Source organism: Coregonus clupeaformis, chromosome 15, assembly GCF_020615455.1.
Source record: "Coregonus clupeaformis isolate EN_2021a chromosome 15, ASM2061545v1, whole genome shotgun sequence".
Lineage (NCBI taxonomy): Eukaryota > Metazoa > Chordata > Actinopteri > Salmoniformes > Salmonidae > Coregonus > Coregonus clupeaformis.
Genome location: NC_059206.1, coordinates 39,834,496 through 39,906,584, shown reverse-complemented (window position 1 = coordinate 39,906,584; position 72,089 = coordinate 39,834,496). Strand labels below are relative to the sequence as shown.

The following is a 72,089-nucleotide window of genomic DNA, read 5'->3' as shown; positions in this document are numbered from 1 at the left end:
GACGCTTATAAGAAATCCCGCTATGCCCTCCGACGAACCATCAAACAGGCAAAGAGTCAATACAGGACTAAGATTGAATCATACTACACCGGCTCTGACGCTCGTCGGATGTGGCAGGGCTTGAAAACTATTACAGACTACAAAGGGTAGCACAGCTGCGAGCTTCCCAGTGACACAAGCCTACCAGACGAGCTAAACCACTTCTATGCTCGCTTCGAGGCAAGCAACACTGAAGCATGCATGAGAGCACCAGCTGTTCCGGATGACTATGTGATCACGCTCTCCGTAGCCGATGTGAGTAAGACTTTTAAGCAGGTCAACATTCACAAGGCCGCAGGGCCAGACGGATTACCAGGACGTGTACTCCGAGCATGTGCTGACCAACTGGCAAGTGTCTTCACTGACATTTTCAACATGTCCCTGACTGAGTCTGTAATACCAACATGTTTCAAGCAGACCACCATAGTCCCCATGCCCAAAGACACTAAGATAACCTGCCTAAATGACTACCGACCCGTAGCACTGACGTCTGTAGCCATGAAGTGCTTTGAAAAGCTGGTCATGGCTCACATCAACACCATTATCCCAGAAACCCTAGACCCACTCCAATTTGCATACCGCCCCAACAGATCCACAGATGATGCAATCTCTATTGCACTCCACACTGCCCTTTCCCACCTGGACAAGAGGAACACCTACGTGAGAATGCTATTCATTGACTACAGCTCAGCATTCAACACCATAGTGCCCTCAAAGCGCATCACTAAGCTAAGGATCCTGGGACTAAACACCTCCCTCTGCAACTGGATCCTGGACTTCCTGACGGGCCGCCCCCAGGTGGTAAGGGTAGGTAACAACACATCTGCCACACTGATCCTCAACACGGGGGGCCCCTCAGGGGTGCGTGCTCAGTCCCCCTCCTGTACTCCCTGTTCACCCATGACTGCATGGCCAGGCACGACTCCAACACCATCATTAAGTTTGCCGACGACACAACAGTGGTAGGCCTGATCACCGACAACGATGAGACAGCCTATAGGGAGGAGGTCAGAGACCTGGCTGTGTGGTGCCAGGATAACAACCTCTCCCCTCAACGTGACCAAGACAAAGGAGATGATTGTGGACTACAGGAAAAAAAAGAGGACTGAGCACGCCCCCATTCTCATCGACGGGGCTGTAGTGGAACAGGTTGAGAGCTTCAAGTTCCTTGGTGTCCACATCATCAACGAACTATCATGGTCCAAACACACCAAGACAGTCGTGAAGAGGGCACGACAAAGCCTATTCCCCCTCAGGAGACTGAAAAGATTCGGCATGGGTCCTCAGATCCTCAAAAAATTATACAGCTGCACCATCAAGAGCATCCTGACTGGTTGCATCACCGCAGAGGAAGGCCCTCAAAATTGTCAAAGACTCCAGCCACCCTAGTCATAGACTGTTCTCTCTGCTACCGCACGGCAAGTGGTACCGGAGTGCCAAGTCTAGGTCCAAAAGACTTCTCAACAGCTTCTACCCCCAAGCCATAAGACTCCTGAACAGCTAATCATGGCTACCCGGACTATTTGCACTGCCCCCCCACCCCATCTTTTTACGCTGCTGCTACTCTGTTAATTATTTATGCATTGTCACTTTAACTCTACCCACATGTACATATTACTTCAACTACCTCAACTAGCCGGTGCCCCCGCACATTGACTCTGCACCGGTACCCCCCTGTATATATAGCCTCCCTACTGTTATTTTATTTTACTTCTGCTCTTTTTTTCTCAACACTTTTTTGTTGTTGTTTTATTTTACTTTTTTATTAAAAATAAATGCACTGTTGGTTAAGGGCTGTAAGTAAGCATTTCACTGTAATGTCTGCACCTGTTGTATTCGGCGCATGTGGCCAATAAAATTTGATTTGATTTGATTTGACATGTATTCTATTACAGACACATTAATGCATACTTTTAAACATAAATAAAAATGAACAAATATAAAAACATTTTCCTTAAAGTATAATTCTTAAAGTTACTACAACAACAATAATAATTAAATACATGTAATTTTTCATTCATTCCTCTGGAGTACTCTGGAGTACTGCTCCTATTGGGAAGTGCCAACCTCTACTGGATCAGAGTCCCAAAATCAGGACAGCTGTTGCTCAATATGCGATATTTGACTAGAATGGCGTTGTAAACAACAGCCAATTTTCCGGGACATAGACATGTTTTATATCGTCAGAAAGCTTAAATGATTGTTAATCTATCTGCAGTGTCCAATTTACCGAAGCTATTACAGCAAAATAATGCCATGCTATTATTTGAGGATAGTGCACAACAAGAAAACACTTTTATCTAGGCAACTGTTTTGATTCATTCACCTCTGACAGTAAATAATGTACTTACATTCAGTAATCTTGCTCTGATGTGTCATCCTGAGGGTCCCAGAGATAAAATGTAACATAGTTTTGTTTGATAAAATAAATTTTTATATCCTAACACGATGTTGTATACAGCGTTTTACATGAATTCTGACTCTTTCAACTTGCAACGAAACAATTTATGAAATCTAATCTGCAACACGTTGTTTAACCCGGTCAAATTCGGTTTCTGTGCAATCCTTAGACACTCTAGAAGGCAACCGAACTTGTTTAATCATTCTACATCAAGTATTGGCCACACAGCACGTCAATTAGCCAATGAAGGTCAGCCATCATTACGCACCAATGAGACGAGCGGTGTTCACTTGATTGACAGTGTCTTGGTCCAATGACCACCTATCGTTTTGAAACATAGCTAGCTAGATAGCCAATGAGCTGGGCTTTACAGTAGTATGATGGCTGTTTGTACGACAAACAGCCATCAAGCTAGACCTGTGCACAACCGTATTCATTCTAAAGGGGAAAGAAAACAGGACGAACGGTAGTTTACATTACGCAGTGGTTCGTTCTCTTCGACAAACTTTTCTCAAAACTGAAAAAGTAAAACTTGGCTACCAAGAGTAGAAAGGCTAAATCGAAGTCCAGTCAAAAGTTTGGACACACCTACTCATTCAAGGGTTTTTCTTTATTTTGTATTTGAGATTCTCAAATAGCCACCCTTTGCCTTGATGACAGCTTTGCACACTCTTGGCATTCTTTTTTTTTTTTTTTTTTTCTCAACCAGCTTCACCTGGAATGCTTTTCCAACAGTCTTGAAGGAGTTCCCACATATGCTGAGCACTTGTTGCCTGCTTTTCCTTCACTCTGCCATCCGACTCATCCCAAACCATCTCAATTGGGTTGAGGTCGGGGGATTGTGGAGGCCAGGTCATCTGATGCAGCACTCCATCACTCTCCTTCTTGGTAAAATAGCCCTTACACAGCCTGGAGGTGTGTTGGGTCATTGTCCTGTTGAAAAACAAATGATAGTCCCACTAAGCCCAAACCAGATGGGATGGTGTATCGCTGCAGAATGCTGTGGTAGCCATGCTGGTTAAATAAATCAGAGACAGTGTCACCAGCAAAGCACCCCCGCACCATAACACCTCCTCCTCCATGCTTTACGGTGGGAAATACACATGCGGAGATCAACCATTCACCCACACTGCGTCTCACAAAGCCACGGCGGTTGGAACCAAAAATCTCCAATTTGGACTCCAGACCAAAGGACAAATTTCCACCGGTCTAATGTCCATTTCCCGTGTTTCTTGGCCCAAACAGGTCTCTTCTTCTTATTGGTGTCCTTTAGTAGTGGTTTCTTTGCAGCAATTCAACCATGAAGGCCTGATTCACACAGTCTCTGAACAGTTGATGTTTCTTGCCCTATACACCAAGTCACTTGGCTCTGTCATATCCTCACATGGCCTCTCCTATCATTGCTACGCTGACGATACACAACTAATCTTCTCCTTTCCCCCTTCTGATAACCAGGTGGCGAATCGCATCTCTGCATGTCTGGCAGACATATCAGTATGGATGACGGATCACCACCTCAAGCTGAACCCTGGCAAGACGGAGCTGCTCTTCCTCCCGGGGAAGGACTGCCCGTTCCATGATCTCGCCATCACGGTTGACAACTCCATTGTGTCCTCCTCCCAGAGTGCGAAGAGCCTTGGCGTGACCCTGGACAACACCCTGTCGTTCTCCGCTAACATCAAGGCGGTGACCCGATCCTGCAGGTTCATGCTCTACAACAGGGGTATTCAACAAAATTTAAAAAAGGTCCAGTTAGAGAAAATGTTTTGAAGCAAAGGTCCAGAAGATCATAATGTCTAACAATTTAGTGGTATATATATTTAAGTAGCCTAGTAGTTCTGAATGTAATCAATAACTGACCGTCTAATCAAATTAATTCAGTACAATTCAAAAACTTGTTGACAATATTTATTATCACGAAACATAGAACTGAACATTAGGGTTGTCCTCGTCTAAAGAAATTCTTAGTCGACTAACACTTATATGAGTTTGTCGACTAATCGATTAGTTGATTTAATCGACAGAGCTGTGCAAGACTAGAAAAGCGCAATATAAATGTAGTTAATTAACCATCTGTAAAACTGAGTTTCTCCGAAATTAATCCTGCAAAAGCACCACTTTAAATCTCGTGTTCACCAGAAATGTTCTCATAAGTTACTTGGAAATGAGTAATTAAGCATGAATAAGCATAAAAAATGACTTATCGACTAAAGAAATCTTAGTCGACTAAGACCATAATCGACCGATTAGTCGACTAATCGACTAAGAGGGGCAGCCCTACTGAACATATATGTATGACTGTAGATATGTACAATGTGCTCTCATTAATTAACTAAATAAAACTAGGGCTGCATGTCAAAATAAGAGAAAATAAATAAAATGTGAAAATTGTGCATTTTCAAAAAAAGTGCTTAACTTCAGAAAAATAATATAAAGGGAGGAAAAGTTTGAATTTCCCCTTTTCTGTTTCACATCTTGACTCAACAGTCTCAACCAATTTTACAAATAATAAATCTCAACAGATCTTAACAATTGAACAGTTTTAGAGTATCACTTTCTTCCCCTCATATCCCACTCCACCATGTTTTTGCTCAGTGAGAGAATTGAGCTTCAGCCTGTCTTGCCAGAATTTTAAACCTGGGCTTGAATGGAGTCAGGGCCATTCTCATACACATGTGAAGGTGCTCATTGGTGAGCCTGGAACGATATTTAGTTTTAATTATGTTCATTGTGGAGAAAGCTGCCTCGCAGTTGTATGTGGAGCCAAACATGGTCAAGATGTATAGGGCTACTTTCCTCAGACCCGGGAAAGCAGTCTCAGGGACCATTTGGAACCAGTAAGTGGAAGGGTCAGTTCTTACAAACTGCTCTTTCAGGGCCACATCTGCTTGGAGATCAACCAATTGCATCTGGAGAGACCCAGCATTTACCCATTTAAAGTGCTGTGTGACTTCCTTTGAGAACCCCCTGACATCTGTGATCAGAAATGGGTTCTGAATGAACATGGTGAGCTGCTCTCCAAAGCTGAAGCTGTCAAAACGGTTGCTGAAGTTTACAATCAGCTTATCAATAAAATCAACAAAAGAAGACAAATCTCTCTGTCCCTGAACCTGTTCCTGCACTGCTGGGAAGTGTACACAGTCTCCCTGCAGGTCTTCCTTGAACACTTCAAGTTTCCTCTGAAAGGAGCGAACAGCTGTCATCAGTTCACAAATTGAATTGTCCTTGCCCTGTAGCCTCAAATTCAGTTCATTCAGATGTGACGTGATGTCAACCAAAAAGGCCACATTATCCATCCATTTCTCATTTTCTAAAAGAGAGAAAACTGTGTTGCCTTCTGACTGCTTAGCTCTGCCAAAAAAGATGCTAATTCCCTCCTGATGGACCAAAAGCGCTCTAGCACCCTGCCTTTGCTGAGCCATCTCACATTGTTGTGCAGCAAAAGATCATCAGCATTGGCATCAACTTCTCTGAGGAATTCCCTAAGCATGCGATGCTGGTAGGAAGAGGATGCCCTGAGAAAATTTATCATTTTCATCATTGTATTCATCACCTCAGCATGCTCATCTGACAGGGAGGCACAGAGGACAGATTGATGAATGATGCAATGGTAAGATAAAAGCTCAGGATTGTCCCCTTTCAGTCTTGCTACAGCTCCTTTTTCTTTCCCTATCATAGAAGGGGCTCCATCTGTGGTTATTGAAACCACTTGTTTTGGCTCTATTCCTCTTTTTGTTAACATCTCCTTAATGGCCAGGTAGATATCCTCTCCTCTTGTACTGGTCTGAAGGGGAGTGACACCTAACATGTCTTCACAGAATGTTTTCTGGGCTGTGTTGAAAAACCTGGCAAACACTAACAGCTGAGCATTGTCACATATGTCAGTGGACTCATCCACAGCTAAGCCTACACATGGTGCCTTATGCATGGCTTCATCTAGCTGGGTTAGCACATCCTGAGTTAATATTTCACTTTTCTTTGTGGCAGATGATGCTGACATGGGAATTTGCTTTATTTTATCACAAAGCTCATTTTTTTGTTTTCCCTCAAGTAGTGTTTCAGCTACTGCACTCATGCATTCTTTGACAACCCCTCCATCTGTAAATGGCTTTTTGTGTTTACCCAAAATCCAAGAAACTCTGAGGGAACACTCAAGAGCACGTTGTTGGGCAGTGAATGTGTTGCTCAGGATCCTGGTGGACTGGTCATATTGGGCTCTGAGACTACTTACTTTCTGTGATCTCAATTCAGATTTGAGTGGGTACGTTTGTTCAAAACCTTTATGTTTTGTCTCATAATGGCGTTTCACATTGCCACTTTTAATAAGTGCCACGGTTTCTGCACATATGAGACACACTGGTTTAGTGCTCCCATTGGGAAGTATGAACAGAAATGAGTCTGTCCATTCTGGATTAAATGCTCTGTTTTCATTGTCCACTTTTCTTTTTTTGGAGAGTGCCATTTGTTCCTTATTTTCTCTAACTGTTACCCTTTTTCTGCCTCACTCGTCTGTTTCGCTCCCTTTCTCCGTCTCACTCATATTTTCGTCAACTTTCTCCGTCTCACTCGTATTTTCCTCAGCTTTCTCCGGCACACTCGTCTGTATCTCTCCCTTTCTCCGTCTCATTCGTCTGTTTCTCACTCGTCTGTTTCGTTCCCTTTCTCCGTCTCATTCGTCTGTTTTCGCTCCCTTTGTTTTCTACATATATCGCTATCTTTTTAATCCGACTTTCTTTTCCTTGGTAACTTGCCTCTAAAACTCTCATCTGTCTGCACTGTAGAGTCCCAATGTTTACCGCCAGGAATGCAAAGACTTCATTGGCTGAGTGGTATCACGTGGGATCGCTTAACTCACATGCAATTGGTCGGTGAGTTTCCTCATTCACAAAACGAGTACCGTAAAGACTACAAAAGCTGTGCATATTAAAATAGAAGCGCCCCGTCAGGTTTTAATTCATAATCTTTTGTTTTGGTCCGGGTGGGACGGCTTCTGGGTCCGGATCCGGACCGCGGTCCGCCTGTTAGTGACCTATGCTCTACAACATTCGGAGAGTACGACCCAGCCTTACACAGGAAGCGGCACAGGTCCTAATTTTTTTTACATTTTTACATTTTAGTCATTTAGCAGACGCTCTTATCCAGAGCGACTTACAGTTAGTGAATACATTTTTTTTTTTATACTTGCCCCCCGTGGGAATCAAACCCACAACCCTGGCATTGCAAACGCCATGCTCTATCAACTGAGCTACATCCCTGCCGGCCATTCCCTCCCCTACCCTGGACGACGCTGGGCCAATTGTGCGCCGCCCATGAGTCTCCCGGTCGCGGCCGGCTGCGACAGAGCCTGGATTCGAACCAGGATCTCTAGTGGCACAGTTAGCACTGCGATGCAGTGCCTTAGACCACTGCGCTAATCCAGGCACTTGTCATCTCCCGTCTGGATTACTGCAACTCGCTGTTGGCTGGGCTCCCTGCCTGTGCCATTAAACCCCTACAACTCATCCAGAATGCCGCAGCCCGTCTGGTGTTCAACCTTCCCAAGTTCTCTCACGTCACCCCCCTCCTCCGCACACTCCACTGGCTTCCAGTTGAAGCTCGCATCCGTTACAAGACCATGGTGCTTGCCTATGGAGCAGTGAGGGGAACGGCACCTCCGTACCTTCAGGTTCTGATCAGTCCCTACACCCAAACGAGGGCATTGCGTTCATCCACCTCTGGCCTGCTGGCTCCCCTTCCTCTGCGGAAGCATAGTTCCCGCTCAGCCCAGTCAAAACTGTTTGCTGCTCTGGCACCCCAATGGTGGAACAAGCTCCCTCACGATGCCAGGACAGCGGAGTCACTCACCACCTTCCGGAGACATTTGAAACCCCACCTCTTTAAGGAATACCTGGGATAGGATAAAGCAATCTTTCTACCCCCCAAAAAAAAAAGTAAAGTGGTTATCCCACTGGCTATAGGGTGAATGCACCAATTTGTAAGTCGCTCTGGTTAAGAGCGTCTGCTAAATGACGTAAATGTAATGTAAATGTAATGTAGAGTTATTGACCTCACAGTAACCCAGATTCGACTAACTTACATTGTGGAGCTTAAACTTGAAGCAGCAGTGGCGGCACAATAAATCGGAAATTGACAGCTTATGGTGCTGAAAGTAGGCAAATTACAGTAGGCATAATTCATTTAAATTAGACTTTACTAACAAGAGGGCTGTGTGTTGGAGCCTATTACTTCTTATTTAAGAAATACTAGGTAGGCCTGTTTGACAGACGAAATTAGGCTATAGGCAGCGATATACACAGATTTGTTGACCAATTCCACCCACCATGCAATCTTTAAATAACAGCTCTTCACTGACCCTGAGGTAGGCTAAGTTAAAACCAGGACTCGAATTGACGGGGTATGAGAGGGTATGCCATAGGCCTGCCTTTTAAAGAAAATGGCAAAAAGCTTAAGATCTAAGAAAAAACAGATCTGATTATATAAAGTAATCTATAACGGTGCTTTGGTCCTCAAAGCTTTATGCTAGAATCAAGCTGTAAAATACCTGGGAAAGACGTTTCTCCGATGCATATGGGGATATCATCTTTTCACATTGAAGAGGAGCTACAATCTATTGCAGAGGAGACAAAAATCACTTTGCGTTGACATTTTTCTGCATTGGTAGGCCTACTGTCTGGGGTGGAAAGGTAGACCTAACTTTTGAAAGTACCATGCTCAGATTCCTAATGTCTCAGATTTAATTATTTTCAAACAAGACACACTGATTTGGCAATGGAGAAACACATAAGATGAACACAATCTTAGCTCTGTCCATTCTTTAGACTATAATTTCAGTAATTTGTGGTGAAATGTAAAACAAAACTGCATTAAATGTTTATAAAAGGCAATGATAGATTGATGCAATGCTTTTACTGTAAAGGAGATCTTTCCACCCCTACTCTTGTCCGTGGTGGTTAGTGAACCCACAACCTTCTGGCCCGCAGCCCTGTGTGCTATCAAAATTCCTACGTTGCCATGTAATGCGTACAGGGTGAACAGTTTCTAAAAACAGCATATCTAAGGCTCTGGTCTGTCCAAGTAGTGAGAATGAACGGTAAGGAGGTTGTCTGCTATCCACTTTGTTTGAATTATTTTGGGTATAGGGGATGGTCACTTTTTTTTCAAGTGTTCAGAGGGTAAAATATATTTTGCTCAAGGGAGGGCCATCCATTTTCCTTTCAGAGATCTGATTTTCTCCATGTAAGACTTATAAATAATGCGCACTCCCTTAGCTCAGGGATTCTTCAAAGTCACAGGGATACTTTTTTTTATAGTTAAATTGATTTTGTTGCATTATTTGAGCAAAATTTACATATGATTTTGAAATTAATCATTCTCACAAATGTTTGTATTGAACTATTTTTTAAGGCAAAAAAAAAAAAAAAAGAAGGTGAGTATCTGTTGTCAACTCAGTCAGTGGCTTTTCAACTCAGTCACTGATGGCTAACCCCCTTGTAAAATAGCTTAAAAGTCTGGGTAGGTAGGGTGCGAGGTAACATAATGGGTATATCTGCAAGAACACAAGGAGAGGGTAGCCTTTGGACTTTTTATTAAAGCAGCTTTTTCTGTAGGCTTATAATGATGAGAAATGTCACAGGTGATGAAAGATGTAGATGAGGACGTTGAGAAATGGTTATGTCTAGGTACAGACAGAAACAATGTTAATTAAAATAAGAGGCACATTGTAAACATACCCAGAATAAATCCAAACACAGTGTTACACAATTGGCAAATAAGGGAAGTGCACTTACATGTACAACAATCAAACAGCAAACAATATAAATGTACATAACAACAACATGAACTAAAAACTTTAGCCACACAATACTCACAGTCAATAACACATCTCTAGTGGTTTGGTTGAAAGAGTATGCTTAAACAATTTAAGTATTTACTGTGCTAGACCTAAAGAATATTGTTTGCTTCATAAATGTTGTTTGTGGCAAAGGTCTCCTCATTTCTCCTAAGTGGAGATTTTCTCTTTTCTCCCTCTCTCACCTGTCCATCTCCTCATTTGAATTCCATGTGTCACTGTCACTTGTCCACTCAAGCTTAACAGTATTGTCATCTATCGCCCACCAGGTGCCCTTGGAGAGTTCCTCAATGAGCTTGACACCTTGATAAGCTAATTTCCTGACGATGGCTCACCGCACTTCATAATTGGCGACTTCAACCTCCAGACGTCTGCCTTCGATTAATTTATTTCCAACTCTCTCTTTCCCCGCCTTGCCTCTTTTGACCTCACCCTTTCCCAATCCCCTCCAACTCACAAGGCAGGCAATATGCTTGACCTCATCTTTACTAGAGGCTGTTCGCCTACTAATCTCACTGAAACCCCCCTCCAGGTCTCTGATCACTACTTTGTTTCCTTTTCTGTCTCCCTTTCCTCCAACCCTAACCACTCAGCCCTTACCCAGATGGTCTTGCGCCATCGCAATCTTCACTCTCTCTCTCCCACTACTTTCTCCTCTTCTATCCTATCATCTCTCCCTTCTGCTAAATCCTTCTCCCTCCTGTCTCCTGATTCTGCCGCTTCGACCCTACTCTCCTCCCTTTCTGCATCCTATGACTCACACTGTCCCCTTTCATCCCGGCCGGCTCGGCCCACCCCTCCTGCTCCGTGGCTGAGTGACTCATTGCAAACTTGCAGAACAGGGCTGTGGGCAGCGAAAATTGAGGAAAATTAAACTTCTGGAGGACCTATCATCCTTTCACGTCCTCTCTACCGTCTCTTCCTTTGTATCCACTGCTAAAGCCACTTTCTATCACTACATTTCAAGCTTCTGCCTCTAACCCTAGAAAACTCTTTTCCACCTTCTCCTCCACCCCCTCCCTTCTCCCTCTCTGCGGACGACTTTGTCAACCACTTTAAAAAGAAGGTTGACGACATATGCTACTTATTCATTCAGCCTATTGAGTATACTGGTCTCACTCACATAGAACTACCCTATGCCTTGACCTCCCCTCTCTCTCCAGATGAAATCCTGCGACTAGTGAGGTCTGGCTGCCCAACAACCTGCCCGCTCTACCCCATCCCCTCCTCCCTTCTCCAGACCATCTCTGGAAACCTTCTCCCATTCCTCACTTCCCTCATTAACTCATCCCTGACCACTGGCTGCGTCCCCTCTGACTTCAAAATGGCCCGAGTTGCTCCCCTCCTCAAGACACCAACACTCGAATCATCTGACCTCAAAAACTATAGACCTGTATCCCTTCTTTCCTTTCCAAAACACTTGAGCATGCTGCCTCTGATCAAGTTTCTCGTTATCTCTTTCAGAACGATCTTCTTGACGCTAACCAGTTAGGCTTCAAGACGGGTTACTCAACCAAGACTGCTCTTCTCTGTATCACGGAGGCTCTCCGCACTGCCAAAGCTGACTCTCTCTTCTCTGTTCTCATCCTCTTAGATCAATCCGCTGCCTTCGACTGTGAACCATCAGATCCTACTCTCCACCCTCTCAGGGCTGGGCGTCTCAGGCTCTGCACACTCTTGGATTGCATCCTACCTGGCAGGCCGCTCCTACCAGGTGATGTGGAGAGGATCTGTGTCTGCACCACGTACTCTCACTACTGGTCTCCCCCAGGGCTCGGTTCTAGGCCCTCTCCTCTTTTCTCTATACACCAAATCACTCCAAATCGACAAGACGGAGATGCTCTTCCTCCCGGGGAAGGCCTGCCCACTCAAAGACCTCTCCATCACGGTTGACAACTCCACAGTGTCGCCCTCTCAGAGTGCAAAGAACCTTGGCGTGACCCTGGACAACACCCTGTTGTTCTCTGCAAACATTAAAGCAGTGACTCACTCCTGCAGGCTCATGCTCTACAACATCCGTAGAATATGACCCTACCTCACACGGGAAGCAGCGCAGGTCCTAATCCTGGCACTTGTCCTCTCCCGTCTGGACTACTGCAACTCGCTGTTGGCTGGGGTCCTTGCTTACATTTACATTTACGTCATTTAGCAGATGCTCTTATCCAGAGCGACTTACAAATTGGTGCATTCACCTTATGATAGCCAGTGGGACAACCACTTTACAATTTATATTTTTATATTTTTCTAATTTGTTAATTTTTATTTTTTATAGTATATTTTTAATTTTCATTTGTTTTATAAATGTATATATATATATATATATATATATATATATAAAATAAAAACATGTGTGGGGGTGGGGTAGGGGAGGGGTAGAAGGATTACTTTTATACTATCCCAGGTATTCATTAAAGAGGTAGGGTTTCAAGTGTCTCCGGAAGGTGGTCAGTGACTCCACTGTCCTGGCGTCGTGAGGGAGCTTGTTCCACCATTGGGGTGCCAGAGCAGCGAACAGTTTTGACTGGGCTGAGCGGGAACTGTGCTTCCGCAGAGGTAGGGGGACCAGCAGGCCAGAGTTGGAAGAACGCAATGCCCTCGTTTGGGTGTAGGGACTGATCAGAGCCTGAAGGTAAGGAGGTTCCGTTCCCCTCACAGCTCCGTAGGCAAGCACCATGGTCTTGTAGCAGATGCGAGCTTCAACTGGAAGCCAGTGGAGTGTACGGAGGAGCGGGGTTCCATCAAACCCCTGCAACTTATCCAGAACGCTGCAGCCTGCCTGATGTTCAACATTCCCAAGTTCTTTCATGTCACCCCACTCCTCCGCACACTCCACTGGCTTCCAGTCAAAGCTCGCATCCACTACAAGACCATAGTGCTTACCTACGGAACATCACGAGGAACTGCCCCTCCCAACCTTCAGTCTATGCTCAAACCCTACACCCCAACCCGAGCACTCCGTTCTGCCACCTCAGGTCTCTTGACCCTCCCACCCCTACGGGAGGGCAGCTCTTGCTGATCCCAGTCCTATGATTAAACAATCAAGGCCTTTAAACACTTGTTGGACAATAATTGTAAAAATGAAATGCCTTTTATGGTGTCTGCGGGAGTTGACATAAATCCAGTTAGTTGCATTTTAAGATACAAACATTAATAAATTGGAGGTTGTTCCTTTGGAAAAGAGACCGTATGAAATCCACATTCTAGAATCACCTCAAATGACTGGGATCACCTTCATCCAACCATACTTTAGCCTCACCAGCAGATGGTGCCATGGTCCTTCCAACTGACAGATTTCACTTGCCATCATAATGACTCACTCTAGTAGGGAAGAGGTAGCTAAATCAAAATGGGATATTGTATATGTCAAACCAGGGGCACAACTTTCACTGGGGACGGGGACGGGGTACGGGGGACATGTCCCCCCCACATTCTGAAATTACATTTTTGTCCCTACCAGTTTTATCATTGTAATGTGATACAAAACGATGCAATGGTGAGCTTTAGGACCATGCGGACGCCTCCGAGCAGTCGGGTAGGATGTTTGGAGTGTTTATACAAGAACAAAATAAATAATATATATAATGATTATGTCCCCCCCACTTCTAAAACCAAAGTTGCGGCCCTGTGTGAAACCTTTGTGGGCAATGTTTTCCAGTGTTTAGTCAATCATTTTTCAGTGTTTTATGGTCTCGTTTGGATGCATAACATTGAGAGAAAAAGGGCCATTTTTATAATGTGCTTTCAAACAAGCCATTAAAAACAGAGTATTTGCAAGACGCAGTTGTACTCCATATTCAATTAATACAAAAGTGGTGGGTTGTAATAGGCTATCATGCTCCGTTGTCATCTGTGGTCGTCATCCAGACAGGGAGGGGTTATGCCACGTTCATGTGCTAGTCGGAACTCTGAAATATCCGACTTGCTAACTGGTTGTAGTTATACACGTGCAGTTCCTACTAGCACTTGAACGTGGCACTAAATGCGAGCTTACTCCCCCTGTAGCACTAGTGTCATAGACTAGCACTTGAACGCGGCACTAAATGCCAGCTTGCTCCCCCTGTAGCACTAGTGTCATAGAGGGAGATGCCCGGCACAGGCCAGACGCACAAACACACCCTGCCAAGCAACACTGTCCTGCCAAATTAAACCCTATCCTGTCCCGCAGCCCCAAAACACCCGCCGCGGCTTAGAAAACGTCTAAATCAAACAGCATACGGTAAGCAATTCATTTTTTAAAGTTTTAATTTGTGGACCGCCCCTCTGGTGCCTTTGTTGCAATGATGCGTTAAATCAATGAAGCAAGATAGATGCCATTGACAGCGCTGATTTAACCAGAACCGGACCGTTATTCTTTTGATGATCATTAGGCTATACTCATAGGCTACGATTTAAAAAATAAACTAAATATGCAATCAGTCCTATTCTACTGGCGATGTTTCGCTGGTTTGATACTATTTGCTGCAACTTTTAGTGGTGAGTCGAGTGTTTTTTCCCCTTCTGTTCATGCATCCGATATTTGGTGAATGTTGATTTTTGTGCGTAAATGTGCGTAATTGGAGTAAAACAACCATCATTATGAATTACGAAATGTTAACAGAGACAATTACTTAAATTGAGCTATGCCAAATTATTATATCTGAGGATGCCATATAATATATGGACCAACTGTGGAAAACTTGGATGAAACCATAGGAAAAAACAAGGTCATTTGCCAATAAAAAGAGAACAAAGAAAATAATCCAACATCAAGATGAGGTCAGATTACATTTAGATGCACAAACTGTTATAATATGTAAAATAAGATCTTACACTCTGATGATTCCCCCCTTTGTAAACTATAGTTAATGAAACTGTTACAACTTTGTAATAACATAATAACTTTGTTAAAGTTGTATAAGCCTTTATAGGTCTTGCACGACAGAGAGAGAGAGAGAGAGAGAGAGAGAGAGAGAGAGAGAGAGAGAGAGAGAGAGAGAGAGAGAGAGAGATGCTTCTGAATGCATGCTTCACTATGCACAGTGACTGTCAAATTATTAATGATAATTTTACAATATCAAAATATTCCTGCTAAATGTATATTGTTCGAAAGGGTGTGCAAGGGTGTGTCAATCAAATGGCACACATGATTGCCTGTTTGTCTATGCCTACTGTGCATATCCACTCAAATGCTGGGCATTCTCTTATCCATAAATGGACATCCTTAGTCACCATAGAAACACTCACAACTCCAAACACTGGCCTTGCATGATGAATAACCAATATAAGAGGAAGTTGGTGTCCCACTCAACACTGACACAGTGTTGCGTATTGGCCTGTGGTTGTCTATAAAAAGTAGTGTGTGTGTGCATGCATGAATGTGTGTGTGTGTGTGTGTGTGTGTTTGTGTGTGTGTGAGACAGAGCAATCTAGCACTCAGTCAGCAGGGGAAGTGTTGTGTATGATTCTTACACCCGCAGCTGTGAGAGGGCCCAGACCAGGGTAAACTGTCTGACGCCACAGATTACAGCACACCTAATCCTCCTGTGCCTCACTTTATCACACTTTATCCACTGTGTTAGCTGGAGCAATAACCATATATAAGTGTGTGTGCGTGCATGTGTTATGTGTGTCAATACTTTAATGCGAGAGAGAAAGAAAGAGAAGCCAGGTAAATAAGATGTAAATAAGACTTTGGACCTTTTTAGAAACAGTACCTACCCACGCACAAGTTTAATGTGCAGTCTGGCTCTGATCCTCTTCCTCTCCAGGTGATGTTATACTCTGTGTAAACACTGGGCAGAGTTACAGGAGACTGCAATATGTAGATAGAGTGAAGGGGTTAAAGGAGCCAAACGGAATGGCTATGTGGGGAGGCCTGTAGAGTTGAGGGTAGGCAGATGATACACACTTAGCTGAGGGAGAGGCCTGAGTGGAGAAAATGAGTCACCCCTAAATCCCCCTTGTACTGAGGAATCTCTCTTCCAAACCAAACTTTAGGAAACTTAGGATGGACATGAAGATCGTCATCAATGCATTGATTTGAGTACTAGACAGAACTCTATCAGACTGCTGAGAGCAAAAATGAGGAAACGGAAAACCCAAAAGTTATGATTGTGTATTTCATGTAATCTATAACATAATTGGTTTATAGCAACAGCTCTCAGTACAATGTAGTTTGTCGAATCCAGCATCCCTCTTTTCTCAGGGCCTCAGTTAAGGCCTTGCAGCAGCCAACCCAGAACACATTCCAAGCTTTTTTTCAGTTCATCTGATACTGAGGAATAAAAAGGGGCTGGTTGGTGGGGGAGGGGTGCAGCGTACAGGCCAGCAGCAAATCTCTGGGGGCGAGAATCCTGGAATGACTGACACATTTTTACGTGGTTGTGGAAAAGAGGGAAGGGTTATGACTTGCGGACGTCCTGAGGATTTGCATGGGGCAACTCTGTTATCCTCATGTGCCAATGAGACTGGGACCAGCAGTCAGGTGACCTGTTCTATTTATTCTCCCTCCTGTGGAGTGTGGAGTCTACCAAACTACCCCCTCTGAATCACTGACCAGAACACAGAGCAGATTATCATCAGAGAAGTGACTGAGTTACTGTGTATAGTTTGTGTTGACAGGGACACATAACATAGGTATATAGTATATAGTCATTTCTGCTAGTATAGCCTAGCTAGTCAACACTGTGAGGTCCAGGGACATGATTTTACAGTAAACAAATGACATCCCCTCACCTAGCACATAAGCAGACAAGTAATTACAGAGGAAGATACTGTTGCTTGTATCTAAGTAAAGTAGCAGCAGTGTCACTTGTCAGGTTGCTGCAATATATTTTGATTAATGCATGTATTCATATCATATACAGAAAATAATCATCTATGGAATGCAACTTCATTAGCTACTTTCTCTGATGAGACGTGACAGTGGGACCGGAGAGGAGCTGGCTTCCTGCTCAAAGAAGGATAACTTCCTGCTGGGTTCTTGCTCAGATGATGTTTCATATGTAAATACATTGGTAGTGATCTAGCACTGGGGGCCTTGATGTTCTCACAGACAGACAAAACAGTCCCCTCTGTCAGAGTAGAGATCACAGTTACAGGTGTTTGGTTATGTAAAACCATACTTCATGGAACATCATACTTCATGCTGCAAGTACTTCCAAAAAGTTTTGAATTAACTAGTGAGAGTACATTTCCCATGATCATGGGATTGCATTTAATGCAAATTGATGAAGGTCAAATTGCCAGGGTTAGAGCTTTCAAGCCTGTTCTATTCATTCATATTTCTATGGTTCTCTCTATCTGGAGACATTGCAATGTTCATGGTGTTGGACAGAGTTTCAGGTAACAGCTGAGCTGGGCTTATCTGTCAATATACAGTAGATCCCTGTGAGCTGTAAATCTGACTTTATGATCTGGTGTTTATGAAATGGCTATATATTCAACTGAAACAGGAATCAATGTGTTGTTTATGGCCCATGGTTTGTTCTCTGTTTGCTCTCCACAGTGGCAGATTGTTCCCCCTGTGAAATGTGTAACAGGACAGATACTTGTGTGATTGAAAACTACAATACATCAAAATTGAACTTTAAGATGATTATGATGGCTATAAGACTTACTACCATGTCTTCATGTTAGAAAAGAGAAGAGGAAAATAAGTATGTGGCTGCTTGTGAAATGAGTCATAGGTTACGAAAGAGTAGAAGAGACAGAGGAAAAAGGAGCATCAGATTCTTTGGGGTTAGGGTTGCCTGAATTCTCTCCCAAACAAGGTCACGTGTGGATTTTTTCGATGGTTGTGGCCAGTGCGCTGTCAAGAAGAATGGCAAAGCCTGCTCTGTTGCTGAGGGTTAGTCATATAAATTGAGAAGTAGCCCCAAACTGCAGTCTTTCCCTAAATAAATGAGTTGGAGACTTGAGTCCTGAGGCACGCAGATGGGCCCCAGTGCAGAAAACACTGTGTTTACTCTCTAGAACATGGCCTCATTTAGGAGCACAGAACAGCCTGTGTCACCACTTCCGCCGAGGCTGCCTCCCCTCCTTGTTCAGGCAGGTTTCGGCGTTCGTGGTCACCGGCTTACTAGCTGCTGCCGATCCATTTATCATCACTCCACTTGTCTTGCCTAATTAATCACACACACCTGGTCCTTATCCCCAATTAGTAATTGTATAAGTGTTCCCTCTGCTTCCTTATCTGTGTGGGTGATTAATTAGACAAGACAAGTGGAGTGATGATAAATGGATCGGCAGCAGCTAGTAAGCCGGTGACGACGAACGCCAAAACCTGCCCGAACAAAGAGGGGAGGCAGCCTCGGCGGAAGTCGTGACAGCCTGTTTGCGCTGTTTGGAATGTTAAGTGTGGATATAATTAATTCAGGGTGTGTTATGCTATGTGGATGTAGGCCTACCATAATAGTAATTTAACTTTCAATTTTTATGTGAACTGTTGTTGTTGTGTGTTTGAAAACGGATAAAAAATGAGGCCTTGTAATCTTATCTTGATCAGTTACTGTTTACGAAAGCTGTAGCAAATATAGATGTCTGTGGGCAACACCTTATGTGTTTGTGTGCTTTGGAAACAGTGTGTGGCAGAGCTACTGTGTAAGTACAGGAACCAACTTGACGACTGACTGAACATTTTGACATGGTTTTCTGTGGTCACTATAGTAACCTGCAAAGAGGATAGGAGGAAGGAGTTGTCTGCGAGTTAGATATTAACAGGATATGCTGCTCATGTCTTAAAAATTTCAAACATTTCCACATGCCAAAATGACCTCAAGTACAGTAGGTGATAATCTCACTGAGCATAGGCATCCACTCGATGCTTTTAATACAGTGCCTCATGGCTTTTTGGTTTCTGATATGACTGAAATGTGATATTTGTGGGCCTGTCCCATTGGGCTGAGTGCCTGACTGTGAGTGTGCTGTGTGTGTGCACTGTGCAGTAGTTCATCTATTGTCTCTCTCCTCTCTTCTCTACACACACTTATTCTGTGGTGGCACCACTGCTGGGGCTGCCCATCTCAAACCGAATCACAGCACTTCCTCTTCCTGTTCAGAGAAAGGAGGAAACACCCAACAGCACAGGGCACTAATGAGTCACCACATCACACATTATTAACTCACTACTCAAAATGTTATCTTTATATCCATGACAACAGCTCTCAGTAAAGGGAGTGGCTCCCTTCTGCAAACTATGTCCATAAATGATAGAGACTGACTTTTCTTGTCTTTTACTAGATCTTGGTCCTGAGGTCATATTTTTTAAATTATCTTAGTAACTGTCTCAGTATAACTTGGCAATTGGTGAATTAACAGTGTTCCATATCATCAATATCGTTTGTTATTTTTCCATGAAGGCAACATGGTGGACCATCCTGAGTTTGAGAAGGCTGGCCAGCAGGCGGGCCTGCAGATGTGGAGGATTGAGAAGTTTGACCTGGTGGCCGTGCCAGAGAACCTGTATGGAAGCTTCTACACGGGAGACGCCTACCTCATCCTCAACACTATCAAGCAGCGCTCCGGGAACCTGCAGTATGACCTGCACTTCTGGCTGGGTGAGGACAGAACCAGGAGCAGGATGGGTTGCATTACAAACCCTGGTGGATATGATTGATGTCATATAAATACTTTTACTAGAATGGGCATCCTCCTTCAAGTCACTGTAACTTGTGGTGGGTGTGTACTATAATTCTATCTCATTGATTGATGTGCACAGACAGAATGCTGAGTCAGGCCCATTTCATTGTATTGATCATGCCTGCGTCTAGGCAGCCTGTTAGATAGAACCTTAGCAGAATGTTATGGGAAATGGACTAAGTGAGTGATACTCAAACTTGGTTCATTCGATGTACCGGTATGTGTCCATTGAGTTTTGCTTTAGGGAAATAGTCATCCATGACATCTGTGGAATCTAGCAGACTAAGCAGCCAATGGGGGTTGGGCCTCCGTTGACAAAGACAAGAGAGCAAAACGTTACAATTCAGAGTGTGAGTTTAACCTCTGTGGTTTCTCTGCTCCAGGCGACTTCTGCACCCAGGATGAGAGTGGAGCAGCAGCCATCTTCACTGTCCAGATGGATGACCATCTGGGAGGTAAACCCATCCAGTACCGTGAGGTCCAGGGACATGAGTCCAAAGTATTCCTGGGTTACTTCAAGGCTGGATTGAAGTACTTGGTGAGGAGATGTTATTTGAGATGACAATTAGAATTTTCTTTGATAGTTTTAGCATTATTGCTACAAATCCTGGCCATGACACACATAATATTGCATTCATACCTCAGGCAGGGGTATTGTTATAAACTATACAGTAGTCTCTATACCTAAATGGCTTTGGAGTACATCAACCTTTTAATGGGAATAAAGTATGCCCTCCTTGTATTATCCCCTTGTTGGGATAATAAAGTTAATCTAATCTAATGGAGGAAATATGCCCTAGAAATGTGAATGGCTCCATAATAACTGTGCCATATCTTTTGTCACTGTTTTAGAAAGGAGGCGTAGCATCTGGGTTCAAACATGTTGTTACCAACGAGGTGGTTATGCAGCGGCTGCTACAGGTCAAAGGTCGGCGTGTTGTCAGGGCGACGGAGGTGCCTGTCAGCTGGGACAGCTTCAACCAGGGAGACTGCTTCATCCTGGACCTGGGCAGCGTGAGTTACCATTAGCATCCTCCTTCAAGTCACTGTGACTTGTGGTGGGTGTGTACTGTAATTCTATCTCATTGATTGATGTGCACAGACAGAATGCTGAGTCAGTATACTTTTAACTTCATAGTACATAGCGTCATCAAACATTGGCGGGACATTTCAATAAAATAAACAGAGAGAAAAGAGAAACTTAAGAGAAAAGACAAACTTTTAATAGAGAGATTGTCTGAATACAATTAAAATTCATGCAAACGAATTCCTGGTCGATGCTGACCACATCACTTGTCCTGTTTGTTGTGTATCCCTCCTCCCACAGGAGATCTACCAGTGGTGTGGCTCCCAGAGCAACCACTTTGAGAAACTGAAGGCCACTCAGGTTGCCAAGGGTATCCGTGACAATGAGCGCAGTGGGCGAGCCCGCGTGTACGTGTGTGACGACGGGGCAGAGAGAGACAAGATGATAGAGGTGAGATCATAAACAGCTAAAGAACAGGAGAGTCTTCTTACTCTCTTTATCTCTCTTTGTTTCTGTGATTGGTTGATGTTTATTATGGTGTTTAATGGTGCATAATGGACTTTTGAATAAACTCCAGCTGTGGTTAAAGCATTGTTTAATTTTCTAAAGTATATCTAAAAGGGATCTTCTCTGTGCGTCTTCAGGTTCTGGGAGATAAACCCGACCTTCCTGAAGGATCTTCTGATGACATCAAAGCAGATGCCTCAAACAGGAAGATGGCCAAACTGTACAAGGTGGGAATACAGTGAACAATCTACTGAAACCAACACCAACTGGTCTAGCTGCATTATGAGAACATCTCATATAGACGCTGAGGACTTTTCACATACACGTCTCTGATCTCTCCTCTAAAATTCTTCCTCTGTCGCTCCTCCTCTCCCCCAGGTGTCAAATGCCAGTGGAGACATGGCCATGTCCATGGTGGCAGCAGAGAACCCATTCTCTCAGAGTGCCTTGGAGTCCAGCGACTGCTTCATCCTGGATCACGGCTCCGACGGCAAGATCTTCATCTGGAAAGGTCAGCTGGGGTCACCCAATATTAAAGACGCTTATGATCAGCTGATTTTTCACAGTTTGTAACACTCTCCACCAATTCAGCCAGTCAATGAAAGCATAACACTGTAGCTGGACTTGTTTTGGCATGGTATGGCTGCTGTCATGTCCATTTGGTAACACATAGCATTACAGACCACATTTAGAGAACGAGACATTGTCTTGGACAGTGTCATATGATGAACTTCCACAGAGAGTATATGATGACTAGGTGAAAAATCTGTCGATGTGCCCTTGAGCAAGGCACTTAACCCTAATTGCTCCTGTAAGTCACTCTGGATAAGAGCGTCTGCTAAATGACTAAAAATAAAATAAATAAAATAATGCAACCAGGGGCGTAATTTCAGCATAACCTCCAAGGAAGTTTTATAAAATTGAAGCTCATTTACTGCATTTCTACACCATTTAAAAACTGTAAAATGCTATTTGGAGAACAGCAAAAACAACTTTCAGCCATTATCACCTTGTTGCTGTAGCTTCATTCACCTCCGTCAATAGGGGACTTAACATTCTACAAACACGTCATAAAATAATTAGTTGCTACGCACTAGCTCAGCACCGGGATTAAAACTCTAGTTTAGTTTAATGTGAAGTCAAACAGCAGTTACCTAGCCAAAGCCATCTACTATAGCCATCTTTACCTCTGCACTGTTTTGAGAAAAATTCTTGCTATTCCCTGCAGCTGCATCGAAGCGCTTTCCATAAAGCCAGCCAGCTACACAAACACCCTTCCCTCCAACTCTCAGGTGTCCGCATAGTTCTAAAGTCAGCCTTCTAATACCACTAAACTGCATTTGCCTTTTAATCGTGATTGGAATGATTTTAGTAGTCTATTTTAAATTGTTGGTGTTGAGCTAAGGTATTGCGACTGCCATACCCAATTGATGCCACTGGATGCAACTGAAAGGTGTTGTTCTTATTTCAAAAGATAACTGTCCTCCGTTATTTTTCAGTCTTTATAGTTTCTAAGTGGTTGAATTCATTAAACCCACTTTTTGTATTTCTCTCCCCTCTTCCACACACTCTTACCCAGGCAAAGAAGCCAACCTGGATGAGCGTAAGGCAGCCATGAAGGCAGCAGATGAGTTCATCAAGAAGATGGGCTACCCTAAACACACCCAGGTGCAGATCCTGCCGGAGATGGGAGAGACGCCTCTCTTCAAACAGTTCTTCAAGAACTGGCGTGACAAGGACCAGACGGAGGGTCTGGGTGTGGCCTATGTCTCCAACAGCATCGCCAAGCTAGAGAAGGTGCCATTTGATGCTGCCACGCTCCACGACTCCCCCGCCATGTCTGCCCAGCACGGCATGGTGGACGGCGGCAACGGAGACAAGCAGGTGGGTGGACAAGATGAACGGCTGGTCCTGTGCCCACATTGTACAGCAAGCCTTCCCAGTAATCTTTCTTAGAGTAACTATCAGGATGAGTATTGCTGTGAGTAACTATCAACTTTATGTATTAGGGATATTATACAGTAATAAGCATTCTGTGAGCTAATCTATGTAGACTGTGAGGGAGGTATGCTAGGGTTTCAGCCCAATGCAGCCAGTAGAGGAAGGATAATAAAGTAGGAAATCTCTGATGAACAGATAGCAACGAAATGAAAGGGGTATGAATTTGTATTTACATAACAGTACAGTGGGGAAAAAAAGTATTTAGTCAGCCACCAATTGTGCAAGTTCTCCCACTTAAAAAGATGAGAGAGGCCTGTAATTTTCATCATAGGTACACGTCAACTATGACAGACAAAATGAGTTTTTTTTTCTCCAGAAAATCACATTGTAGGATTTTTTTATGAATTTATTTGCAAATTATGGTGGAAAATAAGTATTTGGTCAATAACTAAAGTTTCTCAATACTTATATATACCCTTTGTTGGCAATGACACAGGTCAAACGATTTCTGTAAGTCTTCACAAGGTTTTCACACACTGTTGCTGGTATTTTGGCCCATTCCTTCATGCAGATCTCCTCTAGAGCAGTGATGTTTTGGGGTTGTCGCTGGGCAACACAGACTTTCAACTCCCTCCAAAGATTTTCTATGGGGTTGAGATCTGGAGACTGGCTAGGCCACTCCAGGACCTTGAAATGCTTCTTACGAAGCCACTCCTTCGTTGCCCGGGCAGTGTGTTTGGGATCATTGTCATGCTGAAAGACCCAGCCACGTTTCATCTTCAATGCCCTTGCTGATGGAAGGAGGTTTTCACTCAAAATCTCATAATAAATGGCCCCATTCATTCTTTCCTTTACACGGATCAGTCGTCCTGGTCCCTTTGCAGAAAAACAGCCCCAAAGCATGATGTTTCCACCCCCATGCTTCACAGTAGGTATGGTGTTCTTTGGATGCAACTCAGCATTCTTTGTCCTCCAAACACGACGAGTTGAGTTTTTACCAAAAAGTTCTATTTTGGTTTCATCTGACCATATGACATTCTCCCAATCCTCTTCTGGATCATCCAAATGCACTCTAGCAAACTTCAGACGGGCCTGGACATGTACTGGCTTAAGCAGGGGGACACGTCTGGCACTGCAGGATTTGAGTCCCTCGCGGCGTAGTGTGTTACTGATGGTAGTGTTTGTTACTTTGGTCCCAGCTCTCTGCAGGTCATTCACTAGGTCCCCCCGTGTGGTTCTGGGATTTTTGCTCACCGTTCTTGTGATCATTTTGACCCCACAGGGTGAGATCTTGCGTGGAGCCCCAGATCGAGGGAGATTATCAGTGGTCTTGTATGTCTTCCATTTCCTAATAATTGATCCCACAGTTGATTTCTTCAAACCAAGCTGCTTACCTATTGCAGATTCAGTCTTCCCAGCCTGGTGCAGGTCTACAATTTTGTTTCTGGTGTCCTTTGACAGCTCTTTTGGTCTTGGCCATAGTGGAGTTTGGAGTGTGACTGTTTGAGGTTGTGGACAGGTGTCTTTTATACTGATAACAAGTTCAAACAGGTGCCATTAATACAGGTAACGAGTGGAGGACAGAGGAGCCTCTTAAAGAAGAAGTTACAGGTCTGTGAGAGCCAGAAATCTTGCTTGTTTGTAGGTGACCAAATACTTATTTTCCACCATAATTTGCAAATAAATTCATTAAAAATCCTACAATGTGATTTTCTGGAAAAAATATTCTCAATTTGTCTGTCATAGTTGACGTGTACCTATGATGAAAATTACAGGCCTCTCTCATCTTTTTAAGTGGGAGAACTTGTACAATTGGTGGCTGACTAAATAATTTTTTCCCCCATTGTATATAGCTCTGTTTTGGTAGCCTGCCACCACTAGGGGTCACATAATGTGTATGTTTATGTACAGATCTGGCGTATTGAGGGATCAGACAAGGTAGAAGTGGACCCCTCCACACACGGACAGTTCTATGGCGGAGACAGTTACATCATCCTCTATAACTACCACCATGGAGGACGCCAAGGGCACATCATCTACATGTGGTAAGACAGACACTAAAGTAAAAGTACAATGAAACAGTAGAGAGACCATCAGAAGAGATACATTGCTAACTAGAATATCTCTCAGGCAAGGAAGTGACTCTTCCCAGGACGAAATTGGTGCTTCAGCCATCTTGGGTGCCCAGTTGGACGATGAGCTTGGTGGTGGGCCTGTGCAGGTAATGAATGTGTGTTTGTGAGTGGGTGTGTATAGAAGAAGTGGCTTTCTTTTCCCATCGCATATTCCTTTTTTCTATGGTTTCCTCTTAGCCTCATCAGTCCAGTAACCTCCTTCCTTACCAGTGTGTCACTCTCCCTCTTCCTCCTCTCCCTCCTCCTCTCATTGCTTCCTGTCCTTCATTTGCTTCCTGTTTGTCTCTCCAGGTTGCAGGTGCTCCTATTACCACCCAGGTACTCTCCTCTCAGGGCTGTAGAACTCAGTACAGAGCAGTGTATTTAACTGATATGGCTCAATGTGTTTACAGAGAAATCAGCTGGTTCAAATCAACAGGGACCCCAAACAGGACATTCCAGGGCCATGTTTATGAGGGAGTTCCCTTTATCCTCTCTGATTCTGTTGCTTCACCACTCTGACACATAGTTACTGTTCCCAGACGAGCCAATTCCCAGACCTGTTGTAGGGACGTTTCCCAAACGTTTTGGTTTTTGCCCTAGCACTACACAGCTGATTTAAATAAGGAACTCATCATCAACCTTTGATTATTTGAATTAGCTGTGTAGTGCTAGAGCAACAACCAAAACATGCACACCTTGGGGTCCCCAGAAAAACCCAGCAGCGTTGCAGTTCTTGATACAAACCGGTGCGCCTGCCACCTACTACCATACCCCGTTCAAAGGCACTTAAATGTTTTGTCTTGCCCATTCACTCTCTGAATGGTACACATACACAATCCATGTCTCCATTGTCTAAAGGATTAAAAATCCTTCTTTGACCTGTCTCCTCCCCTTCATCTACACTGATTTAAATGGATTTAATAAGTGACATCAATAAGGGATCATAGCTTTCACCTGGATTAAAAATCCAAGCTAATCATGGCTACCCGGACTATTTCCATTGTCCCCTCCACCCCACCCCTTCTTTTTACGCTGCTGCTACTCTCTGTTTATTATCTCTGCATAGTCACTTTAACTCTACCCGCATGTACATATTACCTCAATTACCTCGACTAACCGGTGCCCCCGCACATTGACTCTGTACCGGTACCCCCTGTATATAGCCTCCCTACTGTTATTTTATTTTACTGCTGCTCTTTAATTATTTGTTCTTGTTTACTTATCTATTTTTTACTTAACATGCATTGTTGGTTAAGGGCTTGTAAGTAACCATTTCACTGTAAGGTCTACACCTGTTGTATTCGGCGCATTTGGCAAATAAAAGCTGATTTGATTTGATTCACCTGGTCAGTCTATGTCATGGAAATGTTCTGTATACTCAGTGTAACTAGTTTGCTCTGTGTGGTCCAGGTGAGGGTGGTCCAGGGCAAGGAGCCAGCTCACCTCATGAGCCTGTTTGGGGGGCAGCCCATGGTGGTGTACAAGGGAGGTACGTCCAGAGATGGGGGCCAGTCCGCCCCCGCAGAAACACGACTCTTCCAGGTGCGCTCCAACTCTGCAGGGTGCACAAGAGCTGTGGAGGTGAGTGACATGGGGACAATGCCTCTCTTATTTCAGAAATTAGCTACTAAACTGCAATATATTTACAGACATGACACTCGTGGTCATTTTCTACCCACCATGTCTCATCCACCTCTAGATTGATGCTGTGTCCTCCAACCTGAACTCCAACGATGCCTTCCTCCTGGTGACTCCTGGAGCCTCCTTCGTGTGGGTTGGCCAGGGGGCCAGTGACACTGAGAAAAATGGCACACAGCAGCTCTGTGTTATCCTGGGGGTGTCCTCCTCAGAACTGCCTGAGGGCGGAGAGACCGGTATGTACATTGTACCAATGGACATTGGCTTTTCTTTGCTCTGTGGCTGTCTGTGGCATGTCCTAACTAACTGACTATTGTGTGTCTCTATGCAGATGATTTCTGGGAGGCTCTGGGAGGGAAGTCAGCGTACCGCACCTCCTCCAGACTCAGAAGCAATGACAAGATGGACGCCCATCCACCCAGGCTCTTCGCCTGCTCCAACAAGACTGGAAACTTCATTGTGAGTCCCATTATTATTACCATAAGCCATTCATGGTTAACCCTTTAACCCTGGTTTTTCTAATGCCTTGTCGCCTTCTCCACCCAGATTGAGGAGGTGCCTGGGGAGATGACCCAAGAAGATCTGGCCACTGATGATGTCATGATCCTGGACACATGGGATCAGGTAGATAAATTAGCATGTGGTATTTTCTGAGATGTGAACGTTATTAAGTATGCAGATATAGGACCTTAATTTGACCTATACTGTAACAGCAAAATAAGGTGGACAAAAGTAGACTTCATAAAAAGTGCAATACTCTTAATATAACCCTGTCTTAGTGTGGGTTGTCAGTGAATTTATGTAAATCACAAAGCTCATCAGCATTTCCTGCGGTAAAGGAAAATTCTCAGCAACAAAAGTATGATCAAATTAAGATCCTACACCTGCACAATAACACAATGGATAACAGATGAATTGCTGTACATAGTCTAATAAAAGTTGAATATCCTCTTCTAGGTGTTTGTCTGGATCGGGAATGAAGCCCATGAAGAGGAGAAGACTGAGGCGATGGCCTCCGGTAAGTAATAAAATGCAAAACAACTGCTAAATTTAACAAATTCTTAATTAATTATCTTGTAGACGTTTTTACATAGAGAATGTTCATGCCATCTTGCTTTTTTGAGTGCATTACTCAAGACCAAAATCATTTGATTGAGAAGCTTCCCACTGGGAAAACTGCTCTCTATAGAACTACAATTTAATCCCCTCCTCCCCCAGCTGTGCGTTACATTGAGACGGACCCTGCCAACCGTGACCGCAGGACACCCATCGTGAAGATCAAGCAAGGGTTCGAGCCACCCACGTTCTCCGGCTGGTTCCTGGGCTGGGACCATGAGTACTGGACCAGCGACCCCCTGGAGCGGGCCATGGCTGAGCTGGAGCTGTGAACCGTCACCTTTAACCCCTAACCCTGCCGCCTGGCTTTACCGCACGCACTGAGCAGCTCCAGTCATGAGACTTTCAATGGGGAAGCCTCTATGCCCCGCCAACCTCCTTTCTTCTGACTGCCAGTGGGAGAATTATTTTTGTTGAATTTTTAAATTTTTGAAAGAAATGTGTCAAAGAATATTGAGCTTTTAGGTTTGAATGTGTTGCTTTGATTAGAGAGTAGAAGAGGCTTTCATACCCCTGTATATCTGATACAGAGCACAGGTGCACTATCGCAACGCCATTAAGGTACTGTGATAGACTAGCTCTACTCCCCCACCACATGTAAAACATATGTTTCTCATTTCATGTTTTCGTATTGTCATGATAATGTTTTGTGTCATTATTTCAGCCCACCCCTGCTTCTAAATTCATCCAAGGATATTTAGGAGCAGTGACCAATGGATTCTCCTGATAATAAACTGGAGACTTTATTAGCTTTTATACATATGGAAATAAGCATGCAAGTGACCAATAACAAGGGCTTTAATGGAACCACAGGCTTAGATAAGGCTTTGCACCTGCTACAATCTGCATGGAGATTGAAATATATTTTTTGTATGAGATATTTTCTACGTGTTTTCTACGATGCCAACAACAGTAGGCTGTTTCTATTCAGTATCTCACCATTAAGAAACCTAGCATATTACAATCATCTGAACCAAGAGGCAGGGAGCCAAAGCCTTTGAGGAAAAAACACTGCCAGACATAACCTTACTTAAGTAAGGTCTCCGAAAACGCAGGAACATTGCCTTTAAATTTCAATTGGGCTTTAGCGCTGAATTTCTGCGATACGGATTGAAGTCCCTAATGTATGATACTTCATGTTCGGTATGAAGTGACACATCAATTCAGGGGTTCTCTGCCATAATGGAAAGGAACGTAGGGGAGAGGGATTGAGGGAGTGTAGCAAGCCAGATTTGTTTTTATTTGGTGTCAGCCAGTCAGGAGTAGGAGGCTCACTCAATTAGTGCTTCTATTCTGGGTATTATAGACAGAAATACTCAGCCTCACTCCTCTCCTCACTGTGGTCAGTGCATGTTCGCTTGCCTCTTTCTACAGCCTCTAATACTATTCTTCATGGGGAATCCAAAGCTTTGCTGCTAGAACCATCACAAGCCACACCTAACAGCAGTCAATGTCAAGTTCAATGGTTTTCCCCAGGCCTTACTATTGTTTCAATAAAACCTCTTATGTCACTGACACTAGATGTGTTCATTTAAAGTGTATATCATTTTTATTTAAAGGCGGAATCATAGTGAAAATAACAATACAGCTTTGAAGGACAACAGTTTGTTTTGAAGTGCAGTTTCAAATGTATGTCAATACATATACAATTAATCATAATTAACATTGACCTTTATAGAAAATGTTTACTAGCAAGTTTGCATGATGTGGATATGAAAATATGAACATGATAAGAAATAATTTAAATATGAGAAAAATAGGTTACAACAGAGCGGTTTAGTAACATGAAATAATGTAACTGTGTCCTCCTTTACACATACAGTAACACTTTAAAACCATAAAACAGAACACATACACTGACTATACAAAACATTAAGAACACCTGCTCTTTCCATGACAGACTGACCAGGTGAATCCAAGTGAAAACTATGATCCTTTATTGATGTCACTTACATTTACATTTACATTTACGTCATTTAGCAGACGCTCTTATCCAGAGCGACTTACACTTGTTAAATCCATTTCAATCAGTGCAGATGAATGGGAGGAGACAGGTTAAAGAATGATTTTTAAGCCTTGAGACAATTGGGACATGGATTGTGTATGTGTCATTCAGAGGGTGAATGGGCAAGACAAAAACATTTAAGTGCCTTTGAACAGGGTATGGTAGTAGGTGCCAGGTGCACCGGTTTGTGTCAAGAACTGCAACACTGCTGGGTTTTTCACGCTGAACAGTTTCCCGTGTTTATCAAGAATGATAGGACATCCAGCCAACTTGCCACAACTGTGGGAAGCATTGGAGTCAACATGGGCCAGCATCCCTGTGGAACACTTTCAACACATTGTAGAGACCATGCCCCGACAAATTGAGGCTGTTTTGAGAGGATGCAATTCAATATTAGGAAGGTGTTCCTAATGTTTGGTATACTCAGTGTATAACACATACCATGTTTTATACAGTAAAGTAATGTATACTGTATAGGTACTGTAACAGCATCTGAAGAGCGTGTAGTCTTGATTATAAAATATTGGTATTTTAAAACAGATTAAAATGAACTTCCAATTTCCATCGAGATATGCATAGAAAGTGTATGAGATGAGTACATCGACTCCATGGCAATGATTTAAGGCTTTGAGCAGTTTAAATGGCCATAGTAAAGAGGTTGCTTCCCATGGAGACAGACAGACAAACAGGGTCCCTAGTACATCCTGGTCTCATAGCAGTGCAGGAAACACCACACCCCAGTAGTACTGGCGAGTGGCGACTCAGTTTCCCTTGGTTTTGTTCAAACCCTGCTTCTCTGTTCCATTCAATGGGAATTCACAATTCAGAATATAGTCTTAACACACAAAATACTTACATTAAGTTATTTGACCCATAAAGCGCAACCAAGCTGTGTAACTATCCTCCTCTGCACCAGCTGGCATTGACATAACAACATTTGGCACAAGGGAAAGGGTTTGTTCAATCACAGCCACTTCATTTCTACAGCCGATTCCCAAAGCAGCACACTATGATATATGTGGGAATGTTTGCACCCAACAGGCTCTCCTCAGTCTCTCTTCATGAAGGCCTGCATCATGTCCATTGGCAGGGGGAAGATGATGGTGGAGTTCTTCTCAGCAGCTATGGTGTTGAGGGTCTGCAGGTAGCGCAGCTGCAGGCCCGATGGAGACTCGGCGATCACCAGAGAGGCCTCCTTCAGAGCCCGCGAAGCGTTCATCTCCCCCTCCGCTGCTATCACCTACATACAGGAGGCAGGAAGGAGGGGGACAGATAGAGAGATGAAGGGAGAGATGGAAGAAAAAGAGGTTAGGTAATGACCATTAAGTAATGAAGATAGATAATGGAGAGAGAGAGCAAGAATTCCACATTGTCATGGAGCGCATGTCCATGACTTATAGACAATGACACTGAAACAAATGATTGGTTGGAGAGACTCTTTATTGTATCTCTTTAAGGTATAGCCAAGAATCCTGAAACAAAAGAGAATATGTTGGATTGAGTAGCACATTCCGTTTGCCAACAATACTTTGACATTAGGCGCCAAAGTCGAGTGTTTGTTGTGCACACCAATTACTAAAACAATGTAACTTGTTAACCATGTTTCTACAGTGTATAAAGCTGCCCATTTAAACGTACATGCTCTAGCAATGTGAAATATATTATTAGAATAACGATCGATGTGTTGGTAGAGTATAATCATTTCATTTAACATACCTTGTGTGTTTGTCTGAAGCGCCGCGCTGTTTCCTTGTTGAAGTGCCGCTGTGCTTTACGCATGACGCAAATTAGTCTACGAGTCATCGAGGAACATTTATTGGTTGACGGGAATAACCAAAGTGCAGACTGGGATGCTGACGGGAGAGGTTGTGTTTTCTCTAGCAGGAGGTAAGCTTGGCTTCTTATATGGTGTTGAGTAAAGCTTAAACCATGTATTTAGATTGTAGGTAGGTATTGTAGTTAGGTATTATAGGTAGTTTACTCAGGTAGTTATTGAAGGTTATTGTAGGTAATTATTGTAGGTAAGGACTGTATTCGGCGGACTCCGGCGAAGCACGAGGCTAGCCTACCCACTACTTGGACCAACAAAGCTAGCTAGCTAGCGGGTAGCTACCGGTAACTTTTAGCAACTGTGGTTAGCTGTTTCCAATGTTATTTCACGCTTAAGAGTACCTGTAATTGAGCCAGCTAGCTGCCACCTTCAGCTGTTTTTCTAACCTCATTATCATTAACGTTAGGTGGTTGGTAGCTGCTGTACTTAATTTCGACTACTGATTGCAGTCTGCCAGTTTGGCTTTATACATAGCTTGGGCTTTGTCTGAGTAAGGCTTAAACTATGTATTTAGATTGTAGTTAGGTACTATAGGTAGGCATCGTGGGCTGTATATTATTAAGTAGTATAGGTAGGCATCGTGGGCTGTTGTGGGTAGCTGTTGTGTAGTTATTGTAGGTTACTTTTGTATTCGGCGGTGCCGGATGTAGCACGAAGCTAGCTAGCTAACTCACCTCCTGGATTAGCTGGCGAGTTGCTATTAGCAACGGTTGCAACTAAAAACAATATCCTTTTAGCCAGCTACATTCGTTCGTAGCGACGCCGTTTTTCAAACAAAGTCAACACAGTAGCCATTGCTAGCCAGCCAACACTACCAGCAGGCTGTGGTAGCTAAATACAATATCTTTGTGCTAGCTACCCAACGTTTAATCGTTGCTGCGTTATGAAAGGTAAGCTTGGCTTCTTATATGGTGTTGAGTTAAGCTTAAACCATGTATTTAGATTGTAGGTAGGTATTGTAGTTTGGTATTATAGGTAGCTTACTCAGGTAGTTATTGAAGGTTATTGTAGGTAATTATTGTAGGTAAGGACTGTATTCGGCGGACTCCGGCGAAGCACGAGGCTAGCCTACCCACTACTTGGACCAACAAAGCTAGCTAGCTAGCGGGTAGCTACTGGTAACTTTTTGCAACTATGGTTAATTGTTTCCAATGTTATTTCATGCTTAAGAGTACCTGTGATTGAGCCAGCTAGCTGCTACCATTCAGCTGTTTTTCTAACCTCATCCGAGGCATTAACGTTAGGTGGTTGGTAGCTGCTGTACTTAATTACAGCTACTGATAACAGTCTGCTGTAGTTTACAACAATTCTAATTTCTAAAGTGGAAGTTGGGAGAGTTTTACTCGGGTGGTTCAGTGAAACAATTATAGTTTCTGAGGTGGAAGTTGGGAGAGTTATATATATTATTTTTTTTTGGTGAGGGAGGCCTGCTCTCTCCTTTCCCTGATGTTTAGTTCATTTCATCCCGATCTCCTCTGCATTATTGTAGCCATCTGCTGCAGCCTGTCAACTATGCCTCTGCCTATCCCTGTTCTCTCCTCTCCGCACAGGCTACACAAACGCCTCGCACCGCATGGCTAATGCCTCTCTAACCTGGTGGTCCCTGCACGCACCACACACCTGGAGTTCCAGGTCTCAGGCAGCCTCTGGAACTGCCGTACTGCCGCCAACAAGGCTGACTTCATCCCAGCCTATGCCACCCTCCAGTCCCTCGACTTCCTGGCACTGACGGAAACATGGATTACCACTGAAAACACTGCTACTCCTACTGCTCTCTCCTCGTCTGACCATGTGTTCTCGCATACCCCGAGAGCATCTGGTCAGAGGGGTGGTGGCACAGGAATCCTCATCTCTCCCAAGTGGTCATTCTAAATTTTTCCCCTAACCCATCTGTCTATCTCCTCATTTGAATTCCACGCTGTCACAGTCACTAGCCCATTTAAGGTTCACTTGGAGAGTTCATCAATGAGCTTGACGCCTTGATAAGTTCCTTTCCTGAGGATGGCTCACCCTTCACAGTCTTGGGGGATTTCAACCTCCCCACGTCTACATTTGACTCCTTTCTCTCTGCCTCCTTCTTTCCACTCCTCTCCTCTTTTGACCTCACCCTCTCACCATCCCCCCCCACTCACAAGGCAGGCAATACGCTTGACTTCATCTTTACTAGATGTTGCTCTTCTACTAATCTCACTGCAACTCCCCTCCATGTCTCCGACCACTACTTTGTATCCTTTTCTCTCTCGCTCTCCTCCAACACTACTCACTCTACCCCTACACAAATGGTAACGCGCCGCCGCAACCTTCGCTCTCTCTCTCCCACTACTCTCTCCTCTTCCATCCTATCATCTCTTCCCTCTGCTCAATCCTTCTCCCTCCAATCTCCTGATTCTGCCTCCTCAACCCTCCTCTCCTCCCTTTCTGCATCCTTTGACTCCCTGTGTCCCCTATCCTCCCGGCCGGCTCGGTCCTCCCCTCCAGCTCTGTGGCTTGATGACTCATTGCGAGCTCACAGAACAGAGCTCCGGGCAGCTGAGCGGAAATGGAAGAAAACTAAACTCCCTGCCGACCTGGCATCTTTTCCTCCCTCCTCTCTACATTTTCTTCATCTGTTTCTGCTGCTAAGGCCACTTTCTACCACTCTAAATTCCAAGCATCTGCCTCTAACCCTAGGAAGCTCTTTGCCACATTCTCCTCACTGCTGAATCCCCCCCTCTCTGTGGATGACTTGTCAACCACTTTGAAAAGAAGGTTGACGACATCCGATCCTCGTTTGTTAAGTCTAATGACACTGCTGGTCCTGCTCACACTGCCCTACCCTATGCTTTGACTTCTTTCTCCCCTCTCTCTCCAGATAAAATCTTGCGACTAGTGACTGCAGGCCGCCCAACAACCTGCCCGCTTGACCCCATCCCCTCCTCTCTTCTCCAGACCATCTCCGGTGACCTTCTCCCCTACCTCACCTCGCTGATCAACTCATCCTTGACCGCTGGCCATGTCCCTTCCGTCTTCAAGAGAGCGAGAGTTGCACCCCTTCTCAAAAAACCAACACTCGATCCCACTGATGTCAACAACTACAGACCAGTATCCCTTCTTTCTTTTCTTTCCAAAACTATTGAGCGTGCCGTCTTTAGCCAACTCTCTTGCTATCTCTCTCAGAATGACCTTCTTGATCCAAACCAGTCAGGTTTCAGGACTGGTCATTCAACTGAGACTGCTCTTCTCTGTGTCACGGAGGCTCTCCGCACTGCTAAAGCTAACTCTCTCTCCTCTGCTCTTGTCCTTCTAGACCTGTCTGCTGCCTTTGATACAGTGAACCATCAGATCCTCCTCTCCACCCTCTCCGAGCTGGGCATCTCCGGCGCGGCTCACTCCTGGATTGCGTCCTACCTGACCGGTCGCTCCTACCAAGTGGCGTGGCGAGAAGCTGTCTCGCACCACGTGCTCTCACCACTGGTGTCCCCCAGGGCTCAGTTCTAGGCCCTCTCCTTTTCTCCCTATACACCAAGTCACTTGGCTCTGTCATATCCTCACATGGCCTCTCCTATCATTGCTACGCTGACGATACACAACTAATCTTCTCCTTTCCCCCCTTCTGATAACCAGGTGGCGAATCGCATCTCTGCATGTCTGGCCGACATATCAGTATGGATGACGGATCACCACCTCAAGCTGAACCCTGGCAAGACGGAGCTGCTCTTCCTCCCGGGGAAGGACTGCCCGTTCCATGATCTCGCCATCACGGTTGACAACGCCGTTGTGTCCTCCTCCCAGAGTGCGAAGAGCCTTGGCGTGACCCTGGACAACACCCTGTCGTTCTCCGCCAACATCAAGGCGGTGACCCGATCCTGCAGGTTCATGCTCTACAACATTCGGAGAGTACGACCCTGCCTTACACAGGAAGCGGCACAGGTCCTAATCCAGGCACTTGTCATCTCCCGTCTGGATTACTGCAACTCGCTGTTGGCTGGGCTCCCTGCCTGTGCCATTAAACCCCTACAACTCATCCAGAATGCCGCAGCCCGTCTGGTGTTCAACCTTCCCAAGTTCTCTCACGTCACCCCCCCTCCTCCGCACACTCCACTGGCTTCCAGTTGAAGCTCGCATCCGTTACAAGACCATGGTGCTTGCCTATGGAGCAGTGAGGGGAACGGCACCTCCGTACCTTCAGGCTCTGATCAGTCCCTACACCCAGGCGAGGGCATTGCGTTCATCCACCTCTGGCCTGCTGGCTCCCCTTCCTCTGCGGAAGCATAGTTCCCGCTCAGCCCAGTCAAAGCTGTTCGCTGCTCTGGCACCCCAATGGTGGAACAAGCTCCCTCACGACGCCAGGACAGCGGAGTCACTCACCACCTTCCGGAGACATTTGAAACCCCACCTCTTTAAGGAACACCTGGGATAGGATAAAGTAATCCTTCTACCCCCCAAAAAAAAAATATATATATAATTGTAAAGTGGTTATCCCACTGGCTATAGGGTGAATGCACCAATTTGTAGTCGCTCTGGATAAGAGCGTCTGCTAAATGACGTAAATGTGCCCTTGAGCAAGGCACTTAACCCTAATTGCTCCTGTAAGTCTCTCTGGATAAGAGCGTCTGCTAAATGACTAAAATGTAAAAATGTAAATGAATTATCCCGGGGGTGAATTACTTCATGAATGTGTATTGTGTGACTTAAAGAAGAAGTTATGGCACAAGTTATTGAAGTGTGTGTTTATGTAAAACTGTTGTTTATGATGTTATATGTCCATGGGAAATTACGCATTTATGGTAGAAATATGTTTTGGGGCTATCATGATGGAACATTCCTAGCTGAAGGGAGTTCCTGGAAAGAGTACTTAGGATGTTGTTGGCTTTTGCCCGGGGGAGAGCAGGCTGGGCAGGTAACAGGTTGGCTAAAGTAGAGTTATACCCAAGTTTTGTTAGAGGCAAAGAGTTGTTGCCAGAATAGTTTATACTGAGAATATCTTTGAAAGTCTTTGTCAACATCCTGTTTGTTATTTTCTGTACAAAGTTTATTGGCCAATTAGTCCTGCACCTGTTAATATTGTAAATAAAAGCCTCTAAGAGAGGTGAGCACCAGAACATCCTGTCTGTCTCCTCACTGTCCGATCCGCCGCTTCGGCTTCTTCTTCACACACATCCACAGATCAAGTGAATGTAAGCATATAGAGAGTACCCAGAGTGAGAGTGAATGTAAGCATATAGAGAGTACCCAGAGTGAGAGTGGATGTAAGCATATAGAGAGTACCCAGAGTGAGAGTGAATGTAAGCATATAGAGAGTACCCAGAGTGAGAGTGAATGTAAGCATATAGAGAGTACCCAGAGTGAGAGTGAATGTAAGCATATAGAGAGTATCCAGAGTGAGAGTGGATGATTAAATAAATCAATCCCAGGGAGCCCTCTTATCTTTAACCAGCAGATTGAAGATGATATCCAATTTGTGTAATGGCCGATGGGAGGAGACTCGGGCAGAGGAGCCCCAGCTTTTGACCTGCTATGCTCTCGGGTTCTTACGACATGACCACCGGTTGCTAAGGAACAAGGGAGATGACGTGTTGACCCTTCAAGAAAACATTTTCATCTGGATGATTTATTTTGGGAGTCAATAAAATCAACAAATGATATAATAGAAGACAAGTGGGATTTTTCACTCAGAGGAAAAGGATTACCTCAACTCAAGGGACTGAAAAATAGACTAAAGACCAATGCCTGTATATTCGAGTGTGTGTGTTCCCCTGGTCTGTATGTGTGTCAGTACCGTACCTTTGCCCTGGCCTCGCGGCTAGCCTCGGCCTCTGCAGCCATGGCCCTCTGGAGCTGCTGGGGCAGTTTGACGTCCTTGATCTCCACTCGCTCCACCTTGATACCCCAGTCATCTGTAGCGTCATCCAGGGTAGTCTGAGGAAACGCAGGGGATAAGACATTGAACTCTACATCCAACACGGTCCTTTTGAAACCTCAGGTCCTAATAGGCCCAGACAGGGCTCTAAAGTGCAACCATTATGGTCGCATATGCTCCTAAATGTTTTGCTGTGTGACCTGAAATTAAATGTAATTTTATGAGCACCAGTGCGCCTAGAAAAAATTGTTGTCATGATTAGGCTTCGTTGTACCGTTGTTTCCGAGTGCCCTCGAGAAAAAAGCGAGTGCAGATTCGTTACTGTCACGGCTGAACCATTACTACAGAGAAAACGGATTGTTTCTAGCACAAACAGATAAAAAGTTATTACCCGCACCATTACTAGTGGGTTTTGTCCAACATGTCTCGGGACATACGCATTGCCACAATCATAACCTGGATCTATGTTTGTCCCGTGGAATAGATATTGTGGATCTAAATGTTTTTCCTCATAATCCTTGACTATTGAATCACTATCTTATTACGTTTGCAATCGGAACAAATTATTCGCTCAGACCCCAACCAAGGATTATCAAAAGCAGCACTATAAATTCCTAGGTGCACTTCCAGACTCCCTCCACCTACCCAAGGGCGCCGGAGTAAAACAATCTGTTAACCACCTAACCGAGGATCTAAATGTAACCTTGCGTAATACCCTAGATGCAGTCGCACTGCTAAAAACATTCATCAAAAGAAACTAGCTCCCTGGTATACAGAAAATACCCGAGCCCTGAAGCAAGTGTATTTTTAATTTTTGCACTGGCTCTATGCACACTCACTGGACTCTACCCACACATACTATACTGACACTCCAAAACACACACACACACATATTGATGTCACACACACACACACTTCCAAACTCTTCACATACGCTGCTGCTACTCTGTTTATTATATATCCTGATTGCCTAATCCCTTTTACCCCTACCTACATGTACATACTGTATTACCTCAATTACCTCAACTACCTTGTACCCGGCACATTGACTCTGTACTGGTACTCCTTGTCTATAACCTTGTTATTGTTTTTATTGTGTTACTATTAACTTTTTTATTTAGCAAATATTTGTCTTACTTTTTAACTCTGCATTGTTGGGAATGGGCTTGTAAGTAAGCATTTTACTGTAAAGTCCACAGCTGTTGTATTCAGCACGTGACCAATTCAGCGCATGTGAAGCGTTTTCCTAAGATTTCCTTCATTAAAGTCCCCAGCTACAATAAACACGGCCACAAGATATGCGGTTTCCAGTTTGCACAAAGTCCATTGTAGTTTCTTGAGAGTTGTCGTGGTGTCGGCTTGGGGGGGGGAATATACACGGCAGTGACAATAACCAAACAAAATGATCTCGGGAGGTAATTGTTGAGGTATTCCAGATCGGGAGAACAAAAGGACTTGAGTTCCTGTACGCTACCACAATCACACCATGACTTGTTAATCATGAGACATACCCCTCCACCTTTGCTATCTAGTGGCATTTAGTGAACTCTAGCAACATCTCCTGTTTTATGGCAATTATGGCTTGCTGCAAATTGTGGTATTAAGTTGCTATAGCAAGATTAAACAAAGAACAGACCACAGTGCATTAGAGTACCTGCATGCTGTGAAGTATGGTGCGTGTGTATGGCCAGGTTATGGTCAGTACAGAGTGAGTAGTAGGATGCTGTGGTCCAGTACCTGCATGCTGTGGGCTATCTCCTCACGGTCAGACAGGATTTCAGCCAGGTTCTTGGTGCCCAGGACGTTCCTCAGGGTGGTCTGTGCCAGCAAGCGGGTGGCAGCGTCAGCATTGGTGATGTTGGCCACAGCCAGGATGGCATTCTGAACACGGTAGTACACCACACCATCAACACTGACCGTCACTGAGTCCTTAGTCAGAACCTGGGGAGAAGGAGAAATGAGTTACTACTGACAACACTGATCATAACTGGTATTACATGATAGAGTAATCAAGGTAATGGGGGGCTCACCTCTTGTGGCGGGATGTCGAAGGTGATGGTGCGCATGTCCACGTTGATGAAACTGTCTGTGCACGGCAGGATGAAGAACAGGCCTGTGGGGTGCACACACACACACACGTTTAACAGCCACGCTTAAAGCTAGTTAGTCTCACACAACCAGACTGTTGTTGATCATGACAGTATACATATCCTGCATTCATTAACTCCTCTTTGTTTGCACACACTCCGATTCATCATTGTACAATACAGTACAGTACAGTACAAACACAGAGTGCTGGGCATGATGGTGTGTAAGATAATGTAGCTTAGGCCAAAGAAAGGGGATTAAAAGGATACTTCGGGATTTTGGCCTCACTGCCAAAATCCCGAAGTATCCCTTTAACAGAGGCATTTGTCCCATGCAACTTTCACTAATGTAAACATTTCCTTCTCTTTCTAGAATAATTGTTCCCAGCTGGGACTTCAGCCAAGTGCCAGCTGCTGGCCCTGGTTCTACTGTACTGCAAGTCTGCAACACAGGAGTATACTCTGAATTTGCTATGCAAAGCATCATGTGATATGATGGAAAATTCCATGGATTCCCACCCTAAAAATGGCACTGGATCACTCACCACAACAACTTGGTTTAGGCTAATGCAGAGTAACACCAATGCATAAAGCATCAGGGAAACTTCTAACATAAAATGCAATGACTACTGACTAGCCCATAGCCTGACTTAAAACAGTTGATTCTGTTAAAAGATCTTATCTGGCAGTTGGACAAGACGTGTTATGGAGAGAGAGGGGAAGACCATGAAGATAATGAGCAGAGTTTAGTTGGCCAAACCAAATATTAAACTAAACTTTGGTGTTTGTGTCTCCGGGCAGCAGGGGAAGTTGAGGGTCCCTCCGTGACAGATGGACAGGGTCTATTATTACCTCAGGCTGTTATCATGCGGCTGTTCCGGAATCCTGCTAGATCATGTTTCATCCATGGAGAGCAAGGCTTGAGAGTTTGAGGTCCATAACCTGGCTATGGTAGATCGACTACTGTGGCCACTTTATAGTTACACTGAAGGTTGGAGATTTGTATGGGAATAGCGTATCTTGCACATTGTTAAAGTGTAAATACAGCTAATCAATCAACTATCTTAAGAATGCCACTATATACTGAGGGTGAAATGTTAACTTTTCCACTCCAACTACAAAGAGATAGGCATGCTCTCTGCTCAGCTAGGGGGGAATTCCGACACGAATTAAGCGCATAAATGGAACATAATTCCCTTTTTATAGACTTTTCTCTCTACGTGTATTCTGACCTTGAACTTAAGCATGAGAATAGCATGCTATTAACCCGCTATACGTTTGGGGTGGAGATCAAAGGAATTAAGGTGTGACGGAGGTGTGTCTGCAGATACGCCGTATTCTGACCTTGACTTCATTCCCTCATAATTCCACCACCTTTACGCACGATGAATAAGGTCAAGCAACCTGTCGGTTCCAAGTGGAACAACATCTACTTTCTTTTATTTCTCTGATAGAAATAACACCAGTTTCCATGCACTGTAATTTACTAATTGATAAGAGCTATTGATAAGAGCTAGGTAAATGAGTAAGCCGTTTGGATAAGGGGATTGTAAATATAAATGACAATTGTTTTAGATCCATTTTACCTTATGATCACTGGAGACAAATGTCAAACCAGTCATATGGCAGCAAACTGAAGCAAATCAACACCTTTTCCACAGTGAAGTTTACGAAATACTGGCCTTATAACTTGCAGGGATGACATTTGGAGTCCCAAGTTATAGGCTTCTTCCCAAGTTATAGGCTTCTTTAGCCATGCGCAAATGACAGTTTAGCGCCAAATCTACAGAGTTGATTTTTGATTAGTAGAATGCTTCAATTATATTCCCAGACTTTTCTTTACACTGTATTCTTTTACAATTTGTATCGTTTTAAATATTAGTCACTATCGGTAGCCACCGTTAGTTATACCCACATACATTCCTAACTGTCACTTTAGTGTTAGCTTCCTTACATTTTGCATCATTCCATTACATCATTAGTTTACCTTTCTTTCCTCTGTCACATTCGTGTGGTTGTTCCTGAGGATCGCTAGCAACAGTGGATCATATTAGGCAAATGCAAATTGCAAAGACAGGCAATCCAGCTCATAAAGTTATACATATACAGTGGGGGAAAAAAGTATTTAGTCAGCCACCAATTGTGCAAGTTCTCCCACTTAAAAAGATGAGAGAGGCCTGTAATTTTCATCATAGGTACACGTCAACTATGACAGACAAATAGAGAAAAAAAAATCAGAAAATCACATTGTAGGATTTTTTATGAATTTATTTGCAAATTATGGTAGAAAATAAGTATTTGGTCACCTACAAACAAGCAATATTTCTGGCTCTCACAGACCTGTAACTTCTTCTTTAAGAGGCTCCTCTGTCCTCCACTCGTTACCTGTATTAATGGCACCTGTTTGAACTTGTTATCAGTATAAAAGACACCTGTCCACAACCTCAAACAGTCACACTCCAAACTCCACTATGGCCAAGACCAAAGAGCTGTCAAAGGACACCAGAAACAAAATTGTAGACCTGCACCAGGCTGGGAAGACTGAATCTGCAATAGGTAAGCAGCTTGGTTTGAAGAAATCAACTGTGGGAGCAATTATTAGGAAATAGAAGACATACAAGACCACAGATAATCTCCCTCGATTTGGGGCTCCACGCAAGATCTCACCCCGTGGGGTCAAAATGATCACAAGAACGGTGAGCAAAAATCCCAGAACCACACGGGGGGACCTAGTGAATGACCTGCAGAGAGCTGGGACCAAAGTAACAAAGCCTACCATCAGTAACACACTACGCCGCCAGGGACTCAAATCCTGCAGTGTCCCCCTGCTTAAGCCAGTACATGTCCAGGCCCGTCTGAAGTTTGCTAGAGTGCATTTGGATGATCCAGAAGAGAATTGGGAGAATGTCATATGGTCAGATGAAACCAAAATAGAACTTTTTGGTAAAAACTCAACTCGTCGTGTTTGGAGGACAAAGAATGCTGAGTTGCTTCCAAAGAACACCATATCTACTGTGAAGCATGGGGGTGGAAACATCATGCTTTGGGGCTGTTTTTCTGCAAAGGGACCAGGACGACTGATCCGTGTAAAGGAAAGAATGAATGGGGCTATGTATCGTGAGATTTTGAGTGAAAACCTCCTTCCATCAGCAAGGGCATTGAAGATGAAACGTGGCTGGATCTTTCAGCATGACAATGATCCCAAACACACCGCCCGGGCAACGAAGGAGTGGCTTCGTAAGAAGCATTTCAAGGTCCTGGAGTGGCCTAGCCAGTCTCCAGATCTCAACCCCATATAAAATCTTTGGAGGGGAGTTGAAAGTCTGTGTTGCCCAGCGACAGCCCCAAAACATCACTGCTCTAGAGGAGATCTGCATGGAGGAATGGGCCAAAATACCAGCAACAGTGTGTGAAAACCTTGTGAAGACTTACAGAAAACGTTTGACCTGTGTCATTGCCAACAAAGGGTATATAACAAAGTATTGAGAAACTTTTGTTATTGACCAAATACTTATTTTCCACCATAATTTGCAAATAAATTCATTAATAATCCTACAATGTGTTTTTCTGGATATTTTTTCCTCATTTTGTCTGTCATAGTTGACGTGTACCTATGATGAAAATTACAGGCCTCTCACATCTTTTTAAGTGGAAGAACTTGCACAATTGGTGGCTGACTAAATACTTTTTTCCCCCACTGTATAGGTAGGAGCTACCAAATGTCATTTTTGGTGAGTTTGGACATTTACAAATGAATGTGAACGAGAGACATTGTCCAAATGAACAAAGTTATGACGCATGCTTGTCTGAAGGAAGAACAGTACTGGCTCTCCAGCAGAATGTCTAGATGCTGTGTCTGTGTGGAGTCTGGAGTCGCTAGGGCAACGAGCCTGCCGTGCTCAGAGAGGAAGGGGGAGGAGCAGATAGGCCGAGAACGGAGAGGAGAAAAAATTCAAGGAAATCAAGATAGAAGTGGCAGCTGTACAAATAACCCATCCAAAGGGCTTTGACTTCTCAAACACGTCAGAAAGCTAACCCAATATGATGCCCCGTCGCCTTATTAATTCAGCCACTTACATTACCAGTCAAAAGTTTAGACACACCTACTCATTCAAGGGTTTTTCTTAATTTTTTCTATTTTTTTACATTGTAGAATAATAGTGAAGACATCAAAACTATGAAATAACACATATGGAATCATGTAGTAACCAAAAAAAGTGTTATATATATTTTATATTTGAGATTCTTCAAATAGCCACCCTTTACCTTGATGACAGCTTTGCACACTCTTGGCATTCTCTCAACCAGCTTCATGAGGTAGTCACCTGGAATGCATTTCAATTAACAAGTGTGCCTTCATAAAAGTTAATTTGTGGAATTTCTTTCCTTCTTAATGCGTTTGAGCCAATCAGTTGTGTTGTGACAAGGTAGGGGGGTATACAGAAGATAGTCGTATTTGGTAAAAGACCAAGTCCATATTATGGCAAGAACAGCTCAAATAAGCAAAGAGAAACGACAGTCCATCATTACTATAAGACATGATGAAACTGGCTCTCATGAAAAATGACACAGGAATGGAAGAACCAGAGTTACCTCTGCTGCAGAGGATAAGTTCATTCATGTTATCAGCCTCTGAAGTTGCAGCCCAAATAAATGCTTCACAGAGTTCAAGTAACAGACACATCTCAACATCAACTTTTCAGAGGGGACTGTGTGAATTAGGCCTTCATGGTCGAATTGCTGCAAACAAACCACTACTAAAGGACACCAATAAAAATATGAGACCTGCTTGGGCCAAGAAACACGAGCAATGGACATTAGACCGGTGGAAATGTGTCCTTTGGCCTGGAGTCCAAATTGGAGATTTTTGGTTCCAACCGACGTGTCTTTGTGAGACGCGGTGTGGGTGAATGGATGATCTCCGCATGTGTAGTTCCCACCATAAAGCACAGAGGAGGAAGTGTGATGGTGTGGGGGTGCTTGCTGGTGAAACTGTCTGTGATTTATTTAGAATTCAAGGCACACTTAACCAGCATGGCTACCACAGCTTTCTGCAGCAATACGCCATCCCATCTGGTTTGGGCTTAGTGGGACTATCATTTGTTTCTCAACAGGACAATGACCCAACACACCTCCAGGCTGTGTAAGGGGTATTTTACCAAGAAGCAGAGCGATGGAGTGCTGCATCAGATGACCTGGCCTCCACAATACCCCGACCTCAACCCAATTGAGATGGTTTGGGATGAGTCGGACGGCAGAGTGAAGGAAAAGCAGCCAACAAGTGCTCAGCATATGTGGGAACTCCTTCAAGACTGTTGGAAAAGCATTCCAGGTGAAGCTGGTTGAGAGAATGCCAAGAGTGTGCAAAGCTGTCAAGGCAAAGGGTGGCTATTTGAAGAATCTCAAATATAAAACATATTTTGATTTGTTTAACACTTTTTTGGTTACTACATGATTCCATACAATTCTAATAGTTTGCCTAACTTCTGTTTATGTGACAAAACAAGCAATGTATACTGTAGAAAATCCGCTATGAAATCTATTTTCAATAACCACAAATATTGTATTTTCAGCATGCATGTTAGAGCAAAAACCAAGCCATGAGGTTGAAGGAATTGTCCGTAGAGCTCCAAGACAGGATTGTGTTGAGGCATAGATCTGGAGAAGGGTACCAAAAAATGTCTGCAGCATTGAAGGTCCCTAAGAACACAGTGGCCTCAATCATTCTTAATTGGAAGAAGTTTGGAACCACCAAGACTCTTCCTAGAGCTGGCCGCCCAGCCAAACTGAGAAATCGGGAAAGAAGGGCCTTGGTCAGGGAGGTGACCAAGAACCTGATGGTCACTCTGACAGAGCGCCAGAGTTCCTCTGTGGAGATCGGAGAAACTTCCAGAAGAACAACAATCTCTGTAGCACTCCACCAATCTGGCCTTTATGGTAGAGTGGCCAGACGGAAACCATTCCTCAATAAAAGGCACATGACAGCCCGCTTGGAGTTTGCCAATAGGCACCTAAATGACTCAGACCACAAGAAACAAGATTCTCTGGTCTGATGAAACCAAGATTGATCTCTTTGGCCTGAATGCCAAGCTTCACATCTAGAGGAAACCTGGCACCATCCCTATGGTGAAGCATGGTGGTGGCAGCATCATGTTGTGGGGATGTTTTCCAGCAGCAGGGACGGGGAGACTAGTCAGGATCAAGGGAAAGATGAACGGAGCAAAGTACAGAGAGATCCTTGATAAAAACCTTCTCCAGAACACTGAGGACCACCAGACTGGGACGAAGGTTCACCTTCCAACTCGATGACGACCCTAAGCACACAGCCAAGACAATGCAGGAGTGGCTTCGGGCCAAGTCTCTGAATGTCCTTGAGTGGCCCAGCCAGAGCCCAGACTTGAACCCGATCGAACATCTCTAGAGAGACCTGAAAATAGCTGTGCATCGACGCTCCCTATCCAACCTGACAGAGCTTGAGAGGATCTGCAGAGAAGAATGGGAGAAACTCCCCAAATACAGGTGTGTCAAGCTTGTAGCGTCATACCAAGAAGGCTGTAATCGCAGCCAAAGATGCTTCAACAAAGTACTGAGTGAAGGGTCTGAATACTTATGTAAATATGATATTTCCGTTTTTTATTTGTAATAAATTTGCAAAAATGTTTTGTATACTCTGTGTATTTTGTGCGTAAAGGCTCTCCAAACTTTTTTTTTTATTATTCATAAATACTTTCCTAACCCTAAATAATATACAAGATCAGAGTATTTTAAAATTGACCAACTGGTACTGAAAAGGAGACGAATATGTGTGTATTTACATGGGTTTCTTTCATTGATCCCTAATATTCTGAACCATTCTCTCCATATATTAGTAGTAGTGAGTCTGTCGAGGAAATTCTAATTAAAAGGTACACCAAATTTAAAGAGATGCTTTAGATAAATGTACTAAAAACAGCATTGAATGAAAACTCCACGAGACAAAGTGTTGGCCAGCAAGTGGGGTGGTTTTCTACGGTTGAAATAAATGTGCTCAGTGCACGCAAGGGAATCACGCCTGCAAAGCCTGTTATGCTCCTGCATAAGGTCATTCTGAATACCAACTACTGAGAAGTGCGTAGGAAAGGTGTGCATAGAAAAAAAGCGTACATTTCCTAAGACTGAATCGGGCCATTGGAGAAATTAGGAGAGATTGCAACCACAAATACCCATTGCAACCTCAAGTTAGCATCAATCAAAGGGTAATATCATTAGAGTGAAGGAAAGCACAAACAGGAAATACACTAAATGGTCTTCCGAATAGGCGGTTGGTAGTAGGCAAAAGAAAGATCAGAGAGAGCTGAGGAGGGATGTGGGTGTTTATTCTGCACTACCAGTTCAGTACTATGACTCAGGCCCACTGCATCTCATCAAGACATCTGTCAGACTGGTGTAGGTGGATGATAGGAATCAGGCGCAGGAAACCAGGAGGACGTCAACAGAACTTTACTAAGTCCAAACACAAGTATAAGTCGCCAACCCAACCGGGTGGCGCGAACAATTACGCCACGAAATACACAGTGCGGAAAAAACAAGAAAAAAGCGCACACAGTGCGAGCTCTCGTAAAATACAACACAACGAGAGAATAAACTCGAAGAGGCAGGCTGACATAAACAATCACGCATAACACCTGACCCAAACAAACAAACTAAATAAGGGGAACAATCAAGACACAAATAAGGGACAGGTGTTATGAACAGACAAAACCAAAAGAACAAGAAACATCGAACGGTGGCAAGCTAGTACTCGGAGACGACGACCGCCGAAGTCCGCCCGAACAAGGAAGAGGAGCAGCCTCGGCCGAAACCGTGACAGTACCCCCCTTGACGCGCGGCTCCAGCGTGCGCCGACCCGGAGCTCGAGGACGACCCGACGACGCGAGCAGGGCGCGCCAGGATGACCCGATGGAAATCGGTCAGTAGGGACTGGTCTAACACGTCCCTCCTTGGCACCCAGCACCGCTCCTCCGGACCGTACCCCTCCCACTCCACGAGATATTGAAGACCCCCATCCGGCGTCTAGAATCCAGGATGGACCTCACGGTGTACGCCGGAGCCCCCTCGATGTCCAACGGGGCGGAGGAGTCTCCTCAATCTCAAAGTCCTGGAGTGGACCAGCTACCACCGGCCTGAGGAGAGACACATGGAACGAGGGGTTAATATTTTTGTAGTCAACAGGTAGTTCTAACCTATAACTCACCTCGTTCAATCTCCTCAGGACTTTAAACGGCCCCACAAACCGCCGACCCAGCTTCCGGCAGGGCAGGCGGAGGGGCAGGTTTCTGGTTGAGAGCCAGACTCGATCTCCAGGTGCGTACACTGGCCCCTCACTGCGATGTAGGTCGGCGCTCGTCTTCTGTCGACGTATGGCACGCTGCAGATGGACGTGTGCAGCGTCCCACGTCTCCTCCGAGCGCCTTACCCACTCATCCACAGCGGGGGCCTCGATCTGGCTCTCATGCCATGGTGCCAGCACCGGCTGGTACCCTAACACACTGAAACGGGGTTAGTTGGGTGGAGGAGTGGCGAAGAGAGTTCTGTGCCATCTCGGCCCAGGGCACATATCTCGCCCACTCCTCCGGCCGGCCCTGACAGTATGACCTCAGAAACCTACCCACATCCTGGTTGACACGTTCAACCTGCCCATTACTCTCCGGGTGGTAACCCGAGGTAAGGCTTACCGACACCCCCAACCGTTCCATAAATGCCCTCCACACTCTAGAGGTGAACTGGGGGCCTCGGTCAGACACTATATCCTCGGGTACCCCGTAATGCCGGAAGACATGGGTGAACAGAGCCTCAGCGGTCTGTAGGGCAGTGGGTAGACCCGGCATGGGAAGGAGACGACAGGCCTTCGAGAACCTATCCACAACGACCAGGATGGTAGTATTCCCCTGTGAGGGGGAAGGTCGGTAACAAAATCCACCGAGAGGTGGGACCAGGGTCGTTGTGGAATAGGCAGGGGTTGTAACTTACCCCTGGGCAAATGTCTGGGCGCCTTACACTGGGCACACACCGAACAGGAGGAGACATAAATCCTCACATCCCTAGCTAACGTTGGCCACCAGTACTTCGTGCTAAGGCAGTGCACCGTCCGGCCGATACCCGGATGGCCAGAGGAGGGGGACGTATGAGCCCAACAAATGAGGCGATCGCGTATCTCGAGCGGAACGTACGTCCGACCCACAGGACACTGAGGAGGACTCGGGTCGGTGCGTAACGCCCGCTCGATCTCACCATCAACCTCCCACACCACCGGAGCAACCAGACAAGACTCCGGTAGTATGGGCGTGGACTCAACTGACCTCTCCTCTGCGTCATACCGCCGGGACAGAGCATCTGCCTTCCCGTTCTGGGACCCAGGGATGTATGTGATCTTAAACACAAACCGGGCCAGGAACATAGTCCAACGAGCCTGGCGAGGATTCAGTCTCCTAGCTGCCCGGATGTACTCCAGGTTACGATGGTCAGTTTGAATGAGGAAAGGGTGTTGAGCCCCCTCGAGCCAATGCCGCCACACCTTTAGGGCCTGTACCACGGCTAACAGCTCCCTGTCTCCTACGTCATAATTCCGCTCCGCCGGACTGAGCTTCTTAGAGTAGAACGCACAGGGACGGAGTTTAGGTGGAGTACCAGAACGCTGGGAAAGAACGGCCCCTATCCCGGCCTCTGACGCGTCCACCTCTACTTGGAACGGTAAAGAGGGATCCGGATGCGCCAACACCGGCGCCGAGGTAAACAGGTCCTTCAGTCTCCCAAATGCCCTGTCCGCCTCAGCTGACCACCGCAAGCGCACCGGACCCCCCTTTAACAGAGACGTTATGGGAGCTGCCACCTGTCCAAAACCCCGGATAAACCTCCGGTAGTAATTCGCAAAACCCAAGAACCGTTGCACCTCCTTCACAGTGGTTGGGGTCTGCCAATTACGCACAGCTGACACCCGGTCTACCTCCATCTTCACCCCTGACGCAGATAACTGGTAACCCAGAAAGGAGACCGACTTCTGAAAAAAACAGACATTTCTCTGCCTTGACATATAGGTCATGCTCCAACAGCCTCCGCAATACTCGGCGCACCAGGGCTACATGCTCAGCACGGGTAGGACTATACACCAGAATGTCGTCGATGTACACAACCACTCCCTGTCCCTGCATGTCCCGGAAAATCTCATCAACGAAGGATTGGAAGACTGAGGGAGCATTCATCAACCCATATGGCATGACTAGATACTGTAGTGCCCGGAAGTCGTGCTAAACGCTGTCTTCCATTCATCGCCCTTTCGGATGCGCACCAAGTTATATGCGCTCCTAAGATCCAATTTTGTAAAGAACTGCGCACCGTGCAGTGACTCCGTCATAGTCGCAATCAGAGGAAGTGGATAGCTGTACTTCACTGTGATCTGATTGAGACCGCGGTAATCAATACACGGCCGCAGACCTCCATCCTTCTTCTTCACAAAAAGAAACTTGAGGAACGGGTGAAACGGATGGCCGTATGTATCCCTGTCTAAGAGACTCAGAGATGTATGTCTCCATAGATTTTTTCTCCTCTTGAGACAAGGGATACACATGGCTCGCGGGAGAGCTGCGCCTGACTGGAGATCTATCGCACAATCCCCCCGTCTATGAGGCGGCAGCTGCGCAGCCCTAGTCTTACTGAACGCCAGTGCCAAATCCTCATACTCGGGGGGAATCTGCAGTGCTGGCATTAGATTCGGACTCTCCACCGAGGTCGCCCCTATGGAAACACCCAGACACCGCCCCTCACATTGAGCAGACCACCCTTTAAGAGCTTTCTCTCGCCACCCAATAATAGGGTCATGAGTCATCAACCAGGGAAGACCCAGCACCACCGGATACGCAGGAGAGTCAATCAGATAAAGCTGAATTCTCTCCTCATGACCCTCCTGCGCCATCATCTGAAGTGGTGCTGTGACCTCCCTAATCAACCCAGACCCTAACGGACGGCTATCTAGGGCATGGACGGGAAAAGGCTTATCCACTGGAAGGAGGGGAATCCCTAACTCTACACAGAACTGGCGATCTATAAAATTCCCAGCTGCGCCTGAATCTACCAGCGCCTTATGCTGGGAACGAGGTGCAACCTGTGGGAAACAAACAGGCAAGGTTAGGTGCACGACAGAAAGCTCTGGGTAAGCAGGACGCCTACTCACCTGGGGGACCCCCAATGCTAGACCTGCCATCTCCTCCTCTGGAGGACCCGCCCCAGCACCTAGCCGCAGTGTGCCCTCCACGACCACAGTTGGTGCAAGGGCCAGGTCCCCGTGGGCTCCTCCTCCTCCGTTCCCCAGCGCCAGCACCCCCGAGCTCCATAGGACTCGGCTCGGAGGCGCTGGAGAGTGGAATGGGCGAACCCCCCCCTCCGGGACGCCCACGGGTGGCGAGCAGGGTATCCAGCCGGATGGTCATGTCGACCAGTTGGTCGAAAGTTAACGACGTGTCCCTGCACGCCAACTCTCGCTGGACGTCCTCTCGGAGGCTGCAGCGGAAATGGTCAATAAGGGCCCGCTCATTCCACCCTGCATCAGCCGCTAGGGTCCGGAACTCTAAGGCAAAGTCCTGTGCGCTCCTCATCCCCTGTCGGAGGTAGAACAGACGTTCCCCCGCCGCCTTCCCTTCTGGTGGATGGTCGAATACAGCACGGAAGCGGCGGGGAGAACTCCGCATAGTTCGTGAGTTGCGGCGTCCATTCTCCTCCACTCGGCGTTGGCCCACTCCAACGCCTTGCCGGTGAGACAGGAGATGAGGGCTGAGACGCTCTCGTGTCCCGAGGGCGCCGGGTGTACGGTGGCGAGGTAGAGCTCCACCTGCAGCAGGAACCCTTGACACCCGGCGGTGGAGCCGTCGTACGCCCTCGGGAGCGAGAGCCGAATCCCACTGGGTTCCGGAGATGAAACCGGAGGGCTGACCGCTGGAGCTGGGTCGGTGGTTGGAGGTGTGGGCACCCGCTGGTCTCCAATCGGTGTAGAGTGTTCATCACCCTCTCCAGGGCGTGACAGACTTGGTTCATTCGGTCCTCCTGACCACGAAGACGTTTCGTCCATATCGGCGGTCGGCGCGGTCGCCTCCTGCTGATTCCATTGCGATGCGTGATTCTGTCAGACTGGTGTAGGTGGATGATAGGAATCAGGCGCAGGAAACCAGGGAGGACGTCAACAGAACTTTACTAAGTCCAAACACAAGTATAAGTCGCCAACCCAACCGGGTGGCGCGAACAATTACGCACGAAATACACAGTGCGGAAAAACAAGAAAAAGCGCACACAGTGCGAGCTCTCGTAAAATACAACACAACGAGAGAATAAACTCGAAGAGGCAGGCTGACATAAACAATCACGCATAACACCTGACCCAAACAAACAAACTAAATAAGGGGAACAATCAAGACACAAATAAGGGACAGGTGTTATGAACAGACAAAACCAAAAGAACAAGAAACATCGAACGGTGGCAGCTAGTACTCCGGAGACGACGACCGCCGAAGTCCGCCCGAACAAGGAAGAGGAGCAGCCTCGGCGAAACCGTGACAACATCAGTTTGTATCTGACAGCAGCGGAGCTCTCAGATCACTAATTTAGACAAGATATTTAGTTTAAGCCTCTTAAGCTCATTAGTTAATTGATTGCAATTGCTGCCAAATTCTGTGACTAATTGTTAAATAGAGACCTCTCAAAGTATTCCATGAAGATCGATTTGAAGGCCAACTACTGGTATATTCAGTTTGTCATACCAAATATACCCCAGATGTCTTTTACAGTGTTACCAAGGCAAAAATCCTACCACACAAACTATGCTTTTGAAAAGAAAGACCGGCACTATTTTAACTAATGTGCTTGCTGAAAGTATTCCAGCATGAACCCTGGAATTTGGTTTACGTTCTGGAATTCTGTTTAAACATAAGCTACAGCAGCACAGGAGTGTTTAAACTAGAACACAGGAAGTGCATAACAGATCCGTTGCAGTGAACTCCTAAACAGTGGTTCAATGGAAGAACAATAGTAGTGTGGTTGCCCACCACAATGTAAAACAAATAGGTGAAAGCAGAATTACCCCATACCACATACAAACTAAGTAGGGTCTTGACTCCTCCTCCTAACGTACTTTCACAGCTAAGGTGGTTTCAAGACAGACCCACATTCGGTTTAATGCGATTTTCGTCTATCTCATACTCTCGTCTATATCATACTCTTACAGACTTTAAAAAGTCATTTTATGGGACCTTGAGAGAATCATAGCTAATAGGCACAGTGTTAGGCACAGAGTTTCTCCAAGGACAGTGGGTGTGAAGGTGATGATGGGGAGTATGCTACCTGGCCCTTTAGCTCTTCCTCGTAGGATCCGCCCCAGCCGAAAGATGATGGCCCTCTCATACTCCTTCACAATCTGGGAGAGAAAGTAACACAGGCTGGGTAATCATTATAGTTCTCCCCTCTCCCCTATTTGACTAACTTTTCACTACACTGGTAATTGAGATATCATATTTAAAGTCTAGGAACATACAGAGAAGGAACTGTCAGATGCGTCACAATACCCCCTGAACTAGCCACACTGGGAGCAAAATTTGAAATGGAATACATTGAATACATGGAGCAGGGTGGAAAATAAATTATAAACAGGAATTTAAATGCATTTTCGGAAGGTCTGTGGTCACCATTCATGTAATATATTAAATATACAATTGAAGTCGGAAGTTTACATACACTTAGGTTGTCATTAAAACTCGTTTTTCAACCACTCCACAAATTTCTTGTTAATTTCTTGTGCATGACACAAGTAATTTTTCCAACAATTGTTTACAGACACATTATTTCACTTAAAAGTCACTGTATCACAATTCCAGTGGGTCAGAAGTTTACATCCACTAAGTTGACTGTGCCTTTAAAGGTTTCCATTTATCATCCTTGAGATGTTTCTACAACTTGATTGGAGTCCACCTGTGGTAAATTCAATTGATTGGATATGATTTGGAAAGGCACACACCTGTCTATATAAGGTCCCACAGTTGACAGTGCATGTCAGAGCAAAAACCAAGCCATGAGGTCGAAGGAATTGTCCGTAGAGCGCCGAGACAGGATTATGTTGATGCACAGATCTGGGGAAGGGTACCAAAACATTTCTGCAGCATTGAAGGTCCCCAAGAACACTGGCCTCCATTATTCTTAAATGGAAGAAGTTTGAAACCACCAAGACTCTTCCTAGAGCTGGCTGCCCGGCCAAACTGAGCAATCGGGGGAGAAGGTTTGCCAAAAGGCACCTAAATACTCTCAGACCATAAGAGACAAGATTCTCTGGTCTGATGAAACCAATATTTAATTATTTGGCCTGAATGTCAAGCGTCACGTCTGGAGGAAACCTGGCACCATCCCTACAGTGAAGCATGGTGGTGGCAGCATCATGCTGTGTGGATGTTTTTCAGTGACATGGACTGGGAGACTAGTCAGGATCGAGGCAAAGATGAACAGAGCAAAGTACAGAGAGATCCTTGACTAAAACCTGCTCCAGAGCGCTCAGGACCTCAGACTGGGGCGAAGGTTCACCTTCCAACAGGACAACGACCCTAAGCACACAGCCAAGACAACACAGGAGTGGCTTCAGGACAAGTCTCTGAATGTCTTTGAGTGGCCCAGCCAGAGCCCGGACTTGAACCCGATTGAACATCTCTGGAAAGACCTGAAAATAGCTGTGCAGCAACGCTCCCCATCCAACCTGACAGAGCTTGAGAGGATCTGCAGAGAGGAATGGGAGAAACTCCCCAAATACAGGTGTGCCAAGCTTGTAGCGTCATTCCCAAGAAGACTCAAGGCTGAAATCGCCGCCAAAGGTGCTTCAACAAAGTACTGAGAAAAGGGTCTGAATACTTATGTAAATGGGATTTTTCAGTTGTTGTTTCTTTATACATTTGCAAAAATTTCTACAAACCTGTTTTTGCTTTGTCATTATGGGGTATTGTGTGTAGATTGATGAGGGAAAAAAACTATTTAATCAATTTTAGAATAAGGCTGTAACGTTAACAAAATGTGGAAAAAGTCAAAGGGTCTGAATTCTAGAGCGACTTACAGTTAGTGAGTGCATACATTTTCATACTGCCCCCCCGTGGGAATCGAACCCACAACCCTGGCGTTGCAAGCGCCATGCTCTACCAACTGAGCTACACGGGGCCAGTAAATGAGATATTACTGTATTTCGTTTTCAATAAATTTGCAAATATTTCTAAAAACATGTGTTTACTTTGTCATTATAGGGTAGTGTGTGTAGATGGGTGATATATACAGTGGGGAGAACAAGTATTTGATACACTGCCGATTTTGCAGGTTTTCCTACTTACAAAGCATGTAGAGGTCTGTCATTTTTATCATAGGTACACTTCAACTGTGAGAGACGGAATTTAAAACAAAAATCCAGAAAATCACATTGTATGATTTTTAAGTAATTAATTTGCATTTTATTGCATGACATAAGTATTTGATCACCTACCAACCAGTAAGAATTCCGGCTCTCACAGACCTGTTAGTTTTTCTTTAAGAAGCCCTCCTGTTCTCCACTCATTACCTGTATTAACTGCACCTGTTTGAACTCGTTACCTGTATAAAAGACACCTGTCCACACACTCAATCAAACAGACTCCAACCTCTCCACAATGGCCAAGACCAGAGAGCTGTGTAAGGACATCAGGGATAAAATTGTAGACCTGCACAAGGCTGGGATGGGCTACAGGACAATAGGCAAGCAGCTTGGTGAGAAGGCAACAACTGTTGCCGTAATTATTAGAAAATGGAAGAAGTTCAAGATGACGGTCAATCACCCTCGGTCTGGGGCTCCATGCAAGATCTCACCTCGTGGGGCATCAATGATCATGAGGAAGGTGAGGGATCAGCCCAGAACTACACGGCAGGACCTGGTCAATGACCTGAAGAGAGCTGGGACCACAGTCTCAAAGAAAACCAATAGTAACACACTACGCCGTCATGGATTAAAATCCTGCAGCGCACGCAAGGTCCCCCTACTCAAGCCAGCGCATGTCCAGGCCCGTCTGAAGTTTGCCAATGACCATCTGGATGATCCAGAGGAGGAATGGGAGAAGGTCATGTGGTCTGATGAGACAAAAATAGAGCTTTTGGTCTAAACTCCACTCGCCGTGTTTGGAGGAAGAAGAAGGATGAGTACAACCCCAAGAACACCATCCCAACCGTGAAGCATGGAGGTGAAAACTCTTTGGGGATGCTTTTCTGCAAAGGGGCCAGGACGACTGCACCGTATTGAGGGGAGGATGGATGGGGCCATGTATCGCGAGATCTTGGCCAACAACCTCCTTCCCTCAGTAAGAGCATTGAAGATGGGTTGTGGCTGGGTCTTCCAGCATGACAACGACCCGAAACACACAGCCAGGGCAACTAAAGAGTGGCTCCGTAAGAAGCATCTCAAGGTCCTGGAGTGGCCTAGCCAGTCTCCAGACCTGAACCCAATAGAAAATCTTTGGAGGGAGCTGAAAGTCCATATTGCCCAGCGACAGCCCCGAAACCTGAAGGATCTGGAGAAGGTCTGTATGGAGGAGTGGGCCAAAATCCCTGCTGCAGTGTGTGCAAACCTGGTCAAGACCTACAGGAAACGTTTGATCTCTGTAATTGCAAACAAAGGTTTCTGTACCAAATATTAAGTTCTGCTTTTCTGATGTATCAAATACTTATGTCATGCATTAAAATGCAAATTAATTACTTAAAAATCATACAATGTGATTTTCTGGATTTTTGTTTTAGATTCCGTCTCTCACAGTTGAAGTGTACCTATGATAAAAATGACAGACCTCTACATGCTTTGTAAGTAGGAAAACCTGCAAAATCGGCAGTGTATCAAATACTTGTTCTCCCCACTGTATATATATATTTTTAAGCCATTTTGAATTGATGATGTAACACAACAAAATGTGAAATAAGTCAAGGGGTATGAATACTTTATATCCACACATTTTTGAATGATCTAAATGATGATGATGGTGAAGGGGGTGATTGAAATTAGAATGTACAACAGCGGTTGGCAACTAGGTTTGGCCTCCAGCCAATTTGTTCCTGAGCTTGTAGCTAGTAGGTGGGCCAGAACATAATTAGCCTACTAGCAAATAGCCTACTAGCGGCCCAATTAATAGCCCTACACATTTAACACGTGGTTAGTGGGCTAATCAATTCAATGACAATAACATGATAAATTCGATCTGATTACATTTACATTTTAGTCATTTAGCAGACGCCCTTATCCAGAGCGACTTACAGGAGCAATTAGGGTTAAGTGCCTTGCTCAAGGGCACATCGACAATTTTTCACCTAGTCGGCTCGGGGATTAGAACCAGCGACCTTTCGGTTACTGGCACAACGCTCTTAACCACTAAGCTACCTGCCGCCCCGGTGTGCCAAGCTTGTAGCGTCATACCCAAGAAGACTCGAGGCTGTAATCGCTGCCAAAGGTGCTTCAACAAAGTACTGAGTAAAAAGGGTCTGAATACTTATGTAAATGTAACAAAATGTGGAAAAAGTCAAGGGGTCTGAATACTTTCCGAATGCACTGTATATATACATATTCATAAGTACAGTTAAATTAGATCTTTAGAAAGAGAAGAGGCGCTGTGATACAATATGTTTATTTGTTTTTTAAAGCTAAACTTGTTTTAGCCTGAGCATTCCACGATGACATGGCTCTATACATAACTGATCAACGCATTAAATCTGTTTTGGGTTTGGGTACCGTGAAGAAACCCATAGTGGCGTGTCTGGTGGGGTATGTTTGAAGTGTAAGAATGGAAGTCCAAACACTCAAGCAATATCACCACCAAGATGGCCGCCGGTGCTGAAAGTAATCTATTTACCGGAGCACATCTGCACTCTTCCCCAAGATGATTACAGTGGTAAAATCACCAGTCTCTATTAATAGGCTTACCTACTCTATTAAAAATATATAAGTATTTCTCCAATGCCAAACCAGTGTGTCTTGTTTGCAACGGAACTGTCACTGTTTGCTAAGAATTCAATCTTTGATTAATCTAAGCATGGTACATTCGGAAGTCGATTTTCCACCCCAGACATAACATTTACATTTACGTCATTTAGCAGACGCTCTTATCCAGAGTGACTTACAAATAGGTGCATTCACCTTGTAGCCAGTGGGATAATCCAGTAGGAGGATTACTTTATCCTATCCCAGGTATTCCTTAAAGAGGTGGGGTTTCAAATGTCTCCGGAAGGTGGTGAGTGACTCCGCTGTCCTGGCGTCGTGAGGGAGCTTGTTCCACCATTGGGGTGCCAGAGCAGCGAACAGTTTTGACTGGGCTGAGCGGGAACTATGCTTCAACAGAGGTAAGGGAGCCAGCAGGCCAGAGGTGGATGAACGCAATGCCCTCATTTGGGTGTAGGGACTGATCAGAGCCTGAAGGTACGGAGGTGCCGTTCCCCTCACAGCTCCGTAGGCAAGCACCATGGTCTTGTAGCAGATGCGAGCTTCAACTGGAAGCCAGTGGAGTGTGCGGAGGAGCGGGGTGACGTGAGAGAACTTGGGAAGGTTGAACACCAGACGGGCTGTGGCATTCTGGATGAGTTGTAGGGGTTTAATGGCACAGGCAGGGAGCCCAGCCAACAGCGAGTTGCAGTAATCCAGACGGGAGATGACAAGTGCCTGGATTAGGACCTGTGCCGCTTCCTGTGTAAGGCAGGGTCGTACTCTCCGAATGTTGTAGAGCATGAACCTCCAGGATCGGGTCACCGCCTTGATGTTAGCGGAGAACGACAGGGTGTTGTCCAGGGTCACGCCAAGGCTCTTCGCACTCTGGGAGGAGGACACAACGGAGTTGTCAACCGTGATGGCGAGATCATGGAACGGGCAGTCCTTCCCCGGGAGGAAGAGCAGCTCCGTCTTGCCAAGGTTCAGCTTGAGGTGGTGATCCGTCATCCATACTGATATGTCTGCCAGACATGCAGAGATGCGATTCGCCAACTGGTTATCAGAAGGGGGAAAGGAGAAGATTAATTGTGTGTCGTCAGCGTAGCAATGATAGGAGAGGCCATGTGAGGATATGACAGAGCCAAGTGACTTGGTGTATAGCGAGAATAGGAGAGGGCCTAGAACTGAGCCCTGGGGGACACCAGTGGTGAGAGCACGTGGTGCGGGAGACAGCTTCTCGCCACGCCACTTGGTAGGAGCGACCGGTCAGGTAGGACGCAATCCAAGAGTGAGCCGCGCCGGAGATGCCCAGCTCGGAGAGGGTGGAGAGGAGGATCTGATGGTTCACAGTATCAAAGGCAGCAGACTGGTCTAGAAGGACAAGAGCAGAGGAGAGAGAGTTAGCTTTAGCAGTGCGGAGAGCCTCCGTGACACAGAGAAGAGCAGTCTCAGTTGAATGACCAGTCTTGAAACCTGACTGGTTTGGATCAAGAAGGTCATTCTGAGAGAGATAGCAAGAGAGTTGGCTAAAGACGGCACGCTCAATAGTTTTGGAGAGAAAAGAAAGAAGGGAGACTGGTCTGTAGTTGTTGACATCAGAGGGATCGAGTGTTGGTTTTTTGAGAAGGGGTGCAACTCTCGCTCTCTTGAAGACGGAAGGGACATAGCCAGCGGTCAAGGATGAGTTGATCAGCGAGGTGAGGTAAGGGAGAAGGTCACCGGAGATGGTCTGGAGAAGAGAGGAGGGGATAGGGTCAAGCGGGCAGGTTGTTGGGCGGCCTGCCGTCACAAGTCGCAAGATTTTATCTGGAGAGAGAGGGGAGAAAGAAGTCAAAGCATAGGGTAGGGTAGTGTGAGCAGGACCAGCAGTGTCATTTGACTTAACAAACGAGGATCGGATGTCGTCAACCTTCTTTTCAAAATGGTTGACAAAGTCATCCACAGAGAGGGAGGAGGGGGGGATTCAGCAGGGAGGAGAATGTGGCAAAGAGCTTCCTAGGGTTAGAGGCAGATGCTTGGAATTTAGAGTGGTAGAAAGTGGCCTTAGCAGCAGAAACAGATGAAGAAAATGTAGAGAGGAGGGAGTGAAAGGATGCCAGGTCCGCAGGGAGTCTAGTCTTCTTCCATTTCCGCTCAGCTGCCCGGAGCTCTGTTCTGTGAGCTCGCAATGAGTCATCAAGCCACGGAGCTGGAGGGGAGGACCGAGCCGGCCGGGAGGATAGGGGACATAGAGAGTCAAAGGATGCAGAAAGGGAGGAGAGGAGGGTTGAGGAGGCAGAATCAGGAGATTGGAGGGAGAAGGATTGAGCAGAGGGAAGAGATGATAGGATGGAAGAGGAGAGAGTAGCGGGAGAGAGAGAGCGAAGGTTGCGACGGCGCATTACCATCTGTGTAGGGGCAGAGTGAGTAGTGTTGGAGGAGAGGGAAAGAGAAAAGGATACAAAGTAGTGGTCGGAGACATGGAGGGGAGTTGCAGTGAGATTAGTAGAACAACAGCATCTAGTAAAGATGAGGTCAAGCGTATTGCCTGCCTTGTGAGTAGGGGGGGACGGTGAGAGGGTGAGGTCAAAAGAGGAGAGGAGTGGAAAGAAGGAGGCAGAGAGAAATGAGTCAAATGTAGACGTAGGGAGGTTGAAATCCCCCAGAACTGTGAGGATTGAGCCATCCTCAGGAAAGGAATTTATCAAGGCGTCAAGCTCATTGATGAACTCTCCAAGGGAACCTGGAGGGCGATAGATGACAAGGATATTAAGCTTAAATGGGCTAGTGACTGTGACAGCATGGAATTCAAATGAGGAGATAGACAGATGGGTCAGGGGAAAAATTGAGAATGTCCACTTGGGAGAGATGAGGATTCCTGTGCCACCACCCCGCTGACCAGATGCTCTCGGGGTATGCGAGAACACATGGTCAGACGAGGAGAGAGCAGTAGGAGTAGCAGTGTTTTCAGTGGTAATCCATGTTTCCGTCAGCGCCAAGAAGTCGAGGGACTGGAGGGTAGCATATGCTGAGATGAACTCTGCCTTGTTGGCAGCAGAACGGCAGTTCCAGAGGCTGCCTGAGACCTGGAACTCCACGTGGGTGGTGCGTGCAGGGACCACCAGGTTAGAGGGGCAGCAGCCACGCGGTGTGAGGCGTTTGTGTAGCCTGTGCGGAGAGGAGAGAACAGGGATAGGCAGAGGCATAGTTGACAGGCTGCAGCAGATGGCTACAATAATGCAGAGGAGATCGGAATGAAATGAACTAAACATCTGGGAAAGGAGAGAGCGGGGCCTCCCTCACCACAACTCCCAAATATAACTCTCCCAACTTCCACCTCAGAAACTATAATTGTTGTAAACTACAGCGGTTCAATGTTTTCTAGGAATAGACTAAATTAGTTTATTCAGCTAGCTAACTAGGTGCAGTGTTATTCCGTGAAAATCGTCCGGGCACCTAGTCATAAGACGCCACAGCCAGCTAGCATGCCGGACTCCAACAACACGGTTTAGCGCCAATACTCGGCCACAACAAACCACCAGTGTATCAACACGCAAGCAGATCGTTCGTGTCCGTGTCTAACGTTGTGGGTTAGTCCCGACAGCTTGAGCGAGTCCGTCGTCAACTTATTCAGCCAGTTAGTTAGCTAGAATAGTTAGCAAACTAGCTAGCCATTGCTTTCAGACAAAGAAGAACCCCTCCTTTCACAGCACGAACACACAGAGAGAGCCAAACTAACGTTAACTAGTCACCCATGTCCCGAATTCCTTGAACGACTCGGGCTATCAATATGTAAAAAACTAAACACAAATGTAGGTTATGACTTACCCCTAGCAGCTACTGTTAGCTAGCCAAGTACAAAGCTAGCCACTGAATCGACTCAGCCAGTTCGCGTCTGTTCGCTCGGTCGTTCCAGCTATTGTTTACTAGTAGCTATCCAGGTAGCAACAAGCTAGCTAAATTTCAAGCACAGTAGCCACTTGCTACCTAACGTTAACGGTTCAGACAATGAGGTTAGAAAACAGCTGAATGGTAGGCAATTATTGTATGTAATTATTGTAGGCAGCCAGCTGGCGTAATTACAGGCACTCTCAGGCGTGAAACAACTATACCGTTGCTAATAGCTACTCGCCAGCTAGTCCAGGTGGTGGGTTAGCTAGCTAGCTTCGTGCTACACCGGGCACAGCCGAATACAATACTAACCTACAATAATTACATACAAGAACCCACGATAACTACCTCCAATACCTAACTACAATCTAAATACATAGTTTAAGCCTTACTCGACAAAGCCCAAGCTATGTATAAAGCCAAGCTTACCCGACGCCAAGCTTACCCGACGACATAAGGCCCGAGTCCGATGCAGAAAGGAGGTACACTGTAAGACTTGTATGTAATCTCAACAGTAAAACACTGTAGAATGCACAGTAAAATACATTAATGTTGTTACCAATTTGAGTAAATGTAATTTGTTCCAAATTAAAGTATTAAGCTGGCAACTCTGGTGCCAGTATAATGATGTCAATGTACAGGGAAATGTTTTACAGTGTAGGCTAGGCCTATTTAAGGAGTGCATGGTGACAGTATTGGAGGAAATAGCTATACTGCCAAATATATGGCTAACATAATTGTGTCTGTCAAACAGGTATTATTTCTTAGTGCTCCAACAAAGCCCTGTTGTTAGTAAATTTGCCTACTCAACTTTCAGCACCGGGCACTGGGTAAAATCACTGGGGAAGCCAACCCAAGCCAGTAAAAAAGCCATATTACAATCTAGGTTGTGATAATTGCGTTGTTTGCTCTATAACCCATTCGTTCATACGCCACCGTGATATACAATAAGGCTGAGACAACATAAAGACAACAGTCACACAGTGGCGGAATAAATTCAACTACACATTAATTTGTATCATCACAGACCCGGAGAACAACATCTGTACAAAGTCCACAAAGCAAATATTGCATGTAACAAACAGTTACATGACCTAACAGCATGGTCCAGCAAGTTAATGTTTTCTACAGTTTACTAAACAACTACTGATTTAGAACCACAGAGTTACCGCAAGTCAGCACAAAGACAACAGGAGCACTGCCTCCGCTATTCTAGCACCATTTCAACTTAAACATTGAAACATCATCAAATCAACTAGGCTATAATACAGCAAAAACAAACTTAAAGACAATTTAGTCCAATCAATGTTGCTAAATATCATGTGGCTATCCATGGCACTGATGTCTGTCTGTGTGGGTGTGTGTGTGTGTGCACGTACAAGTAAAAACATTTGACTCACCCTACTTGTGAACACTAATTCCATCCTCCTCTCTTTCATGTTGGCAAAACGGTCTATGGCTCTGTCATACAGTACGCTTTTAGTTTTTGTTGTCATAGGCTGCCTAGCTAAAATTCTTGCTAGCCTAACTTCCTCGCATGGGCAACAATGCTAGCTAGTTAACGTGAGCCTATTAGGCTACATCTAGGCTACATATTGAACTTCAATCATCTCAGGCCAGTGGCACAATATATGAATTTATGGTTAGATCAGAATCGCCGTCATAATCATTGGCCTGTACAGATACTGTAATTAAGTCAAAACCACATGTCCAAATCCCCATCTCAAATCAATGGCTTAGCAAGCTAGCTACTGCAGGACAACAACACAAGCAGACTAGAAACAGACATGTTTTTCTAAGAATGACGTTTTTCTTTAGATGTGATTTGATTGGTGTGAAGCCAAATACAAACTGGCCTCCCTTGGGGGGCATTTTACGGTGCCTGGACAACCCACAGTTGAGCTCAACTCAACGCTGATTGGCTAATTATTTTAGACTTTAAAAAAAAAAATGCTTGCTGGCATCAATCAATCAATCAAATGCTACGGTGGCAACATGTCACTCTTTTGGTCCAGACAGCATCAGATACATGGGCTACACATACTGAGACAGAGGGGCACTGTTTCCCTCGCTCAAATTATTTATCCGGTGAGATTCAGCCACTTGTGAATTGAAGGGAAATTATGAAAACACAAAAGACTAAAGATAAATGATTTGATCATTTTTATTGCTCAAATATTTTGGGAAGCCTGGCTTCCCATGGCATCCATGAATACAGATGTGAGATTTTTTTCACTATAGAAGTACTGGTCCTCTTAAATTGTAATTCCAAGATGTATATCAAAATATTTAGGGTCATATGACGGTCTGCTCTGCCATTCCTCCCCTTCACACCAGGGCTGCCAAGAATATAGGGTTGCTATAAGAGGTAAATAGGAAAATAATGGACCTTGTCAAAAAACTTTCAAGCAGCTTCCCACTACCATGAGATGTAAATATTAAATGTATTACATGAATGGTGACCCAGCCCTTCCGAAAATACAGTACATTCAAATCATGTTTTTTTTCACCCTGCTCCATGTATTCAATGTATTCCATTTCAAATTTGGCTCCCATTGTGGCTTTTCTTCCGGGCCATTATGCCACATCTGGCAGTTCCTTTTCTCTATGTTCCTAGTTTAAAGTGAGTAAATATCTAACAATACAACCCTGACCGATTGTGCTGCATCACGAGTAGGAGAGAAAGGCCATTTCCATGGGCAGGCCATTTCCATGGGCAACGAGGCATGCTGGTTCGTGATCAATTCACAGAATAAATAGAATCACACAAATGACACCCCTAACCAGTTCTCAGTTGACGGACCATCCATCTTGTGTGGATGTATAGGTAATGACTGTACCTTAATACACATCCATATGGAGAGAGGCAGAGTCGCGAGCATCAGAAGGAGGGATAATCCGACTATGATCCACCCACATAAGCCAATGCCAGTATCCGGGCTCTCCAAGGCTGAAAGACAATACAAAAACATACCAACAGTGTGAAATACAACTGCATACAGAAAATGTACATTCTCACATCCCAGCCAACCCAAGAGCAGCCCCTTCCACATCATGCATTTCTGGAAACGTCTTTCTTCTAAATTGTTCAGCCGTATTCTTCTGTGATTTGCCAAGTCTATGTAGCTGAAATTGTGCATCAGATACCTAGGCTACAAACAATTAGGCTGAAAATTGTTTTAGAACTACTGGTAATACCCAGATATGCATGTCTCAAGTTAGCAACCAGCGAAAGCATCCAATCCAGATCACTGGGATATCACACTAACTTCTCCCTAGATTCACACTCTGAACCACCTACCACAACAATTAATCAATCAGATTGTTGTTAGATTCGGAGGAATATAAACAGTCTAGAAGAGATTAAGCTTATCCACTGAGAGACTGTTTAAATTAAATGTGGTTAATGCAAACAGCCCTAAAGCTTTACTTGTTGAATTAAACCTACCTAGTTAGCTATCTAACAAGCAGCTAATTCCACTGACATACTCCAAGGCACCTACCTGTATCAGAATCAGCAAGCAAACTACAGAGATACTGTATGCCATAATATACAAAAGACTCACAATAGTAACATTACAAGCCTTGGCATTAACATGAGGGGGGATACAGGGTTGGGTCAATTCTGAAATGAGTTGAGTGATTCCACGCCAACGGGAGCGGAAAATATTTTGGGTATCTCAGATTGTTCTGACAATTCTCACATAGGAGCTTCAATGGGAGGAAGGATATTTAACATGCTTTTTACATTTGTATCACAAACCATTTTTTTTGAAAATCATGCTGAAAGTGGCCATTTTAGAACCTTTTTAGACCTATTCGTATGTCTCCTGTAAGACCCTATGATCTGTGAATCGTACATGATACAGACAACAACTTGGTGTCATTATACTCCTTATAGTGTTCTCTCAAATATGGAGCATGTCTAGGTCTAAAAAGGGCCTAAAATGGCCACTTTCATCATGATTGTCTCAAAAATGTTTTTTTGATACAAATGTAAAAAGCATTTCAAACAGCCTTCCTCCCAATGAAGTTTCTATGTGAAAATTCCCAGAACAATCTGATACCAAAAATATTTTCCACTCCCGCTGGCATGGAATCGCCCACTTGCGAATTTCTCTTTAATTCCAATTAAATTCTTGAATTAAATTCAGAAATACCTAATTGACCCTAACCCTATACTATAGGGCTATACAACCTGGACTCAGGGGTAGACGTAAACATAGTAAATGTAATTCCGGGACATTTCAATTAGTATGATCAGTTACGTTTCGTATGGTATGTATTAATTTGTGGTATGATATCTTACGAATTACAATTCATATGATATATTACGAATTGCAATTTGTACAATATATGCCCACCCATCCACCCCGACCAACCACCCTACTTTCGTTTTTTGCCTTAAGTAACCTTCTGTCTTATGTAACCATACCAAATGTAACATATCATACTATAGGGCGTTCACGCATTGCTATAGAATGTAGTGAAATATGCGTAAATTCAAGAGGGTGCTACTAAATTAATGTATACACGTAGTTTTCTTTAGCCTATGTCATTGTGAATCACATACAATTCATCATTAAATTGTTCTCTACAATATTATAACCTTAATATGCTTGTTCCTAACAGTATTGACTAAATAAAAACGTTAGTTTGTTGTGACCGTTTGCTAATTCAGACCGTGCCCCTTGGTTGTATCTCTTTCATATTTCAGAGTTGAGAGGTGGTAACATTTGGACGTGTTTTCGCACTTTGGACCAATCAAAATCAACTTGATACCGTCGTCATTTTCATTAAATCGTCATTTTCATCTCCCGGTCCATGGCTTTCTATTCCTCTAACCCCCATCAATCAACATGTTGAGAGGGGTAATTTCTATGGCGATTTAAACGGAAATACACCATCAAAACTGGAACAGACCCTTTGTTGGCAATGACACAGGTCAAACGTTTTCTGTAAGTCTTCACAAGGTTTTCACACACTGTTGCTGGTATTTTGGCCCATTCCTTCATGCAGATCTCCTCTAGAGCAGTGATGTTTTGGGGCTGTCGCTGGGCAACACGGACTTTTAACTCCCTCCAAAGATTTTCTATGGGGTTGAGATCTGGAGACTGGCTAGGCCACTCCAGGACCTTGAAATGCTTCTTACGAAGCCACTCCTTCGTTGCCCGGGCGGTGTGTTTGGGATCATTGTCATGCTGAAAGACCCAGCCACGTTTCATCTTCAATGCCCTTGCTGATGGAAGGAGGTTTTCACTCAAAATCTCACGATACATGGCCCCATTCATTCTTTCCTTTACACGGATCAGTCGTCCTGGTCCCTTTGCAGAAAAAACAGCCCCAAAGCATGATGTTTCCACCCCCATGCTTCACAGTAGGTATGGTGTTCTTTGGATGCAACTCAGCATTATTTGTCCTCCAAACACGACGAGTTGAGTTTTTACCAAAAAGTTCTATTTTGGTTTCATCTGACCATATGACATTCTCCCAATCCTCTTCTGGATCATCCAAATGCACTCTAGCAAACTTCAGACGGGCCTGGACATGTACTGGCATAAGCAGGGGGACACGTCTGGCACTGCAGGATTTGAGTCCCTGGCGGCGTAGTGTGTTACTCATGGTAGGCTTTGTTACTTTGGTCCCAGCTCTCTGCAGGTCATTCACTAGGTCCCCCCGTGTGGTTCTGGGATTTTTGCTCACCGTTCTTGTGATTATTTTGACCCCACGGGGTGAGATCTTGCGTGGAGACCCAGATCGAGGGAGATTATCAGTGGTCTTGTATGTCTTCCATTTCCTAATAATTGCTCCCACAGTTGATTTCTTCAAACCAAGCTGCTTACCTATTGCAGATTCAGTCTTCCCAGCCTGGTGCAGGTCTACAATTTTGTTTCTGGTGTCCTTTGACAGCTCTTTGGTCTTGGCCATAGTGGAGTTTGGAGTGTGACTGTTTGAGGTTGTGGACAGGTGTCTTTTATACTGATAACAAGTTCAAACAGGTGCCATTAATACAGGTAACGAGTGGAGGACAGAGGAGCCTCTTAAAGAAGAAGTTACAGGTCTGTGAGAGCCAGAAATCTTGCTTTTATACTGATAACAAGTTCAAACAGGTGCCATTAATACAGGTAATGAGTGGAGGACAGAGGAGCCTCTTAAAGAAGAAGTTACAGGTCTGTGAGAGCCAGAAATCTTGCTTGTTTGTAGGTGACCAAATACTTATTTTCCACCATAATTTGCAAATAAATTCATTAAAAATCCTACAATGTGATTTTCTGGAGAAAAAAAATCTCAATTTGTCTGTAATAGTTGACGTGTACCTATGATGAAAATTACAGGCCTCTCTCATCTTTTTAAGTGGGAGAACATGCACAATTGGTGGCTGACTAAATACTTTTTTTCCCACTGTATATATACAGTACCAGTAAAAAGTTTGGACATACCTACTCATCCAAGGGTTTTTCTTTATTTTTACTATTTTCTACATAGTGAAGACATCAAATCTATGAAATACCACATACACGGTGTGGGTGAACAGATGATCTCCACATGTGTATTTCCAACCGTAATGCATGGAGGAGGAGGTATTATGGTGTGGAGGTGCTTCGCTGGTGACACTGTCTGTGATTTATTTAGAATTCAAGGCACACTTAACCAGCATGGCTACCACAGCATTCTGCAGCGATACGCCATCCCATCTTGTTTGGGCTTAGTGGGACTATCATTTGTTTTTCAACAGGACAATGACCCAACACACCTCTAGGCTGTGTAAGGGCTATTTTACCAAGAAGGAGAGTGATGGAGTGCTGCATCAGATGACCTGGCCTCCACAATCCCCCGACCTCAACCCAATTGAGATGGTTTGGGATGAGTCGGACGGCAGAGTGAAGGAAAAGCTGCCAACAAGTGCTCAGCATATGTGGGAACTCCTTCAAGACTGTTGGAAAAGCATTCCAGGTGAAGCTGGTTGAGAGAATGCCAAGAGTGTGCAAAGCTGTCATCAAGGCAAAGGGTGGCTATTTGAAGAATTTGTTTAACACTTTTTTGGTTACTACATGATTCCATGTGTTATTTCATAGTTTTGATGTCTTCACTATTATTCTACAATGTAGAAAATAGTAAAAGATTATGAAAAACTCTTGAATGAGTAGGTGTGTCCAAACTTTTGACTGGTACTGTATATGCTCAGTTTTGTTTTGTATTCCGTGGATTTCATTTAGAAAAACCCCATGCTATCATGATAACGTACAAACCTGCAGCCACTAGCTAGCTTGTCAGTTGACATTCGAAGTTAGCACCATTCTGCCCCCGGAGGAGTGATCGAGTTCGTTCTAGTGAGCAGCGACCACTTCCATAATGACATTCTATTCACTCTAATCATAGTAAATTCTCAGAGTAAACCGCCTGTAACTTTTTAACCATATATGGTAGAGACAGGTTTTTTTTAATGCAATTCTCTATTGAATGAACATATTTTCATAAACATTGAATGAAATAATAATTTTATGGGTGAACACCCTACATACGATTTCAGTGTTGCGGATTTACGTTTCCTATGTTAAGTCTAGTCTATGAGACCAGGCTGGGCTATGATACTAACTATAACACTCAATTATTAATTTTATCTGGCAAATCCACGTTGGGCAAATAGCCTAGCTATGCTACTGCCCAACACTGCAGGCAAACTGTATTGAATGCAAAAACGTAATGTGGCATCCGATACATTGTCGTAAAAACGCGTGCGTCGCACAACACAACGGTGTTTTGTAGGGTGGGTCTCTGTCTCACCTCTTTCTTTGGTCATGTGTTGTCTTGACCAACTAAAGATGACCAAATGTAGATATTTTGTCTATGGAAATAACCATATCAGCAGGTTTAAGTCAATAAACTGGATTAGGCCTACCTGCTTGACGTTCCCGTCTTTTACTCTCTCTAATTGAAATGGTTTCTTTGCGGTCTTCCTCCATTGTAAAATACAGTTCAGTCACTGATCTCAGTACTGTCGCTTCAGTTTAGTATGTGTATAAAAATGAGCGTGTTTGTGTCACAAGATAAGACGTCATCGGCGGGAGGTACTGACATATTGTTATTCATTTTGATGTACTTTGTCACCCCCTACTGGGTTTAATGGGTCAAGCACACAATAAAATAATAATCCATGATGAAATGTGCCTTTATCCCAACAAATGATTTAGCCGGTAATTTGGCCTGCTGAAAAGGAAAATGACACAGCTACAATATTCAGCAACTCTTGGAGGACAGTTGATCAAAGTTTTTTTTTAAAGCGCTTCGGCCCTCATTTGGGTTTTACACACAGAGAAATGAGGAGGGTTTTATATATCAAGTTTCAAGTTTTAATGTCACTTGCGCAAGTACAGTGAAATGCCTTCCTTGCAAGCGTTTAACCCAACAATGCAGTAATCAACATCAATAAAGTACTAAAAAGAACATAAGGTAGAACAAAAACACACAATAAATAAAATAAGAAATAAGAAAAACATGAGAAGTAAGTAAGCTATATACAGGGTCAGTTCCAATACCATATTTAAAATGGAGTGATAGAGGTAAATATGTATAGGGGTAAGGTGACCAGGCTTTGGAATATATGACAAACAGAGTAGTACCAGAGTATATGATGACTGTATGTGAGTGTGTGCTTGTGTGTAGAGTCAGTATAAATGTGTATATGCATGTTATGTGTGTGTGTGTGTGATAGTCAGTGTAGCCATTTTGTTATCTATTTAGCAGTCTTATGGCTTGGGGATATAAGCTGTTCAGGAGCTTATTGGTGTCAGGCTTGATGCACCGGTACTGCTTGCCATGCGGAAGCAGAAAGAACATTCTATGGCTTGGGTGGATGGATTCTTTAACGATTTTCCAGGCCTTCCTTTCACACCACCTGATATAAAGGTCCTGGATGGCAGGGAGCTCGGCTCCAGTAACATACTGGGCTGTCCGCACCACAATCTGTAGCGCCATGCGATCGAGAGTGGTGCTGTTGCCATAACAAGCAGTGACTGCAGCCAGTCAAGATGCTCTCAATGGTGCAGCTGTAGAACGTTTTGAGGATTTGAGGGCCCGTGCCAAATCTTTTCAACGTCCTGAGGGGGAAGAGGCGCTGTCACGCTGTGCACGTGTGTGGACCATTTTAAGGCCTTAGTGATTTGGACACCGAGGAACTTGAAGCTCTCAACCCGCTTCACTGCAGCCCCGTCGATGTGGATGGGGGCATGCCTGCCCAGCAGTTTCCTGTAGTCCACAATCAGCTCCTTGGTCTTACTGATGTTGAGGGAGAGGTTGTCACTAATCTCCTCCCTGTAGGCTGTCTCATCGTTGTCACGATCGTCGGGAAGAGAGGAGGACCAAGGCGCAGCGTTGCAGACGAACATACTCTTTATTTATGATACACGATCAAAAACAACAAAATGATAACGCGACAGTCAATGGTCAAACACAAACCAACACGAACAAGATCCCACAACCACTGTGGGCAAACAGCCTGTTTAAATGTGGTTCCCAATCAGAGACAACCAGCCACAGCTGACACTCGTTGCCTCTGATTGAGAACCACACTGGCCAACATAGAAATGAAATACATAGATCTACACACCCTGGCTCAACATAACAGTGTCCCCAGAGCCAGGGCGTGACAGTACCCCCCCCTAAAGGCGCGGACTCCGACCGCGCCAACTAAATACCACAGGGGAGGGACCGGGTGGGCACTCCGCCTTGGCGGCGGATCCGGCTCCGGGCCTGATCCCCACTCCCTCTCCAACCCCCCAAAGTACCCCTGGTCCGGTCTGGCCCCGCTGGCCGGAGCTGGACAGTACACTGATGGAGCGGATTGCTCTAGCTCCGGCGTAACGCATCTGACCGGTGCCGGACCAGGCACCAGTTGAACAGGCACGGGCCGTGCCGGACTGATGACGCCCACCACTGGCTTGGTGTGGAGAACAGGCACGGGCCGTGCTGGACTGACGACGCACACCACTGGCTTGGTGTGAGGAGCAGGAGCGGGCCGAACCGGGCTGGCGACGCGCACCATTGGCTTGGTGCGGGAAGCAGGAGCGGGCCGGACCGGGCTGACGATGCGCACCCCTGGCTTGGTGCGTGGAGCAGGAACGGACCGGACCGGGCTGACGATGCGCACCCCTGGCTTAGTGCGTGGAGCAGCAACGGGCCAGACCGGGCTGACGATACGCACCCCTGGCTTGGTGCGTGGAGCAGGAACGG

At 45.0% G+C, this 72,089-nt stretch overlaps 2 protein-coding genes across 3 annotated transcripts; one reads left to right on the top strand and one right to left on the bottom strand.

Annotated features, from left to right (window-relative positions):
- The first annotated feature begins 14,306 nt into the window (after positions 1-14,306).
- LOC121582452 (gelsolin) lies at positions 14,307-29,768 on the top strand. Of its 2 annotated transcripts, none has more exons than XM_041898246.2 (16): positions 14,307-14,505; positions 19,628-19,825; positions 20,291-20,445; positions 20,760-20,921; positions 21,235-21,384; positions 21,579-21,668; positions 21,820-21,952; positions 23,021-23,325; positions 25,294-25,427; positions 25,513-25,603; positions 26,910-27,080; positions 27,199-27,373; positions 27,469-27,596; positions 27,684-27,761; positions 28,095-28,155; positions 28,356-29,768. In XM_041898246.2, the coding sequence occupies exons 2-16, from the start codon at positions 19,633-19,635 to the stop codon at positions 28,523-28,525; spliced, it is 2,196 nt and encodes a 731-aa protein (XP_041754180.1). In that variant the 5' UTR covers positions 14,307-14,505; positions 19,628-19,632; the 3' UTR covers positions 28,526-29,768. The 2 variants fall into 2 exon arrangements, with proteins under 2 accessions (XP_041754180.1, XP_041754178.1); XM_041898244.2 differs by lacking the exon at positions 14,307-14,505 and adding an exon at positions 14,600-14,762.
- Positions 29,769-30,617: 849 nt separating this feature from the next.
- Positions 30,618-69,885, bottom strand: LOC121582453 (stomatin). The gene is made up of 7 exons (XM_041898247.2): positions 69,760-69,885; positions 64,700-64,809; positions 53,378-53,450; positions 39,959-40,041; positions 39,666-39,869; positions 37,853-37,987; positions 30,618-31,498 (listed from the first exon to the last, which is right to left on the bottom strand). The coding sequence occupies exons 1-7, from the start codon at positions 69,821-69,823 to the stop codon at positions 31,307-31,309; spliced, it is 861 nt and encodes a 286-aa protein (XP_041754181.1). The 5' UTR covers positions 69,824-69,885; the 3' UTR covers positions 30,618-31,306.
- Between the last annotated feature and the right edge of the window lie 2,204 nt (positions 69,886-72,089).

Bases quoted from the DNA above. Each gene is read 5' to 3' on its own strand.
- LOC121582452 (XM_041898244.2), top strand. From the start codon at position 14,696: ATGCAATCAGTCCTATTCTACTGGCGATGTTTCGCTGGTTTGATACTA. The intron at 25,604-26,909 runs GTAATGAATGTG...TGTGTGGTCCAG, and splicing joins TTGGTGGTGGGCCTGTGCAG to GTGAGGGTGGTCCAGGGCAA. The intron at 27,597-27,683 runs GTGAGTCCCATT...TTCTCCACCCAG, and splicing joins ACAAGACTGGAAACTTCATT to ATTGAGGAGGTGCCTGGGGA.
- LOC121582453 (XM_041898247.2), bottom strand. From the start codon at position 69,823: ATGGAGGAAGACCGCAAAGAAACCATTTCAATTAGAGAGAGTAAAAGA. The intron at 39,870-39,958 runs GTGAGCCCCCCA...CCTTCTCCCCAG, and splicing joins TCGACATCCCGCCACAAGAG to GTTCTGACTAAGGACTCAGT. The intron at 31,499-37,852 runs GTACGGTACTGA...TCCTGTATGTAG, and splicing joins GCCGCGAGGCCAGGGCAAAG to GTGATAGCAGCGGAGGGGGA.